Source organism: Salvelinus fontinalis, unplaced genomic scaffold, assembly GCF_029448725.1.
Source record: "Salvelinus fontinalis isolate EN_2023a unplaced genomic scaffold, ASM2944872v1 scaffold_0168, whole genome shotgun sequence".
NCBI classification, from domain to species: Eukaryota; Metazoa; Chordata; class Actinopteri; order Salmoniformes; family Salmonidae; genus Salvelinus; species Salvelinus fontinalis.
Genome location: NW_026600377.1, coordinates 3,396 through 75,484, shown reverse-complemented (window position 1 = coordinate 75,484; position 72,089 = coordinate 3,396). Strand labels below are relative to the sequence as shown.

At 43.7% G+C, this 72,089-nt stretch overlaps 10 non-coding genes across 10 annotated transcripts; all 10 read left to right on the top strand.

The window, feature by feature from the left end:
* The first annotated feature begins 24,302 nt into the window (after window positions 1-24,302).
* Window positions 24,303-24,466, top strand: LOC129844063 (U1 spliceosomal RNA). The gene has a single exon (XR_008757908.1). It is a non-coding gene; the product is annotated as a U1 spliceosomal RNA (small nuclear RNA).
* Window positions 24,467-28,378: 3,912 nt separating this feature from the next.
* On the top strand, window positions 28,379-28,542 carry LOC129844058 (U1 spliceosomal RNA). The gene has a single exon (XR_008757904.1). It is a non-coding gene; the product is annotated as a U1 spliceosomal RNA (small nuclear RNA).
* A 4,401-nt stretch (window positions 28,543-32,943) lies between these two features.
* LOC129844057 (U1 spliceosomal RNA) lies at window positions 32,944-33,107 on the top strand. Its single transcript, XR_008757903.1, has one exon. It is a non-coding gene; the product is annotated as a U1 spliceosomal RNA (small nuclear RNA).
* A 5,005-nt stretch (window positions 33,108-38,112) lies between these two features.
* Window positions 38,113-38,276, top strand: LOC129844065 (U1 spliceosomal RNA). The gene has a single exon (XR_008757910.1). It is a non-coding gene; the product is annotated as a U1 spliceosomal RNA (small nuclear RNA).
* A 4,564-nt stretch (window positions 38,277-42,840) lies between these two features.
* On the top strand, window positions 42,841-43,004 carry LOC129844056 (U1 spliceosomal RNA). Its single transcript, XR_008757902.1, has one exon. It is a non-coding gene; the product is annotated as a U1 spliceosomal RNA (small nuclear RNA).
* A 5,159-nt stretch (window positions 43,005-48,163) lies between these two features.
* LOC129844061 (U1 spliceosomal RNA) lies at window positions 48,164-48,327 on the top strand. Its single transcript, XR_008757906.1, has one exon. It is a non-coding gene; the product is annotated as a U1 spliceosomal RNA (small nuclear RNA).
* A 5,041-nt stretch (window positions 48,328-53,368) lies between these two features.
* LOC129844049 (U1 spliceosomal RNA) lies at window positions 53,369-53,532 on the top strand. The gene has a single exon (XR_008757895.1). It is a non-coding gene; the product is annotated as a U1 spliceosomal RNA (small nuclear RNA).
* Window positions 53,533-57,531: 3,999 nt separating this feature from the next.
* On the top strand, window positions 57,532-57,695 carry LOC129844062 (U1 spliceosomal RNA). The gene has a single exon (XR_008757907.1). It is a non-coding gene; the product is annotated as a U1 spliceosomal RNA (small nuclear RNA).
* Window positions 57,696-61,726: 4,031 nt separating this feature from the next.
* LOC129844059 (U1 spliceosomal RNA) lies at window positions 61,727-61,890 on the top strand. Its single transcript, XR_008757905.1, has one exon. It is a non-coding gene; the product is annotated as a U1 spliceosomal RNA (small nuclear RNA).
* A 4,031-nt stretch (window positions 61,891-65,921) lies between these two features.
* LOC129844064 (U1 spliceosomal RNA) lies at window positions 65,922-66,087 on the top strand. Its single transcript, XR_008757909.1, has one exon. It is a non-coding gene; the product is annotated as a U1 spliceosomal RNA (small nuclear RNA).
* The last annotated feature ends 6,002 nt before the right edge of the window (window positions 66,088-72,089 follow it).

Below are 72,089 nucleotides of genomic sequence, written 5' to 3'. Positions count from 1 at the left end.
AGACTTTTACTGTCCGTGGTCACAGAGTTCACATAACGACGTCACCTACTAAATGAAATGACCTTGATAACTGCATTTGTCAGTTAAATGTAACAACCAGGTGTTGGAACAAATTATTTTCCAATGGTTTTGTTATGAACAGAACCATTCTTTTTTAAAACCGGTTCAACCCCCCCAAAAAGTAACGGTTTATATCGTTAATGTCTGTTCCTTTTTTTAAACCTCTGAAATCTATTTTTGATTTAGCTCGACATTACATGAATTCACCAATTATACGGATAGAGCAGCCTGCTATGGAGCGGGCGAGCTCTTTAAATGCATTGGACAGTGTAGGGCGCAAGATGCGACTGACATTTTGCGTGTGGGAAAGAGTGAGAGAGGTTGGATGAGGAGGCTGGAGGAAGAGGTTGGATGAGGAGGTTGGAGGAGGCTTGGCATCTTGTTGTTATGACATGTATCATCTGAATTACGTCTACAGAATTATACCTACAGTGGACCGGCGTCTATGAAGGAACTTTGAATGTCTGAACTTCAGAGAGTTGGCTTAATGTTGGACCAGCGCTACCTAGCTAGTTAACTAACAGGCTTGTGTGTGCAGAGCGACACCAGAATTAAAATAAAACACGTCTTACCTTTTTGTAGTTCATAAATCCAATGTGAAACTTAATAACCATAGTATCCTTAACTAGCATTGAAAAAGTTAATTCATTCTCCTCCAATGAATTCTCTCTCCGTAATTTCTGAATCACGCTACAGTAGACTATGCACACTGGCACTGTGCAGACACTGGAATACGTTTCTGAATGACAGAGTGAGGGTTTTTGTGTGACTGGAAAAAAGATGCCCGGAACATTTAGTTCTGATTCTGTGCCTCAAAATGTTTTATTTATTATTCCCTGAACCGGTTCCAACCCATGATAACAACAAAATGTCATTTGTTTACAAGCACAACTGGTAATAACTACCTTCCCACTTGGTTATGAACACAGCATAATGTCCAATGTCCACCAGATGCATATGTGGTTTTGTTTTGCCGGTTGTCTAGCCAGCATTTTCCATAATTGACACACATGTGCTTTGCTTTTCGACTCCCTAAAAGCTAGTTGGAGACTGTGTACTTCCATTTGTACCACCGCACGGTAAAAAAAACGCACAAGTTGAAAATATTGAATGCATGCAGTACACAGAACACACCACAGCCTAGTGCGGCGTCCCCAACGTAGCGTTGTGGAACGCAAAGAGTTTGATGCATCTGGTGGACATAAGGCGTAAGGCAAGTATGTTTGATTGAGCCTGAGCTAGGGTGTTTTCATTAGTGCACAGTGCACACTGTCGTAAACCGTAGCAAAACGTTTTGCAACAAAAGCAAGAGTTTCAATTAGGCAAATTCAGGTAGGTCGCTCTCAGTTTTTGTCCGTTTACTGAAAAGGCCTACACCCACTACTTGAGTTCACTTGAGGTGCGATCAGATTATCTCGACCTGCACACTGGCTGGTGGGGTTTGCATTAAGACGAATGGTGTGTGCTGACAATCATTGAACCCACTGGCTCACGTTAAATCAAGTGCACCTGAAGTGAGCAAAACGGATCACAGTCGTTCCGATCTGTGTAACCAGAAAGCTTTCTCAATCTAAACTTTTGACATTATTTAGCCATACATTTAACTACCAGTAGATCATTTTCCTTTTGTTGCATGTCACTTTTACTTGGACGAGACTTTATTTGACTGTCCATGGTCACAAACAATCTGTTATTTAAATTTAAAAGGATCCCCCTTAGCTGACTCCAAAACAACAGCTAGTCCACCTGGTTGGATCCCCTGACTCCATAACAACAGCTAGTCCACCTGGTTGGATCCCCTGACTCCTTAACAACAGCTAGTCTACCTGGTTGGATCTCCTGACTCCATAACAACAGCTAGTCTACCTGGTTGAATCTCCTGACTCCATAACAACAGCTAGTCCACCTGGTTGGATCCCCTGACTCCATAACAACAGCTAGTCTACCTGGTTGGATCCCCTGACTCCATAACAACAGCTAGTCTACCTGGTTGGATCCCCTGACTCCATAACAACAGCTAGTCTACCTGGTTGGATCCCCTGACTACATAACAACAGCTAGTCTACCTGGTTGGATCCCCTGACTCCATAACAACAGCTAGTCTACCTGGTTGGATCCCCTGACTCCATAACAACAGCTAGTCTACCTGACTGGATCCCCTGACTCCATATCAACAGCTAGTCTACCTGGTTGGATCCCCTGACTCCATAACAACAGCTAGTCTACCTGGTTGGATCCCCTGACTCCATAACAACAACTAGTCTACCTGGTTGGATCCCCTGACTCCATAACAACAGCTAGTCTAACTGGTTGGATCCCCTGACTCCATAACAACAGCTAGTCTACTTGGTTGGATCCCCTGACTCCATAACAACAGCTAGTCTACTTGGTTGGATCCCCTGACTCCATAACAACAGCTAGTCTAACTGGTTGGATCCCCTGACTCCATAACAACAGCTAGTCTACCTGGTTGGATCCCCTGACTACATAACAACAGCTAGTCTACCTGGTAGGATCCCCTGACTCCATAACAACAGCTAGTCTACCTGGTTGGATCCCCTGACTCCATAACAACAGCTAGTCTAGCTGGTTGGATCCCCTGACTCCATAACAACAGCTAGTCTACCTGGTTGGATCCCCTGACTCCATAACAACAGCTAGTCTACCTGGTTGGATCCCCTGACTCCATTACAACAGCTAGTCTACCTGGTTGGATCCCCTGACTCCATAACAACAGCTAGCTGCTGAGTGACAAATCCCCACTGAAAAACCCTCTTTGGCAATTTGTCAGAATTGCAGACGTGTTGCTGTGCGTTTTGTTGCTGTGTGTTTTGTTGCCAACCTTACTTTGCTAGCTGACAACTTTACGTTTTTTTCTTTTTACTTTTTAATTACCGTTTATATTTTTAGTTTTTCCCATCACAACTTTTTTCCCTCATTGAACTTTTTCACTCCGGACGCTTTATCTGGACATGGTTCGTCAGCACCTTCAACAGCCGAAGCTAAGTAGTAACATTAACATGATGTCTTTTAATTGCAGTCGCTGTACTCATAATATACAGGAGAACGATCGCCTTATTGCGAGGATAGCTGTGCTACAAGCCCAGCTTCAGACGCAATCGTTAGGCAAGGGTAATTTCAGTGTAGGAAAGGAAGAAACAGCGTCTGTGCCACCAGTAAGTACAGATACTAACGTTAGTATAAATCCCCCCGCACAGTCCCCGCAGCCGGACAACTTTCTCATGGCTTCTGGAGGGAAATGCTGTAGGAATGCTCAACTGGTGTCGCTCATTCAGCCGACAGAAACTTTCAACCGGTTTTCCCCATTAAGTAGCGAGTCGGAGTCTGAGGCCGAGTCTTCTCTTGTCTCTACTCCTCCCGTTACGGGGTCTGAGACGCCGAAGGCTCCCACCATTAGCTCTGACAAATTGAAAACCCTAGTCATTGGCGACTCCATTACCCGCAGTATTAGACTTAAAACGAATCACCCAGCGATCATACACTGTTTACCAGGGGGCAGGGCTACCGACGTTAAGGCTAATCTGAAGATGGTGCTGGCTAAAGCTAAAACTGGCGAGTGTAGAGAGTATAGAGATATTGTTATCCACGTCGGCACCAACGATGGTAGGATGAAACAGTCAGAGGTCACCAAGCGCAACATAGCTTCAGTGTGTAAATCAGCTAGAAAGATGTGTCGGCATCGAGTAATTGTCTCTGGCCCCCTCCCAGTTAGGGGGAGTGACGAGCTCTACAGCAGAGTCTCACAACTCAATCGCTGGTTGAAAACTGTTTTCTGCCCCTCCCAAAAGATAGAATTTGTAGATAATTGGCCCTCTTTCTGGGACTCACCCACAAACAGGACCAAGCCTGACCTGCTGAGGAGTGACGGACTCCATCCTAGCTGGAGGGGTGCTCTCATCTTATCTACCAACATAGACAGGGCTCTAACTCCACAATGAAATAGGGTGCAGGCCAGGCAGCAGGCTGTTAGCCAACCTGCCAGCTTAGTGGAGTCTGCCACTAGCATAGTCTGTGTAGTCAGCTCAGCCATCCCCATTGAGACTGTGTCTGTGCCTCGACCTAGGTTGGGCAAAACTAAACATGGCGGTGTTCGCCTTAGCAATCTCATTAGGATAAAGACCTCCTCCATTCCTGCCATTATTGAAAGAGATCGTGATACCTCACATCTCAAAATAGGGTTACTTAATGTTAGATCCCTCACTTCAAAGGCAGTTATAGTCAATGAACTAATCACTGATCACAATCTTGATGTGATTGGCCTGACTGAAACATGGCTTAAGCCTGATGAATTTACTGTGTTAAATGAGGCCTCACCTCCTCGTTACACTAGTGACCATATCCCCTGTGCATCCCGCAAAGGCGGAGGTGTTGCTAACATTTACGATAGCAAATTTCAATTTACAAAAAAGAAAATGACGTTTTCGTCTTTTGAGCTTCTAGTCATGAAATCTATGCAGCCTACTCAATCACTTTTTATAGCTACAGTTTACAGGCCTCCTGGGCCATATACAGCGTTCCTCTCTAAGTTCCCTGAATTCCTATCGGACCTTGTAGTCATAGCAGATAATATTCAAATTTTTGGTGATTTTAATATTCATATCGAAAAGTCCACAGACCCACTCCAAAAGGCTTTCGGAGCCATCATCGACTCAGTGGGTTTTGTCCAACATGTCTCTGGACCTACTCACTGCCACAGTCATACTCTGGACCTAGTTTTGTCCCATGGAATAAGTGTTGTAGATCTTAATGTTTTTCCTCATAATCCTGGACTATCGGACCACCATTTTATTACGTTTGAAATCGCAACAAATAATCTGCTCAGACTCCAACCAAGGAGCATCAAAAGTCGTGCTATAAATTCTCAGACAACACAAAAATTCCTTGATGCCCTTCCAGACTCCTTCTGCCTACCCAAGGACGTCAGAGGACAAAAATCAGTTAACCACCTAACTGAGGAACTCAATTTAACCTTGCGCAATACCCTAGATGCAGTTGCACCCCTAAAAACGAAAAACATTTGTCATAAGAAACTAGCTCCCTGGTATACAGAAAATACCCGAGCTCTGAAGCAAGCTTCCAGAAAATTGGAACGGAAATGGCGCCACACCAAACTGGAAGTCTTCCGACTAGCTTGGAAAGACAGTACCGTGCAGTATCGAAGAGCCCTCACTGCTGCTCGATCATCCTACTTTTCCAACTTAATTGAGGAAAATAAGAACAATCCAAAATTTCTTTTTGATACTGTTGCAAAGCTAACTAAAAAGCAGCATTCCCCAAGAGAGGATGGCTTTCACTTCAGCAGTAATAAATTCATGAACTTCTTTGAGGAAAAGATCATGATCATTAGAAAGCAAATTACGGACTCCTCTTTAAATCTGCGTATTCCTCCAGGTCTTAGCTGTCCTGGATCTGCACAGCTCTGCCAGGGCCTGGGATCGGGAGAGACACTTAAGTGTTTTAGTACTATATCTCTTGACACAATGATGAAAATAATCATGGCCTCTAAACCTTCAAGCTGCATACTGGATCCTATTCCAACTAAACTACTGAAAGAGCTGCTTCCTGTGCTTGGCCCTCCTATGTTGAACATAATAAACGGCTCTCTATCCTCCGGATGTGTACCAAACTCACTAAAAGTGGCAGTAATAAAGCCTCTCTTGAAAAAGCCAAACCTTGACCCGGAAAATATAAAAAACTATCGGCCTATATCGAATCTTCCATTCCTCTCAAAAATTTTAGAAAAAGCTGTTGCACAGCAACTCACTGCCTTCCTGAAGACAAACAATGTGTACGAAATGCTTCAGTCTGGTTTTAGACCCCATCATAGCACTGAGACTGCACTTGTGAAGGTGGTAAATTACCTTTTAATGGCGTCAGACCGAGGCTCTGCATCTGTCCTCGTGCTACTAGACCTTAGTGCTGCCTTTGACACCATCGATCATCACATTCTTTTGGAGAGACTGGAAACCCAAATTGGTCTACACGGACAAGTTCTGGCCTGGTTTAGATCTTATCTGTCGGAAAGATATCAGTTTGTCTCTGTGAATGGTTTGTCCTCTGACAAATCAACTGTACATTTCGGTGTTCCTCAAGGTTCCGTTTTAGGACCACTATTGTTTTCACTATATATTTTACCTCTTGGGGATGTTATTCGAAAACATAATGTTAACTTTCACTGCTATGCGGATGACACACAGCTGTACATTTCAATGAAACATGGTGAAGCCCCAAAATTGCCCTCGCTAGAAGCCTGTGTTTCAGACATAAGGAAGTGGATGGCTGAAAACTTTCTACTTTTAAACTCGGACAAAACAGAGATGCTTGTTCTAGGTCCCAAGAAACAAAGAGATCTTCTGTTAAATCTGACAATTAATCTTGATGGTTGTAAAGTCGTCTCAAATAAAACTGTGAAGGACCTCGGCGTTACTCTTGACCCTGATCTCTCTTTTGACGAACATATCAAGACTGTTTCAAGGACAGCTTTTTTCCATCTACGTAACATTGCAAAAATCAGAAATTTTCTGTCCAAAAATGATGCAGAAAAATTAATCCATGCATTTGTTACTTCTAGGCTAGACTACTGCAATGCTCTACTTTCCGGCTACCCGGATAAAGCACTAAATAAACTTCAGTTAGTGCTAAATACGGCTGCTAGAATCCTGACTAGAACCAAGAAATTTGATCATATTACTCCAGTGCTAGCTTCCCTACACTGGCTTCCTGTTAAGGCAAGGGCTGATTTCAAGGTTTTACTGTTAACCTATAAAGCGTTACATGGGCTTGCTCCTACCTATCTTTCCGAGTTGGTCCTGCCGTACATACCTACACGTACGCTACGGTCACAAGACGCAGGCCTCCTAATTGTCCCTAGAATTTCTAAGCAAACAGCTGGAGGCAGGGCTTTCTCCTATAGATCTCCATTTTTATGGAATGGTCTGCCTACCCATGTGAGAGACGCAGACTCGGTCTCAACCTTTAAGTCTTTACTGAAGACTTATCTCTTCAGTAGGTCATATGATTGAGTGTAGTCTGGCCCAGGAGTGTGAAGGTGAACGGAAAGGCTCTGGAGCAACGAACCGCCCTTGCTGTCTCTGCCTGGCCGGTTCCCCTCCACTGGGATTCTCTACCTCTAACCCTATTACAGGGGCTGAGTCACTGGCTTACTGGTGCTCTTTCATGCCGTCCCTAGGAGGGGTGCGTCACTTGAGTGGGTTGAGTTACTGACGTGATCTTCCTGTCTGGGTTGGCGCCCCCCCTTGGTTTGTGCTGTGGTGGAGATCTTTGTGGGCTATACTCGGCCTTGTCTCAGGATTGTAAGTTGGTGGCTGAAGATATCCCTCTAGTGGTGCGGGGGCTGTGCTTTGGCAAAGTGGGTGGGGTTATATCCTTCCTGTTTGGCCCTGTCCGGGGGTATCATCGGATGGGGCCACAGTGTCTCCTGACCCCTCCTGTCTCAGCCTCCAGTATTTATGCTGCAGTAGTTTGTGTCGGGGGGCTAGGGCCAGTTGGTTATATCTGGAGTACTTCTCCTATCTTATCCAGTGTCCTGTGGGAATTTAAGTATGCTCTCTCTAATTCTCTCCTTCTCTCTTTCTTTCTCTCTCTCGGAGGACCTGAGCCCTAGGACCATACGTCAGGACTACTGGGCATGATGACTCCTTGCTGTCCCCAGTCCACCTGGCCTTGCTGCTGTCCCAGTTTCAACTGTTCTGCCTGCAGTTATGGAACCCCTACCTGTCCCAGACCTGCTGTTTTCAACTCTTAATGATCGGCTATGAAAAGCCAACTGACATTTATTCCTGATTATTATTTGACCATGCTTGTCATTTATGAACATTTTGAACATCTTGGCTCTCTATAATTCTCTCCTTCTCTCTTTCTTTCTCTCTCTCGGAGGAACTGAGCCCTAGGACCATACGTCAGGACTACCGGGCATGATGACTCCTTGCTGTCCCCAGTCCACCTGGCCTTGCTGCTGTCCCAGTTTCAACTGTTCTGCCTGCGGTTATGGAACCCCTACCTGTCCCAGACCTGCTGTTTTCAACTCTTAATTATCGGCTATGAAAAGCCAACTGACATTTATTCCTGATTATTATTTGACCATGCTTGTCATTTATGAACATTTTGAACATCTTGGCCATGTTCTGTTATAATCTCCACCCGGCACAGCCAGAAGAGGACTGGCCACCCCTCATAGCCTGGTTCCTCTCTAGGTTTCTTCCTAGGTTTTGGCCTTTCTAGGGAGTTTTTCCTAGCCACCGTGCTTCTACACCTGCATTGCTTGCTGTTTGGGGTTTTAGGCTGGGTTTCTGTACAGCATTTCGAGATATTAGCTGATGTACGAAGGGCTATATAAAATAAACTTGATTGATTGATTGATAGTCCACCTGGTTGGATCCCCTGACTCCATTACAACAGCTAGTCTACCTGGTTGGATCCCCTGACTCCATAACAACAGCTAGTCTACCTGGTTGGATCCCCTGACTCCATAACAACAGCTAGTCTACCTGGTTGGATCCCCATTAGCTGACTCCATAACAACAGCTAGTCTACCTGGTTGGATCCCCTGACTCCATAACAACAGCTAGTCTACCTGGTTGGATCCCCTGACTCCATAACAACAGCTAGTCCACCTGGTTGGATCCCCTGACTCCATAACAACAGTAGTCTACCTGGTTGGATCCCCTGACTCCATAACAACAGCTAGTCCACTTGGTTGGATCCCCTGACTCCATAACAACAGCTAGTCACCCTGGTTGGATCCCCTGACTCCATAACAACAGCTAGTCCACCTGGTTGGATCCCCTGACTCCATAACAACAGCTAGTCTACCTGGGGTTCACACACACACAACTAAAAAGACATTTCAGACAAACAGCTTTACAGTTTACATTAAAAGACAGCAGTAGGCATTAAACATGTAACAATTAGACATTACAGACAGTTAAAATAGCCGACATGTATCAAATTGTGAGGAAAGCACTTTTAAAGAATAACCAGGCATCTTATACTGATGGAATGACATCAATATCCTTCCAGGATACCCGGGCCAGGTCGATTAGAAAGGCCTGCTCGCTGAGGTGTTTTAGGGAGTGTTTGACAGTGATGAGGGGTGGTCGTTTGACCGCAGGCCCATTACGGACGCAAGCAATGAGCCAGTGATTGCTGAAATCCTGGTTGAAGACAGCAGAGGTGTATTTGGAGAGCAGGTTGGTTAGGATAATATCTATGAGGGTGCCTGTGTTTACGGATTTGGGGTTGTACCTGGTAGGTTCATTGATCATTTGTGTGAGATTGAGGGCATCAAGTTTAGATTGTAGGATAGCCGGGGTGTTAAGCATGTCCCAGTTTATGTCAAATAATCCAACCCTTTAAGAGAATTCAGCATACACACCATGTTTCTTATTCTGGCTTAGAAATAGCCTACAAGGGCTGCGTTTAGACAGACCAATCAGATCAGCTCTGAAAAAGATTGGCTGTTAAAATATCAAAGATCTGATGTGATTGGTCAAAAGACCAATTAGTGGAAAAATATCAGAATTGGTCTGCCTGTGTGAATGCAGCCAAGGTGAAACGCATTTCTTTGTTATGCAGGAAAATGGCCAATGATGATCAGCCCATTTGGTGTGTTTGGTTTAAAGCAAGTAGATTTAACTGGTTACAATATTGAACCAGCGCTTGGGTGTATTCATTAGTACACACTGTAGCCAACCGTAGCAAAACGTAGCAAAAACGTTTTGCAAAGAAAACGAGAGTTTCTATTTGACAAATTCAGGTAGATCCCTCACCGTTTCGTTCCATTTAGCTAGCACTGAATGTGCTTGAGTTCACTTGAGGTGGAATCAGTTTATGTTGCCCGGGGCACCGGGGTTTGCATTAAGAGGAAATGTGTTCTGACAATCATTGAACCCGGATAAGTTAAATCAAGTGCACCTGAAGCGTCATCACTAGTTACCATAGCCACAAAGTTAATGAAGGAGCGTGATGATGCGTATGCCGGATTGCAGGAAACCTCCAATCAGATGAGTGTGATGACGCATATGCCGACCGATTTGCAGGGACAGACGAGATGTACATTTCGTGTATCCAGTGATCCAGCATTGATTTGATTAACTATAATAGAACCAACCGTTCTAAGTGGTAATCGGATGTCTTGTTCAAACTCAGCTAGCAAGTTTATCATGGTGTTTGCCCTTAATCATAGTTGCTCGTCTTCACCCAAAATAGGTTTACTCCACAATAGCTGCATTGTTTTTAAAAAGGCACGTTGACAAACAAATTTACACACCTGGATTACACAGTTTCACCGAAATGTTAAGTTTTGAAATAGGCTTATTGAAGATTAAAACTTCAACACTGTTACTTTATTTGGCACTAACTATAGTAATTTATTCATTTTACATATTTAAGATCTTGAGTTGAGAAAACATGTTTTTATTAAGTTGAACTCTGACAGAATGTTAAAATTAGGTGAAGTAGAAGTTACAAAAAAGGTACTCAATAGGTGGAATAACCCTCACGCGCTATCCTCCTCCATCCTCGGGTCCCTGACAACGAGGTACACAAATATCTATATATACACAAAAATATGTGGACACCCCTTCAAATTAGTCGATTCGGCAATTTCAGCCACTGTATAAAATCGAGCACACAGCCATGCAATCTCCATAGACAAACATTAGCAGTAGAATGGCCTACTGAAGAGCTCAACGACCTTCAACGTGGCACCGTCATAGGATGCCACCTTTCCAACAAGTCAGTTCATAAAATTTCTGCCCTGATAGAGCTGTGCCAGTCAACTGTAAGTGCTGCTATTGTGAAGTGGAAACGTCTAGGAGCAACAATGGCTCAGCCACGTAGTGGTAGGCCACACAAGCTCACAGAACAGGACCGCCTACGTGCTGAAGCAAATAAAAATCTTCTGTCCTCGGTTGCAACACTCACTATCGAGTTCCAAACTGCCTCTGGAAGCAACAAGAACTGTTTGTCGGGAGCTTTATGAAATGAGTTTCAATGGCCGAGCAGCCGCACACAAGCCTAAGATCACCATGCGCAATACCAAGCATCGGCTGGAGTGGTGTAAAGCTCGCCGCCATTGGACTCTGGAACATGTAAAGTTGTAAAGTTTGGTGGAGGAGGAACAATGGTCTGGGGCTGTTTTTCGTGGTTCGGGCTAGGCCCCTTCGTTCCAGTGAAGGGAAATCTTAACGTTACAGCATACAATGACATTCTAGACAATTCTGTGCTTCCAACTTTTTGGCAACAGTTCAGGGAAGGCTCTTTCCTGTCTCAGCATGACAGTGCCCCAGTTTCGTCGATCGTGTGGAAGAACTTGACTGGCCTGCACAGAGCCCTGAGAAGAACCGCTATCAGCGGAGCCTTGTCTGGCAGCGAAACAGTATTACGTTCCCCAGTTTCTGTGTTGTTGTGGGTTTGTATGTGTGTGTTTCAGGATGGCTTCCTGGATTCCAAGCCGCTGATTGGTCGGCCCCATTGCAGATTGGAGCTCTGACCCCGCCCTCTCGTCAGGGGAAACAGCTGGCTCATCAATTACCGACTCTTTCTGCAGCTTCAAAAGCCAGTGTTCCTTTGTTAGGACGGAGCTTCTTTGTATGTGCTGTTTTGGTTGTTCGTCAGAATGTGTTGTAAAGTATTTTGTAGCCGGTCCTGCAGAGGTATGTGTATGCCGTAGGACTTAGTGTTTTTTGCTTCATTTAAATTGTTCACTAAGTTTGGTGAATTATTCTGTTTCATTTGTTCCCGGGAGGAGAAGGGGAAGGTACGTTGGGAGTGTTTAGGCAAGATAACCTGTAGTATTTACTCTGTCTATACACACTAGGTAAGACCTGGACGGACCATTCCCTGTATTTTGGTTAGCGCACCAGGTGGTGCTAAGATTAGGTATAGCAGTGGGTAAGATAGGGGGCTCTTTAACTTTTACTGTCTTTGCTTTGGTTCCGTCCAGCCCCTTTTCCCCACTTTACCGTGTGAAGGAAATAAATTCCCTGTAAACGGTAACTTTGCTCAGCTTCTGTCCTTCTTCCCCGCACCTACGAACAAATACCTCTTTAACTCCACGGGGAGGTGAGTAGTAGCAAGGTGTTGCGTTCCCTCCTCCAAGAGGCGTACGTAACAAACTGCTTGCTTGCGGAGGACTACAGGAGCGAAGTAGCTACTCTTAGCAAGCAAGTAGCAAACCTACATAAGCTACTGGGGAACCCACCTACTTTTTATTTTTCTTCCACCCCAGTAGCCGGACAACGGTCTGGTGGAAGTGTCGCCGCCGTGTCGGTTCTCCACAGCCGACTGGCTGGTGCTAGGCAGGGTCCCATCCCCGAAGGGGTCTCCCCCTTCCCTGGAGAACGGAGCTGAACTCGACCCAACCAACCAGCCATGGAGGTCACTCTCCGTGGAAGTCAAAGAAGGCGTCCTCTGACAACGGGGGTCTCCATGGAGATGTTGAGCCCGGAACTGACACAGACCAGAAACAGCTTTGCCGCCCTGGATCCAGAGGTTCCGGCGCCTTCGTCCGTGGTGGCTTCCCAATCAAGATCAGATCCGGAGGTACCTGCGTCTTCGTCCTCGGCTCTCTCTCCCTCTCCGGTGGCTTCTACCTAGGGTTCAGATCCTCGGAGCTCCCAGCCTCACCAGACCATGAGGCTGACTGAGAGACCGGCCCATTCAACATCACCAGCTGGCATCATAGGCAGCTCTATGGTGAGAAACATCTTGGTCCCCAAGGCGAAAACCCTGTTCTACCCAGAAGCACGAGTACAGGACGTAACAAGGCTGCTTCCGACTGTTCTACCCAGGAGCATCAAGTACAGGACATAACAAGGCTGCTTCCGACTGTTCTACCACAGATGCCGGGAGCTGACACTGTCGTAGTCCATGTGGGGTCAACGACACCCCCAAAGCCAATTCCTCCTTCGGAACATTTGAAAATGGATTTTAAAGAACTGATTTTAGCATTAAAAGACTCCAGAAAACAGCCACTAATTTCAGGTCCAGTACCATCAGCAGACTGCTGGCATTACACATCTGGCTAAAAGACTACTGTAGCTCTGCTGGATTCACTTTTATTGATAACTTTGACACCTTCTGGAAACAGAAGATACACTACAGGCTCCTGGACTCTGTCCACGCATTTCAAGGCTGCGTTGAAACAATGACTGGTAAATGATCCAAGACCAGCTCAGTTAATCCCTACCATTGTGACAATGAGTCATCATAATGCTGCATCAAATGTACATGATCTTAGAGGCATTGGCAAACACAATGTAAGTAATTTAATGTATGTACCCCTAATTGCACCGAATACATCTAACCACCTGCCTCCTCTAACCACTAGGCTACCTGCCTCCTCTAACCACTAGGCTACCTGCCTCCTCTAACCACTAGACTACCTGCCTCCTCTAACCACTAGGCTACCTGCCTCCTCTAACCACTAGGCTACCTGCCTCCTCTAACCACTAGGCTACCTGCCTCCTCTAACCACTAGGCTAGCTGTCTCCTCTAACTACTAGGCTACCTGCCTCCTCTAACCACTAGGCTAGCTGCCTCCTCTAACCACTAGGCTAGCTGCTTCCTCTAACCACTAGGCTACCTGTCTCCTCTAACTACTAGGCTACCTGCCTCCTCTAACCACTAGGCTACCTGCCTCTCGGTGGCCATTTTCCATTCCACCATAACTGACCATTTATTTTCCATATCTGCTGAACCAAACATGATAACACAGAGAAAAGGTCATGTCTACACCAAAGCGTTGTGTCCCAAACTGTACAAGTGTACCAAGTTTCATTCTTTTATACAAAAGTGAACATAATTTTCACATATCGCCTGGTCTATTTATAATCAGTGAAATTTTGTGAACAAGTGCACACTTTAGGAGGAAGGAGAGATGATTGGGACACAGGTCACTGGATTATCTTATTGTTAGAAGAAGCAGACCAGCCTCATACCCTGCGAGGACGTTTTATTTTACACATTTCTGAATCCGTTGTTAAATCTCAAGTTCCTTAATAAATATACCAGTTCACACCGGTGAACTGTTAGCCTGTCAATTATCTGTTATTACTGCCCTCCCCTTAGCCACATGAAGAATTATGTTACAACACACACACACACACACACACACACACACACACACACACACACACACACACACACACACACACACACACACACACAAACCCACCCACCACACACACACACACACACACACACACCACAGCAACTTACAGTAGTGATCTATTTCTCCCCTCTGTGTTGAGCTCTGCTCTCCATCCTGCTGTCTGGTGAACTGAAGGGAGCGTCGCAGTACAAAGTATTTCCCTGAAACACTTCCTCTCTGTAGGAACCAGTTGGTTTACTTTATATCACCCTATGAAGCATGTGACTGACACTCCTCCCTTTTGCTGTCATTTGACAGTTTTTTGTTTTGAGAGTGTGTGTGTGTGTGTGTGTGTGTGTGTGTGTGTGTGTGTGTGTGTGTGTGTGTGTGTGTGTGTGTGTGTGTGTTAACATAAGTGCCTAGTGATACATGTATTACATAAAGATGGCAAGATGCAGTAGATGATATAGAGTACAGTATATACATATACATATGAGATGAGTAATGTAGGGTATGTAAACATTATATTAAGTGGCATTGTTTAAAGTGGCTAGTGGTACATTTTTACATAATTTCCATAAATTCCCATTATTAAAGTGGCTGGAGTTGAGTCAGTATGTTGGCAGCGGCCACTAAATGTTAGTGGTGGCTGTTTAACAGTCTGATGGCCTTGAGATAGAAGCTGTTTTTCAGTCTCTCGGTCCCTGCTTTGATGCACCTGTACTGACCTTGCCTTCTGGATGATAGCGGGGTGAAAAGGCAGTGGCTTGGGTGGTTGTTGTCCTTGATGATCTTTATGGCCTTCCTGTGACATCGGGTGGTGTAGGTGTCCTGGAGGGCAGGTAGTTTGCCCCCGGTGATGCGTTGTGCAGACCTCACTACCCTCTGGAGAGCCTTACGGTTGTGGGCGGAGCAGTTGCCGTACCAGGCGGTGATACAGCCCGACAGGATGCTCTCGATTGTGCATCTGTAGAAGTTTGTGAGTGCTTTTGGTGACAAGCCGAATTTATTCAGCCTCCTGAGGTTGAAGAGGCGCTGCTGCGCCTTCTTCACAACGCTGTCTGTGTGGGTGGACCAATTCAGTTTGTCCGTGATATGTACACCGAGGAACTTAAAACTTTCCACCTTCTCCACTACTGTCCCGTCGATGTGGATAGGGGGGTGCTCCCTCTGCTGTTTCCTGAAGTCCACAATCATCTCCTTTGTTTTGTTGACGTTGAGTGTGAGGTTATTTTCTTGACACCACACTCCGAGGGCCCTCACCTCCTCCCTGTAGGCCGTCTCGTCGTTGTTGGTAATCAAGCCTACCACTGTAGTGTCGTCCGCAAACTTGATGATTGAGTTGGAGGCGTGCATGGCCACGCAGTCGTGGGTGAACAGGGAGTACAGGAGAGGGCTCAGAACGCACCCTTGTGGGACCCCGGTGTTGAGGATCAGCGGGGTGGAGATGTTGTTACCTACCCTCACCACCTGGGGGCGGCCCGTCAGGAAGTCCAGGACGGGGTTGCACAGGGCGGGGTCGAGACCCAGGGTCTCGAGCTTGATGACGAATTTGGAGGGTACTATGGTGTTAAATGCTGAGCTGTAGTCGATGAACAGCATTCTCACATAGGTATTCCTCTTGTCCAGATGGGTTAGGGCAGTGTGCAGTGTAGTTGCGATTGCGTCGTCTGTGGACCTATTGGGTCGGTAAGCAAATTGGAGTGGGTCTAGGGTGTCAGGTAGGGTGGAGGTGATATGGTCCTTGACTAGCCTCTCAAAGCACTTCATGATGACGGAAGTGAGTGCTACGGGGCGGTAGTCGTTTAGCTCAGTTACCTTAGCTGTCTTGGGAACAGGAACAATGGTGGCCCTCTTGAAGCATGTGGGAACAGCAGACTGGGATAAGGATTGATTGAATATGTCCTTAAACACACCAGCCAGCTGGTCTGCGCATGCTCTGAGGACGCGGCTGGGAATGCCGTCTGGGCCTGCAGCCTTGCGAGGGTTAACACGTTTAAATGTTTTACTCACCTCGGCTGCAGTGAAGAAGAGCCCGCAGGTTTTGGTAGCGGGCCGTGTCAGTGGCACTGTATTGTCCTCAAAGCGAGCAAAAAAGTTATTTAGCCTGTCTGGGAGCAAGACATCCTGGTCCGCGACGGGGCTGGTTTTATTTTTGTAATCCGTGATTGACTGTAGACCCTGCCACATACAGTGGGGCAAAAAAGTATTTAGTCAGCCACCAATTGTGCAAGTTCTCCCACTTAAAAAGATGAGAGAGGCCTGTAATTTTCATCATAGGTACACTTCAACTATGACAGACAAAATGAGAAAAATATTTCCAGAAAATCACATTGTAGGATTTTTAATGAATTTATTTGCAAGTTATGGTGGAAAATAAGTATTTGGTCACCTACAAACAAGCAAGATTTCTGGCTCTCACAGACCTGTAACTTCTTCTTTAAGAGGCTCCTCTATCCTCCACTCGTTACCTGTATTAATGGCACCTGTTTGAACTTGTTATCAGTATAAAAGACACCTGTCCACAACCTCAAACAGTCACACTCCAAACTCCACAATGGCCAAGACCAAAGAGCTGTCAACACCGGACACCAGAAACAAAATTGTAGACCTGCACCAGGCTGGGAAGACTGAATCTGCAATAGGTAAGCAGCTTGGTTTGAAGAAATCAACTGTGGGGGCAATTATTAGGAAATGGAAGACATACAAGACCACTGATAATCTCCCTCGATCTGGGGCTCCACGCAAGATCTCACCCCGTGGGGTCAAAATGATCACAAGAACGGTGAGCAGAAATCCCAGAACCACACGGGGGGACCTAGTGAATGACCTGCAGAGAGCTGGGACCAAAGTAACAAAGCCTACCATCAGTAACACACTACGCCGCCAGGGACTCAAATCCTGCAGTGCCAGACGTGTCCCCCTGCTTAAGCCAGTACATGTCCAGGCCTGTCTGAAGTTTGCTAGAGAGCATTTGGATGATCCAGAAGAAGATTGGGAGAATGTTAAATGGTCAGATGAAACCAAAATAGAACTCTTTGGTAAAAACTCAACTCGTCGTGTTTGGAGGACAAAAAATGCCGCGTTGCATCCAAAGAACACCATACCTACTGTGAAGCATGGGGGTGGAAACATCATGCTTTGGGGCTGTTTTTCTGCAAAGGGACCAGGACGACTGATCCGTGTAAAGGACAGAATGAATGGGGCCATGTATCGTGAGATTTTGAGTGAAAACCTCCTTCCATCAGCAAGGGCATTGAAGATGAAACGTGGCTGGGTCTTTCAGCATGACAATGATCCCAAACACACCTTCCGGGCAACGAAGGAGTGGCTTCGTAAGAAGCATTTCAAGGTCCTGGAGTGGCCTAGCCAGTCTCCAGATCTCAACCCCATAGAAAATCTTTGGAGGGAGTTGAAAGTCTGTGTTGCCCAGCAACAGCCCCAAAACATCCCTGCTCTAGAGGAGATCTGCATGGAGGAATGGGCTAAAATACCAGCAACAGTGTGTGAAAACCTTGTGAAGACTTACAGAAAACGTTTGACCTCTGTCAACGTTTGACCTCTGTCATTGCCAACCAAGGGTATATAACAAAGTATTGAGAAACTTTTGTTATTGACCAAATGCTTATTTTCCACCATAATTTGCAAATAAATTCATTAAAAATCCTACAATGTGATTTTCTGGAAGTTTTTCTTCTAATTTTGTCTGTCATGGTTGAAGTGATGAAAATTACTATGATGAAAATTACAGGCCTCTCTCATCTTTTTAAGTGGGGTAACTTGCACAATTGGTGGCTGACTAAATACTTTTTTGCCCCACTGTACATCTTGTGTTTGAGCTGTTGAATTGCGACTCTACTTTGTCTCTATACTGGGACTTAGCTTGTTTGATTTCCTTGCGGAGATAATAGCTACACTGTTTGTATTCGGTCATGTTTCCGGTCACCTTGTCCTGGTTAAAAGCAGTGGTTCGCGCTTTCAGTTTCACGCGAATGCTGCCATCAATCCCCGGTTTCTGGTTTGGGAATGTTTTAATCGTTGCTGTGGGTACGACATCGTCAATGCACTTTCTAATGAACTCGCTCACCGAATCAGCGTATTCGTCAATATTGTTGTTGGACGCAATGCGGAACATATCCCAATCCGCGTGATCGAAGCAGTCTTGAAGCGTGGAATCAGATTGGTCGGACCAGCGTTGAACAGACCTGAGCGAGGGAGCTTGTTGTTTTAGTTTCTGTTTGTAGGCTGGAAGCAACAAAATGGAGTCGTGGTCAGCTTTTCCGAAAGGAGGGCGGGGGAGGGCCTTATATGCGCCGCGGAAGTTAGTATAACAATGATCCAAGGTTTTACCAGCCCTGGTAGCACAATCGATATGCTGATAGAATTTAGGGAGTTTTGTTCTCAGATTAGCCTTGTTAAAATCCCCAGCTACGATGAATGCCGCCTCAGGGTGTGTGGTTTCCAGTTTACAAAGAGTCAGAAAGTTTGTTCAGGGCCATCGATGTGTCTGCTTGGGGGGGAATATATACGGCTGTGATTATAATCGAAGAGAATTCCCTTGGTAGATAATGCGGTCGACATTTGATTGTGAGGAATTCTAGATCAGGTGAACAGAATGACTTGAGTTCCTGTATGTTGTTATGATCACACCACGTCTCGTTAATCATAAGGCATACACCCCCCGCCCCTCTTCTTACCAGAAAGATGTTTGTTTCTGTCGGCGCGATGCGTGAAGAAACCAGCTGGCTGCACCGACTTCGTTAGCGTCTCTTGAGTGAGCCATGTTTCCGTGAAGCAGAGAACGTTACAATCTCTGATGTCTCTCTGGAATGTTACCCTTGCTCGGATTTCATCAACCTTATTGTCAAGAGACTGGACATTGGCGAGTAGTATGCTAGGGAGTGGAGCGCGATGTGCCCGTCTCCGAAGCCTGACCAGGAGACCGCTTCGTTTGCCCCTTTTACGGCGTCGCTTAGGGTCGCCGGCTGGGATCAGATCCATTGTATTGGGTGGAAGGCAAAACACTGGATCCGCTTCGGGAAAGTCATATTCCTGGTTGTAACGATGGTGAGTTGACGTTGCTCTTATATTCAGTAGTTCCTCCCGACTGTATGTAATGAAACCTAAGATTACCTGGGGTACCAATGTAAGGAATAACACACAAAAAAAACAAAATACTGCATATTTTCCTAGGAACGCAAGGCGAGGCGGCCATCTCGGTCGGCGCCGGAAGACTAAACTGTGTAGACCATGTGTCTGATGCTGTCTGGTCAATGAAACAGCACCTCTCTGTCTCAGTATGTGTAGACCATGTGTCTGATGCTGTCTGGTCAATGAAACAGCATCTCTCTGTCTCAGTATGTGTAGACCATGTATCTGATGCTGTCTGGTCCAAACGAGTATTACATTGTTGTCCGTAGCATTGAAGGCAAAGGGAAGCCAGAGAGAATCTGTCCCTTGATTTTAAAAAAGTATAAGAAATTAGCCAATCAGCATTGAGCTAAACTGAGCGAGCTCAACTGTGATTGGTCCTGGCGCACCAAAATAATGGGTCAAGGTAAACCAGTTTGGATTTGGCTTCACTCCTATCAGATCCCATTCATACGTCACTGACAGAAACAACTTGAATTGTTGCATCTCGTTGTGTTGTTGTCTTATGGTGGCTAGCTAGTTAAAATGGTCCCTTTCCTAAATTAGCCACGGATGGAGATGGGGATGTGGACTTGTGGTTTTACTCAATTCTCCATACTGACTAATGATTATAATGGCGATTCTGATCCAACCGGTGTACTGTATGACAGTGATAGACCGTGTACTGTATGACAGTTATAGACCGTGTACTGTATGACAGTTACAGACCGTGTACTGTATGACAGAGTGATAGACCGTGTACTGTATGACAGTTATAGACCGTGTACTGTATGACAGTTATAGACCGTGTACTGTATGACAGTTATAGACCGTGTACTGTATGACAGAGTGATAGACCGTGTACTGTATGACAGTTATAGACCGTGTACTGTATGACAGAGTGATAGACCGTGTACTGTATGACAGTTATAGACCGTGTACTGTATGACAGTTATAGACCGTGTACTGTATGACAGTTATAGACCGTGTACTGTATGACAGGTATAGACCGTGTACTGTATGACAGTTATAGACCGTGTACTGTATGACAGTTATAGACCGTGTACTGTATGACAGTTATAGACCGTGTACTGTATGACAGGTATAGACCGTGTACTGTATGACAGTTATAGACCGTGTACTGTATGACAGTTATAGACCGTGTACTGTATGACAGTTATAGACCGTGTACTGTATGACAGTTATAGACCGTGTACTGTATGACAGAGTGATAGACCGTGTACTGTATGACAGAGTGATAGACCGTGTACTGTATGACAGTTATAGACCGTGTACTGTATGACAGTTATAGACCGTGTACTGTATGACAGAGTGATAGACCGTGTACTGTATGACAGTTATAGACCGTGTACTGTATGACAGTTATAGACCGTGTACTGTATGACAGAGTGATAGACCGTGTACTGTATGACAGTTATAGACCGTGTACTGTATGACAGTTATAGACCGTGTACTGTATGACAGTTATAGACCGTGTACTGTATGACAGTTATAGACCGTGTACTGTATGACAGAGTGATAGACCGTGTACTGTATGACAGAGTGATAGACCGTGTACTGTATGACAGTTATAGACCGTGTACTGTATGACAGTTATAGACCGTGTACTGTATGACAGTTATAGACCGTGTACTGTATGACAGAGTGATAGACCGTGTACTGTATGACAGTTATAGACCGTGTACTGTATGACAGAGTGATAGACCGTGTACTGTATGACAGAGTGATAGACCGTGTACTGTATGACAGTTATAGACCGTGTACTGTATGACAGTTATAGACCGTGTACTGTATGACAGTTACAGACCGTGTACTGTATGACAGAGTGATAGACCGTGTACTGTATGACAGTTATAGACCGTGTACTGTATGACAGTTATAGACCGTGTACTGTATGACAGTTATAGACCGTGTACTGTATGACAGTTATAGACCGTTTTGTCAACATGACAGAGAGGAGGATGTCATTGGTTTCTCAACAATTAGGGTGAGTCAACATGTTTTTTCTACTTGTACGAACACGCACACACAGACATCAGTACCATGAACCGTTCTTTACAACGTGCAGTAACTCTCTGTGGTTCTAAATCAATAGTCGTTTAGTGGTCCGAAAATGTCGGATACATGAACAAATGTGCATGTGTCTGCTCAAACGGTCAGAAACAGACTCCATGAGGGTGGTATGAGGGCCCGACCTCCACAGGTGGGGGTTGTGCTTACAGCCCAACACCATGCAGGACGTTTGACATTTGCCAGAGAACACCAAGATTGGCAAATTCGCCACTGGCGCCCTGTGCTCTTCACAGATGAAAGCAGGTTCACACGCACATGTGACAGACGTGACAGAGTCTGGAGACGCCGTGGAGAACGTTCTGCTGCCTGCAACATCCTCCAGCATGACCGGTTTGGCGGTGGGTCAGTCATGGTGTGGGGTGGCATTTCTTTGTGGGGCCGCACAGCCCTCCATGTACTCGCCAGAGGTAGCCTGACTGCCATTAGGTACCGAGATGAGATCCTCAGAGCCCTTGTGAGACCATATCCTGACACATGCACATTTGTGGCCTGCTGGAGGTCATTTTGCAGGGCTCTGGCAGTGCTCCACCTTGCACAAAGGCGGAGGTAGCGGTCCTGCTGCTGGGTTGTTGCCCTCCTACGCCCTCCTCCACGTCTCCTGATGTACTGGCCTGTCTCCTGGTAGCGCCTCCATGCTCTGGACACTACGCTGACAGACACAGCAAACCTTCTTGCCACAGCTCGCATTGATGTGCCATCCTGGATGAGCTGCACTACCTGAGCCACTTGTGTGGGTTGTAGACTCCGTCTCATGCTACCACTAGAGTGAAAGCACCGCCAGCATTCAAAAGTGACCAAAACATCAGCCAGGAAGCATAGGAACTGAGAAGTGGTCTGTGGTCACCACCTGCAATTCACTCCTTTATTGGGGGTGTCTTGCTAATTGCCTATAATTTTCACCTTTTGTCTATTCCATTTGCACAACAGCATGTGAAATGTATTGTCAATCAGTGTTGCTTCCTAAGTGGACAGTTTGATTTCACAGAAGTGTGATTGACTTGGAGTTACATTGTGTTGTTTAAGTGTTCCCTTTATTTTTTTGAGCAGTGTATATATACTAGCCTACAGCGCTTGTTTGTCACATCGACGCAGCGCTGTCTCCTTCCTCTTCCTATGAGCTCAAGTCACGTCTTCCATACGTCTGACGTCATCTGCCTTTGTCTCCTGAGCGACCAGTCGGATAAACATTCCCCCATTTTTTCAAGTTGAATTGTTTTACTTGCGATCTCTGAATACTGACAAATATATTAGGCTACAGTTGTTCAGAGTTTACCAATGAATGTGATTATAATAGTCTATTGGGGAGGAGTGAAAGAGACACCTGGCGCCATTCAAACAGGCCCTCGTCTTTTCTACACTGCGTTCAAGTTTGAGCCCGGCCCTAATCAATTGTCAGCCCCTGAGAAGGACAGCTTTAACCAAACTTATCTTGTAAATAGTTTTTTTTGTCTTTGATAGACCCGGAAAAGCAAACACATTTATCCACTTGTAAATTATTCTGAATAAATGTAATACATTATCATAATTACTGCACAACACAAAATAGCCACCATTGGTTAGTGATAAACCGGTGGTTTGAGCGCTGAATGTTGATTTAGTTGCCGTGGGGAACCTGTAAGATCCTCCATATCCTTTAGTCTTTTCTATAAATTACTGTGTTAATTTTGGTGTTAACAGCTGCAGTCTAGAAATGGAACAGCAAGGCCACTGACCATGATGTTAGGAGAGCTGCGGCAGACCACCTCAAACATGCCCCTTGTAGAGCTGGAGGTGGTGGTTTCCAAGTCTCCACCACACAGGGCCGTTGCTAACGCAGCGAAATAAATCTATCATTTTGATGGATAATTATTCAATTCATTATATTTATTTGAACTTAACTGTATTTTGTCTGTTATCACTGTTTTACATCGTGTTCTTTGACTGAACGTTTTGTGCAAATACTGGAGTAATGTAATGAGTAGTGCGATTGTTAATTAAAAAAAAATTACAGACCATTTTTTGGTTACTGCCTCCACGTGTATAGGTTACAAGTACACTGAAATGGTGTTCTTTGCAAGTCGTTTAAACAACGACCTGAAAAATATGTCATTTCATCTTTCACTTTCAACCCAAACGAAATGGATGTCTTTTCAACCAAAACCGAATGTATATTAGCCGTCGGGCATAGTCGTCTTTTTAACGACAGTTTGCTGGGTGGGACTATTCTACTGTATCTTCGTCCGTTCAGCTCTGACACCGCTCGTCCATCTGTATATGGTCTAAATTCATTCCTACTGAGATTTGTTTGTATTGGGTAAATGTTGTGTAATTTGTTAGATATTACTGCACTGTCGGAGCTAGAAGCACAAGCATTTCGCTACACCCGCAATAACATCTGATAATCACGTGAATGTGACATATAAAATTTGATTTGAAGTAGTAGGCGACTGATTCTCCTCCATATCTGGGTTCGCCACCCTGTGGTCGATGGTGGAATCACATGTTACGGAGATCAGAAAACAAGCGTGATGAAACTATTCCTACAATGTCTGGAACGCTACAAAACACCAGAAATAGTTGGTGTCATTCGGTTGGCTGTGTGTGCACGAACGTGATTTCAGTATTTTGGTACATCGTCTACTTGTGTGTAATCAGACGGACATTTATACAAACAATGCAATGTATAGAATTTCTACCGTGTTGCATGATGGGAAAACAGTCGGACCATGATATAATATAGTAAAACAAAGTGCATCGCTTTTCCACCGCTTTGTGTGCAACTGTATACCTAAATGTCATTAAACCTTGGTCGATATGATGTGATATTATCAGTAGTAGAAGTGGTAACCGTGAGTTAAACATCTTTGCCCTGGAATGAGTCGCCCTCTACCAACGCGTAAAACTCATACTTACCTGGCAAGGGAGACACCGTGATCAAGAATGCGGTTCACCCAGGGCGAGGCTCAGCCATTGCACTCCGGCTGTTCTGACCCCTGCGAATTTCTCAAATGTGGAAATCTCGATTGCATAATTTATGGTAGTGGGGGACTGCGTTCGCGCTCTCCCCTGATCTTCATGTTAAAAATAATGTATGAATACAGTTAAGCTGTAATGTGCTGACATTTTAACCGTGAGTACTAATGAGTTTCGTGGTGAGGTTTATCAACATTTCCAATTGCTTACTTATCAGATGAATGGTTTTAGAATATAGGATCTATTTAAAAGCCAATTTAGTCCTCAGATATACTTTTTGTCTTCTGAAAACCGCAATGTGTGTGTGATCTGTTAGTGTAGCACTGCTGATTATGCCTGTCATGTCCTGATTATGTCAAGGAAAAGGTCATCTGGATTGAGGTCTTTTATTTGCTAGAGAATTAAATAATTTATAGGACAATTTGTAATTTAAACCCACAATAAACGGGCTGCATCACATCCGGCCGTGATTGGTAATCCCATAGGGCGGCGCACAATTGGCCCAGCGTCGTCAGGGTTAGGCCGGGATAGGCCGTCATTGTAAATAAGAATTTGTTCTTAACTGATTTGCAATATTTATTGACAACAATAGATTACTGCTCATTGTAACATATTGATCAAAATTAGGAGGGAGGAAATTGATTGAATGACTTGGATAATCACATTAGCTTTGACAGACATTTCCCTGGTCAACCATTACCATGCCACAGACATTTCCCTGGTCAACCATTATTTGGCTCCCACAGACAGTTCCCTGGTCAACCATTACCATGCAACAGACATTTCCCTGGTCAACCATTACCATGCCACAGACGTTTCCCTGGTCATCCATTACCATGACAACAGACATTTCCCTGGTCAACCATTACCATGCCACAGACATTTCCCTGGTCAACCATTACCATGACAACAGATATTTCCCTGGTCAACCATTACAATTCCACAGACATTTCCCTGGTCAACCATTACCATGCCACATACATTTCCCTGGTCAACCATTACAATGCCAATGACATTTCCCTGGTCAACCATGACCATGCCGCAGACATTTCCCTGCATCCATCAATACTTGCACACTTACTGTTAAGAAAAACGTTTCTCCCCCGTCCTATTACCACAAATAGAACAATCGGTTCATTTTTTACGCCTCTGTTACTGTAGCTACTAGAGGTGTGTCGAGTAGTCAGACAAAACGAGGATCGTAACTGATATGGGCAATTTTCTGGATACGATTATGATCTAAGTCTTTTTTGTAATTATTCGTGATCGGAATAAAACTTTTTTTCGGGTGCCAGCAAGAATCTTTCTCATACCAGTCAGTCAGAGAGTTTCTAAACCATACTGAGTCAGTCATAAATAATAAATAAATAATAAATCACCTGGCTAGTTCGCCTGTCTGTAAAGAGAAGGGTTGGCTGTAGGTTGATCCTGCTGCTCTGATTGGATAAAGTGAAGCTGTATTTCTTCCTCCGCTGGCTTCATCATTTCATCCTCTCTCTTATCCTGGCATGTTTCTGGTCTGATCATAGGATTATAATTTAGATTACTGCTGCCTGCTACTATGATAAATTGCATGGCGAAGACGTTTGCTATCAAGCGTCACAGGCGACCGGTGGCACCGTAATTGGGGAGGACAGGTCATAGTAATGGTTGGAATTGATTAAATGGAGTTGCACAGAGGTCTGGAGGTGTCACTAAAGACCCTGGTTCGATCCCGGGTTGTATCATAACCGGACGTGATCGGGAGTCCCAGGGGGGCGCACAATTGAACGGCATAGGCAAGATGCAATAGATGGTATAAAATACAGTATATACATATGAGATGAGAAATGCAAGATAAACATTATTAAAGTGGCATTATTACAGCCCGACAGGTGGTGATACAGCCCGACAGGATGCTCTGTAAAAGTTTGTGAGGGTTTTGGGTGACAAGTCAAATATCTTCAGCCTCCTGAGGTTCTTCATCACGCTGTCTGTGTGGGTGGACGATTTCAGTTTGTCGGTGATGTGTACGCTGAGGAACTTTCCACCTTCTCCACTGCTGTCCTGTCGATGTGGATAGGGGGGGTGGTCACTCTGCTCTTTCCTGAAGTCCATGATCATCTCCTTTTGTTTTGTTGACGTTGAGTGAGATGTTGTTTTCCTGACACCACACTCCAAGTGCCCTCACCTCACTCCGTGGTCCATAATATCTCACAAGTGGGGCAAGGGTAGGGAACAAAGATGAAACGCTAATTCTGAATGAGTGACAGCAACTCAGCATGCTGCTCATAATCAACAGGGTTCTTCCACTGCAAATCTACCATTCCAGTGTTTTACTTGCTATATTGTATTTACTTCGCCACCATGGCCTTTTTTTTTTGCCTTTACCTCCATTATCTCACCTCACTCTTTTTTTCTACCATGTTATTGACTTGTTTATTGTTTACTCCATGTGTAACTCTGTGTTGTTGTCTGTTCACACTGCTATGCTTTATCTTGGCCAGGTCGCAGTTGCAAATGAGAACTTGTACTCAACTAGCCTACCTGGTTAAATAAAGGTGAAATAAAAAAATAAAAATAAAAACTTGCTCACATTGTATATAGACTTATTTTTCTACTGTATGTTTGTTTTACTCTATGTGTTGTTGTATGTGTCGAACTGCTTTGCTTTATCTTGGCCAGGTCGCAATTGTAATTGCAATTGCCTACCTGGTTAAAGGAAGGTGAAATATTTTTTTTTTAAATAAATTACCATGCCACAAACACCTCAACACGCTGCTCATAATCAACAGGTTTTTTTTTGCAGTGAGAATTTGCAGGAAGTTATTTTGACAACATTAATTTAAGCATTTTAAAACGACTTTCAACTGTCGATTTACAGATACAAATACAAATACGAGTATGCCCATGTCAGCACACCCCCAGTAGCTACTAGTGTGTCTTGTTGTTGATAAAGTAGTAGGCGACTGTCTCCTCCATATCTGGGGTTCGTTGCCTCCCTGTGGTCGATGGTGGAATCGCTGATTATTATTATTTGACCATGCTGGTCATTTATGAACATTTGAACATCTTGGCTATGTTCTGTTATAATCTCCACGCTGCACAGCCAGAAGAGGACTGGCCACCCCTCATAGCCTGGTTCCTCTCTAGGTTTCTTCCTAGGTTTTGGCCTTTCTAGGGAGTTTTTCCTAGCCACCGTGCTTCTACACCTGCGTTGCTTGCTGTTTGGGGTTTTAGGCTGGGTTTCTGTACAGCACTTCGAGATATTAGCTGATGTACGAAGGGCTATATAAAATTAACTTGATTTGATTTGTAAAGAGAAGGGCGGGCTGTAGGTTGATCCTGCTGCTCTGATTGGATAGAGTGAAGCTATAGTTCTTCCTCCGCTGGCTTCATCATTTCATCCTCTCTCTTTTCCTGGCATGTTTCTGGTCTGATCATAGGATCATCATTTAGAGTCCTGCAGCCTGCTACTATGATAAATTACAAATACGAGTATATCTATGTCAGCACACCCCTAGTAGCTACTAGTGTGTCTTGTTGTTGATGAAGTAGTAGGCGACTGTTTCTCCTCCATGTCTGAGGGTCGTTGCTTCCCTGTGGTCGATGGTGGAATCATATTTTACTGAGAGCAGAAAACAAGCGTGATGAAACTATTCCTACAACGTCTGGAACGCTACAAAACACCAGAAATAGTTGGTGTCATTTGGTTGGCTGTGTGTGCACGAACGTGATTTCAGCATTTTGGAACGTCGCCTACTTGTGTGTAATCAGACAGACATTTAGACAAAAAAAATCAATGTGTATAGAATTTCTACCTTGTTGCATGATGGAAAATAGTCAGACAGTGATATAATATAGTAAAACAAAATGCATCGCTTTTCCACCGCTTTGTCCTCAACTGTATTCATAAATGTCATTAAACCCTGGTCGATATGATGTGATATTATCAGTAGTAGAAGTGGTAACCGTGAGTCAAACATCGTTGTCCTGGAATCAGTGGCTCTCTACCAACGTGTACAACTCATACTTACCTGGCAAGGGAGACACCGTGATCAAGAAGGCGGTTCACCCAGGGCGAGGCTCAGCCATTGCACTCCGGCTGTGCTGACCACTGCGAATTTCTCAAATGTGGAAATCTCGATTGCATAATTTATGGTAGTGGGGGACTGCGTTCGCGCTCTCCCCTGATCTTCATGTTAAAAATAATGTTTGAGATGTTTTAAATTGTTATGTCAGGTGAGTTCTGATGATTTTCCTATTGAGAAGGAGATTTGTCAACATTTCCATTTTCGTATCAGATGAATGGCTATATAGAATGTAGGCTCTGTTTAAAAGGCAACCAAGGCCTCAGAGATACATTTTGTCTTCTGAAAACAACAATGTGTGTGATCTGTTATTGTACCACTGCTGATTATGCCTGTCATGTCCTGATTATGTCAAGGAAAAGGTCATCTGGATTGAGGTTATATTTGCTAGATAATTAAGTCATTTATTGGACAGTTTGTAATATAAGGCCACAATAAACCGGCTGCATCACATCCGGCCGTGATTGGGAGTCCCATAGGGCGGCGCACAATTGGACCAGCGTCGTCAGGTTTGTCCGGGGTATGCAGTCAATGTAAATAAGAATTTGATCTTAACTGACTTGCAATATTTATTGACAACAATAGATTACTGCTCATTGTAACATATTGATCAAAATTAAGAGGGAGGAAATTGATTGAATGACTTGGATAATCACATTAGCTTTGACAGACATTTCCCTGGTCAACCATTACCATGACAACATACATTTCCCTGGTCAACCATTACCATGCCACAGACATTTCCCTGGTCAACCATTACCATGCCACAGACAGTTCCCTGGTTAACCATGCCACAGATATTTCCCTGGTCAACCATTACCATGCCACAGACATTTCCCTTGTCAACCATTACCATGCCACAGACATTTCCCTTGTCAACCATTACCATGCCACAGACAGTTCCCTGGTCAACCATTACCATGCCACAGACATTTCCCTTGTCAACCATTACCATAACGCAGACATTTCCCTGGTCAACCATGCCACAGACATTTCCCTTGTAAACCATTACCATGCCACAGACAGTTCCCTGGTCAACCATTACCATGCCACCAGACATTTCCCTTGTCAACCATTACCATGCCACAGACAGTTCCCTGGTCAATCATTCCACAGACATTTTCCTGGTCAACCATTACCATGCCACAGACATTTCCCTGGTCAACCATGACAACAGACATTTCCCTGGTCAACCATTACCATGCTGCAGACATTTCCCTGGTCAACCATTACCATACCACAGACATTTCCCTTGTCAACCATTACCATGCCGCAGACATTTCCCTGGTCAACCATGCCACAGACATTTCCCTGGTCAACCATTACCATGCTGCAGACATTTCCCTGGTCAACCATTACTATGCCACAGACATTTCCCTTGTCAACCATGCCACAGACATTTCCCTGGTCAACCATTACCATGCCACAGACATTTCCCTTGTCAACCATTACCATGCCACAGACATTTCCCTGGTCAATCATTCCACAGACATTCCCTGGTCAACCATTACCCTACCACAGCCATTTCCCTGGTCATCCATTACCATGCCACAGACATTTCCCTGGTCATCCATTACCATGCCACAGACATTTCCCTGGTCAACCATGACAACATACATTTCCCTGGTCAACCATAACCATGCTGCAGACATTTCCCTGGTCAACCATTCCACAGACATTTCCCTTGTCAACCATTACCATGCTGTAGACATTTCTCTGGTCAACCATTACCATGCCACAGACATTTCCCTGGTCAATCATTCCCATACCACAGACATTTCCCTGGTCATCCATTACCATGCCACATACATTTCCCTGGTCAAACATTACCATTCCACAGACATTTCCCTGGTTCATACATTACCATTCCACAGACATTTCCCTGGTCATCCATTACCATGCCACAGACATTTCCCTGGCCAACCATTACAATTCCACAGACATTTCCCTGGTCAAACATTACCATTCCACAGACATTTCCCTGGTAAAAACATTACCATACCACAGACATTTCCCTGGTCATCCATTACCATGCCACAGACATTTCCCTGACCAACCATTTCACAGACATTTCCCTGGTCAACCATTACCATGCCACAGACATTTCCCTGGTCAATCATTCCACAGACATTTCCCTGGTCAAACATTACCATTCCACAGACATTTCCCTGGTCAAACATTACCATACCACAGACATTTCCCTGGTCATCCATTACCATGCCACAGACATTTCCCTGACCAACCATTTCACAGACATTTCCCTGGTCAACCATTACCATGCCAACAGACTTTTCCCTGGTCATCCATTACATGCCACAGACATTTCCCTGGTCAACCATTACCATGCCACAGACATTTCCCTGGTCATCCATTACCATGCCACAGACATTTCCCTGGTCAACCATTACCATACCACAGACATTTCCCTGGTCCATTTATTTCCTGATGAAGTCAGTCAAAACAAAGATGTCAGTGGAGTGGGTCTTTCTAAAACCAGACTGTAGTTCTGATAAGAGTATTCTTGCCAGTATATTCATCCATCTATTCATAAATGACTTCTTCCAGCACCTTAGACTGCATACTCAACATAGATACAGGTCTGTTTTCCTGCCCTTCTTGTGGATAGGGGTCAATCTAACATTGGCCATATACCACAACCCCAGAGGTACATTATTGCTATTAGAAACTGGTTACCAACTAAATTAGAACAGTAAAATTATATGTTTTTGTCAATCTGCATTCAGGGCTCAAACCACCCAGTTTATAATTTGTAATAGATCACCTGTCTGAAAAGTACGACAAACTATGAGTTGTAGTAGCCTATTCAATTGGCCCAGCGTTGTCCAGGTTTGGCCGGTGTAGGCCGTCAATGTAAATAAATAATTTGTTGCCTAGTTAAATAAAGGTTAAATAAAGATAATTAAATAAAAGCTCAGCTATTGAGGCCAAAACAACCACTCAGTCAAGCTATTTGTGACTGTGATTTCAGTATGTGCATGTCGTATGCATCAATACGTGTAACACTTACTGTTAAGAAAAACGTTTCTCCCACGTCCTATTACCACAGATAGAACAATGTGTTCATTATTAACGTCTCTGTTACTGTAGCTACTAGAGGTGTGTGGAGTAGTCAGACAAAACGAGGATCGTACCTGATATGGGCAATTTTCTTGATACGATTATGATCTAAGTCTTTTTTGTAATAATCTGTGATCGGAATAAACATATTTTTTTTCGGGTGCCAGCAAGAATCTCTCAGTCATGTGCGTGATCTAAATAAATCACCTGGCTAGTTTCCGTGTCTGTGCTGTCCCCAGTCCACCTGGCCTTGCTGCTGTTCCAGTTTCAACTGTTCTGCCTGCGGCTATGGAACCCTGACCTGTCCACCGGACGTGCTACCTGTCCCAGACCTGCTGTTTTCAACTCTCTAGAGACCGCAGGAGCGGTAGAGATACTCTTAATGATCGGCTATGAAAAGCCAACTGACATTTACTCCTGATTATTATTATTTGACCATGCTGGTCATTTATGAACATTTGAACATCTTGGCCATGTTCTGTTATAAAATCTCCACCCTGCACAGCCAGAAGAGGACTGGCCACCCCTCATAGCCTGGTTCCTCTCTAGGTTTCTTCCTAGGTTTTGGCCTTTCTAGGGAGTTTTTCCTAGCCACCGTGCTTCTACACCTGCATTGCTTGCTGTTTGGGGTTTTAGGCTGGGTTTCTGTACAGCACTTCGAGATATTAGCTGATGTACGAAGGGCTATATAAAATTAACTTGATTTGATTTGTAAAGAGAAGGGCGGGCTGTAGGTTGATCCTGCTGCTCTGATTGGATAGAGTGAAGCTATAGTTCTTCCTCCGCTGGCTTCATCATTTCATCCTCTCTCTTTTCCTGGCATGTTTCTGGTCTGATCATAGGATCATCATTTAGAGTCCTGCAGCCTGCTACTATGATAAATTACAAATACGAGTATATCTATGTCAGCACACCCCTAGTAGCTACTAGTGTGTCTTGTTGTTGATGAAGTAGTAGGCGACTGTTTCTCCTCCATGTCTGAGGGTCGTTGCTTCCCTGTGGTCGATGGTGGAATCATATTTTACTGAGAGCAGAAAACAAGCGTGATGAAACTATTCCTACAACGTCTGGAACGCTACAAAACACCAGAAATAGTTGGTGTCATTTGGTTGGCTGTGTGTGCACGAACGTGATTTCAGCATTTTGGAACGTCGCCTACTTGTGTGTAATCAGACAGACATTTAGACAAAAAAAATCAATGTGTATAGAATTTCTACCTTGTTGCATGATGGAAAATAGTCAGACAGTGATATAATATAGTAAAACAAAATGCATCGCTTTTCCACCGCTTTGTCCTCAACTGTATTCATAAATGTCATTAAACCCTGGTCGATATGATGTGATATTATCAGTAGTAGAAGTGGTAACCGTGAGTCAAACATCGTTGTCCTGGAATCAGTGGCTCTCTACCAACGTGTACAACTCATACTTACCTGGCAAGGGAGACACCGTGATCAAGAAGGCGGTTCACCCAGGGCGAGGCTCAGCCATTGCACTCCGGCTGTGCTGACCACTGCGAATTTCTCAAATGTGGAAATCTCGATTGCATAATTTATGGTAGTGGGGGACTGCGTTCGCGCTCTCCCCTGATCTTCATGTTAAAAATAATGTTTGAGATGTTTTAAATTGTTATGTCAGGTGAGTTCTGATGATTTTCCTATTGAGAAGGAGATTTGTCAACATTTCCATTTTCGTATCAGATGAATGGCTATATAGAATGTAGGCTCTGTTTAAAAGGCAACCAAGGCCTCAGAGATACATTTTGTCTTCTGAAAACAACAATGTGTGTGATCTGTTATTGTACCACTGCTGATTATGCCTGTCATGTCCTGATTATGTCAAGGAAAAGGTCATCTGGATTGAGGTTATATTTGCTAGATAATTAAGTCATTTATTGGACAGTTTGTAATATAAGGCCACAATAAACCGGCTGCATCACATCCGGCCGTGATTGGGAGTCCCATAGGGCGGCGCACAATTGGACCAGCGTCGTCAGGTTTGTCCGGGGTATGCAGTCAATGTAAATAAGAATTTGATCTTAACTGACTTGCAATATTTATTGACAACAATAGATTACTGCTCATTGTAACATATTGATCAAAATTAAGAGGGAGGAAATTGATTGAATGACTTGGATAATCACATTAGCTTTGACAGACATTTCCCTGGTCAACCATTACCATGACAACATACATTTCCCTGGTCAACCATTACCATGCCACAGACATTTCCCTGGTCAACCATTACCATGCCACAGACAGTTCCCTGGTTAACCATGCCACAGATATTTCCCTGGTCAACCATTACCATGCCACAGACATTTCCCTTGTCAACCATTACCATGCCACAGACATTTCCCTTGTCAACCATTACCATGCCACAGACAGTTCCCTGGTCAACCATTACCATGCCACAGACATTTCCCTTGTCAACCATTACCATAACGCAGACATTTCCCTGGTCAACCATGCCACAGACATTTCCCTTGTAAACCATTACCATGCCACAGACAGTTCCCTGGTCAACCATTACCATGCCACCAGACATTTCCCTTGTCAACCATTACCATGCCACAGACAGTTCCCTGGTCAATCATTCCACAGACATTTTCCTGGTCAACCATTACCATGCCACAGACATTTCCCTGGTCAACCATGACAACAGACATTTCCCTGGTCAACCATTACCATGCTGCAGACATTTCCCTGGTCAACCATTACCATACCACAGACATTTCCCTTGTCAACCATTACCATGCCGCAGACATTTCCCTGGTCAACCATGCCACAGACATTTCCCTGGTCAACCATTACCATGCTGCAGACATTTCCCTGGTCAACCATTACTATGCCACAGACATTTCCCTTGTCAACCATGCCACAGACATTTCCCTGGTCAACCATTACCATGCCACAGACATTTCCCTTGTCAACCATTACCATGCCACAGACATTTCCCTGGTCAATCATTCCACAGACATTCCCTGGTCAACCATTACCCTACCACAGCCATTTCCCTGGTCATCCATTACCATGCCACAGACATTTCCCTGGTCATCCATTACCATGCCACAGACATTTCCCTGGTCAACCATGACAACATACATTTCCCTGGTCAACCATAACCATGCTGCAGACATTTCCCTGGTCAACCATTCCACAGACATTTCCCTTGTCAACCATTACCATGCTGTAGACATTTCTCTGGTCAACCATTACCATGCCACAGACATTTCCCTGGTCAATCATTCCCATACCACAGACATTTCCCTGGTCATCCATTACCATGCCACATACATTTCCCTGGTCAAACATTACCATTCCACAGACATTTCCCTGGTTCATACATTACCATTCCACAGACATTTCCCTGGTCATCCATTACCATGCCACAGACATTTCCCTGGCCAACCATTACAATTCCACAGACATTTCCCTGGTCAAACATTACCATTCCACAGACATTTCCCTGGTAAAAACATTACCATACCACAGACATTTCCCTGGTCATCCATTACCATGCCACAGACATTTCCCTGACCAACCATTTCACAGACATTTCCCTGGTCAACCATTACCATGCCACAGACATTTCCCTTGTCAACCATTACCATGCCACAGACAGTTCCCTGGTCAACCATTACCATGCCACAGACATTTCCCTTGTCAACCATTACCATGCCACAGACAGTTCCCTGGTCAATCATTCCACAGACATTTTCCTGGTCAACCATTACCATACCACAGACATTTCCCTGGTCAACCATTACCATGCCACAGACATTTCCCTGGTCAACCATGACAACAGACATTTCCCTGGTCAACCATTACCATGCTGCAGACATTTCCCTGGTCAACCATTACCATGCCACAGACATTTCCCTTGTCAACCATTACCATGCCACAGACAGTTCCCTGGTCAATCATTCCACAGACATTCCCTGGTCAACCATTACTATACCACAGACATTTCCCTGGTCATCCATTACCATGTCACATACATTTCCCTGGTCAACCATTACCATGCCACAGACATTTCCCTTGTCAACCATTACCATGACAACATACATTTCCCTGGTCAACCATAACCATGCTGCAGACATTTCCCTGGTCAACCATTCCACAGACATTTCCCTTGTCAACCATTACCATGCTGTAGACATTTCCCTGGTCAACCATTACCATGCCACAGACATTTCCCTGGTCAATCATTCCACAGACATTTCCCTGGTCAAACATTACCATTCCACAGACATTTCCCTGGTCAAACATTACCATACCACAGACATTTCCCTGGTCATCCATTACCATGCCACAGACATTTCCCTGACCAACCATTTCACAGACATTTCCCTGGTCAACCATTACCATGCCAACAGACTTTTCCCTGGTCATCCATTACATGCCACAGACATTTCCCTGGTCAACCATTACCATGCCACAGACATTTCCCTGGTCATCCATTACCATGCCACAGACATTTCCCTGGTCAACCATTACCATACCACAGACATTTCCCTGGTCCATTTATTTCCTGATGAAGTCAGTCAAAACAAAGATGTCAGTGGAGTGGGTCTTTCTAAAACCAGACTGTAGTTCTGATAAGAGTATTCTTGCCAGTATATTCATCCATCTATTCATAAATGACTTCTTCCAGCACCTTAGACTGCATACTCAACATAGATACAGGTCTGTTTTCCTGCCCTTCTTGTGGATAGGGGTCAATCTAACATTGGCCATATACCACAACCCCAGAGGTACATTATTGCTATTAGAAACTGGTTACCAACTAAATTAGAACAGTAAAATTATATGTTTTTGTCAATCTGCATTCAGGGCTCAAACCACCCAGTTTATAATTTGTAATAGATCACCTGTCTGAAAAGTACGACAAACTATGAGTTGTAGTAGCCTATTCAATTGGCCCAGCGTTGTCCAGGTTTGGCCGGTGTAGGCCGTCAATGTAAATAAATAATTTGTTGCCTAGTTAAATAAAGGTTAAATAAAGATAATTAAATAAAAGCTCAGCTATTGAGGCCAAAACAACCACTCAGTCAAGCTATTTGTGACTGTGATTTCAGTATGTGCATGTCGTATGCATCAATACGTGTAACACTTACTGTTAAGAAAAACGTTTCTCCCACGTCCTATTACCACAGATAGAACAATGTGTTCATTATTAACGTCTCTGTTACTGTAGCTACTAGAGGTGTGTGGAGTAGTCAGACAAAACGAGGATCGTACCTGATATGGGCAATTTTCTTGATACGATTATGATCTAAGTCTTTTTTGTAATAATCTGTGATCGGAATAAACATATTTTTTTTCGGGTGCCAGCAAGAATCTCTCAGTCATGTGCGTGATCTAAATAAATCACCTGGCTAGTTTCCGTGTCTGTGCTGTCCCCAGTCCACCTGGCCTTGCTGCTGTTCCAGTTTCAACTGTTCTGCCTGCGGCTATGGAACCCTGACCTGTCCACCGGACGTGCTACCTGTCCCAGACCTGCTGTTTTCAACTCTCTAGAGACCGCAGGAGCGGTAGAGATACTCTTAATGATCGGCTATGAAAAGCCAACTGACATTTACTCCTGATTATTATTATTTGACCATGCTGGTCATTTATGAACATTTGAACATCTTGGCCATGTTCTGTTATAAATCTCCACCCTGCACAGCCAGAAGAGGACTGGCCACCCCTCATAGCCTGGTTCCTCTCTAGGTTTCTTCCTAGGTTTTGGCCTTTCTAGGGAGTTTTTCCTAGCCACCGTGCTTCTACACCTGCATTGCTTGCTGTTTGGGGTTTTAGGCTGGGTTTCTGTACAGCACTTCGAGATATTAGCTGATGTACGAAGGGCTATATAAAATTAACTTGATTTGATTTGTAAAGAGAAGGGCGGGCTGTAGGTTGATCCTGCTGCTCTGATTGGATAGAGTGAAGCTATAGTTCTTCCTCCGCTGGCTTCATCATTTCATCCTCTCTCTTTTCCTGGCATGTTTCTGGTCTGATCATAGGATCATCATTTAGAGTCCTGCAGCCTGCTACTATGATAAATTACAAATACGAGTATGTCCATGTCAGCACACCCCTAGTAGCTACTAGTGTGTCTTGTTGTTGATGAAGTAGTAGGCGACTGTTTCTCCTCCATGTCTGAGGGTCGTTGCTTCCCTGTGGTCGATGGTGGAATCATATTTTACTGAGAGCAGAAAACAAGCGTGATGAAACTATTCCTACAACGTCTGGAACGCTACAAAACACCAGAAATAGTTGGTGTCATTTGGTTGGCTGTGTGTGCACGAACGTGATTTCAGCATTTTGGAACGTCGCCTACTTGTGTGTAATCAGACAGACATTTAGACAAAAAAAATCAATGTGTATAGAATTTCTACCTTGTTGCATGATGGGAAAATAGTCAGACAGTGATATAATATAGTAAAACAAAGTGCATCGCTTTTCCACCGCTTTGTCCTCAACTGTATTCATAAATGTCATTAAACCCTGGTCGATATGATGTGATATTATCAGAAGTAGAAGTGGTAACCGTGAGTCAAACACCGTTGTCCTGGAATCAGTGGCTCTCTACCAACGTGTACAACTCATACTTACCTGGCAAGGGAGACACCGTGATCAAGAAGGCGGTTCACCCAGGGCGAGGCTCAGCCATTGCACTCCGGCTGTGCTGACCCCTGCGAATTTCTCAAATGTGGAAATCTCGATTGCATAATTTATGGTAGTGGGGGACTGCGTTCGCGCTCTCCCCTGATCTTCATGTTAAAAATAATGTTTGAGATGTTTTAAATTGTAATGTCAGGTGAGTTCTGATGGTTTTCCTATTGAGGAGATTTGTCAACATTTCCATTTTCGTATCAGATGAATGGCTATATAGAATGTAGGCTCTGTTTAAAAGGCAACCAAGGCCTCAGAGATACATTTTGTCTTCTGAAAACAACAATGTGTGTGATCTGTTATTGTACCACTGGTGATTATGCCTGTCATGTCCGGATTATGTCAAGGAAAAGGTCATCTGGATTGAGGTTATATTTGCTAGATAATTAAGTCATTTATTGGACAGTTTGTAATATAAGGCCACAATAAACCGGCTGCATCACATCCGGCCGTGATTGGGAGTCCCATAGGGCGGCGCACAATTGGACCAGCGTCGTCAGGTTTGTCCGGGGTATGCAGTCAATGTAAATAAGAATTTGATCTTAACTGACTTGCAATATTTATTGACAACAATAGATTACTGCTCATTGTAACATATTGATCAAAATTAAGAGGGAGGAAATTGATTGAATGACTTGGATAATCACATTAGCTTTGACAGACATTACCCTGGTCAACCATTACCATGACAACATACATTTCCCTGGTCAACCATTACCATGCCACAGACATTTCCCTGGTCAACCATTACCATGCAACAGACAGTTCCCTGGTCAACTATGCCACAGACATTTCCCTGGTCAACCATTACCATGCCACAGACATTTCCCTTGTCAACCTTTACCATGCCACAGACATCTCCCTTGTCAACCATTACCATGCCACAGACAGTTCCCTGGTCAACCATTACCATGCCACAGACATTTCCCTTGTCAACCATTACCATAACGCAGACATTTCCCTGGTCAACCATGCCACAGACATTTCCCTTGTAAACCATTACCATGCCACAGACAGTTCCCTGGTCAACCATTACCATGCCACCAGACATTTCCCTTGTCAACCATTACCATGCCACAGACAGTTCCCTGGTCAATCATTCCACAGACATTTTCCTGGTCAACCATTACCATGCCACAGACATTTCCCTGGTCAACCATGACAACATACATTTCCCTGGTCAACCATAACCATGCTGCAGACATTTCCCTGGTCAACCATTCCACAGACATTTCCCTTGTCAACCATTACCATGCTGTAGACATTTCTCTGGTCAACCATTACCATGCCACAGACATTTCCCTGGTCAATCATTCCCATACCACAGACATTTCCCTGGTCATCCATTACCATGCCACATACATTTCCCTGGTCAAACATTACCATTCCACAGACATTTCCCTGGTTCATACATTACCATTCCACAGACATTTCCCTGGTCATCCATTACCATGCCACAGACATTTCCCTGGCCAACCATTACAATTCCACAGACATTTCCCTGGTCAAACATTACCATTCCACAGACATTTCCCTGGTAAAAACATTACCATACCACAGACATTTCCCTGGTCATCCATTACCATGCCACAGACATTTCCCTGACCAACCATTTCACAGACATTTCCCTGGTCAACCATTACCATGCCACAGACATTTCCCTTGTCAACCATTACCATGCCACAGACAGTTCCCTGGTCAACCATTACCATGCCACAGACATTTCCCTTGTCAACCATTACCATGCCACAGACAGTTCCCTGGTCAATCATTCCACAGACATTTTCCTGGTCAACCATTACCATACCACAGACATTTCCCTGGTCAACCATTACCATGCCACAGACATTTCCCTGGTCAACCATGACAACAGACATTTCCCTGGTCAACCATTACCATGCTGCAGACATTTCCCTGGTCAACCATTACCATGCCACAGACATTTCCCTTGTCAACCATTACCATGCCACAGACAGTTCCCTGGTCAATCATTCCACAGACATTCCCTGGTCAACCATTACTATACCACAGACATTTCCCTGGTCATCCATTACCATGTCACATACATTTCCCTGGTCAACCATTACCATGCCACAGACATTTCCCTTGTCAACCATTACCATGACAACATACATTTCCCTGGTCAACCATAACCATGCTGCAGACATTTCCCTGGTCAACCATTCCACAGACATTTCCCTTGTCAACCATTACCATGCTGTAGACATTTCCCTGGTCAACCATTACCATGCCACAGACATTTCCCTGGTCAATCATTCCACAGACATTTCCCTGGTCAAACATTACCATTCCACAGACATTTCCCTGGTCAAACATTACCATACCACAGACATTTCCCTGGTCATCCATTACCATGCCACAGACATTTCCCTGACCAACCATTTCACAGACATTTCCCTGGTCAACCATTACCATGCCAACAGACTTTTCCCTGGTCATCCATTACATGCCACAGACATTTCCCTGGTCAACCATTACCATGCCACAGACATTTCCCTGGTCATCCATTACCATGCCACAGACATTTCCCTGGTCAACCATTACCATACCACAGACATTTCCCTGGTCCATTTATTTCCTGATGAAGTCAGTCAAAACAAAGATGTCAGTGGAGTGGGTCTTTCTAAAACCAGACTGTAGTTCTGATAAGAGTATTCTTGCCAGTATATTCATCCATCTATTCATAAATGACTTCTTCCAGCACCTTAGACTGCATACTCAACATAGATACAGGTCTGTTTTCCTGCCCTTCTTGTGGATAGGGGTCAATCTAACATTGGCCATATACCACAACCCCAGAGGTACATTATTGCTATTAGAAACTGGTTACCAACTAAATTAGAACAGTAAAATTATATGTTTTTGTCAATCTGCATTCAGGGCTCAAACCACCCAGTTTATAATTTGTAATAGATCACCTGTCTGAAAAGTACGACAAACTATGAGTTGTAGTAGCCTATTCAATTGGCCCAGCGTTGTCCAGGTTTGGCCGGTGTAGGCCGTCAATGTAAATAAATAATTTGTTGCCTAGTTAAATAAAGGTTAAATAAAGATAATTAAATAAAAGCTCAGCTATTGAGGCCAAAACAACCACTCAGTCAAGCTATTTGTGACTGTGATTTCAGTATGTGCATGTCGTATGCATCAATACGTGTAACACTTACTGTTAAGAAAAACGTTTCTCCCACGTCCTATTACCACAGATAGAACAATGTGTTCATTATTAACGTCTCTGTTACTGTAGCTACTAGAGGTGTGTGGAGTAGTCAGACAAAACGAGGATCGTACCTGATATGGGCAATTTTCTTGATACGATTATGATCTAAGTCTTTTTTGTAATAATCTGTGATCGGAATAAACATATTTTTTTTCGGGTGCCAGCAAGAATCTCTCAGTCATGTGCGTGATCTAAATAAATCACCTGGCTAGTTTCCGTGTCTGTGCTGTCCCCAGTCCACCTGGCCTTGCTGCTGTTCCAGTTTCAACTGTTCTGCCTGCGGCTATGGAACCCTGACCTGTCCACCGGACGTGCTACCTGTCCCAGACCTGCTGTTTTCAACTCTCTAGAGACCGCAGGAGCGGTAGAGATACTCTTAATGATCGGCTATGAAAAGCCAACTGACATTTACTCCTGATTATTATTATTTGACCATGCTGGTCATTTATGAACATTTGAACATCTTGGCCATGTTCTGTTATAAAATCTCCACCCTGCACAGCCAGAAGAGGACTGGCCACCCCTCATAGCCTGGTTCCTCTCTAGGTTTCTTCCTAGGTTTTGGCCTTTCTAGGGAGTTTTTCCTAGCCACCGTGCTTCTACACCTGCATTGCTTGCTGTTTGGGGTTTTAGGCTGGGTTTCTGTACAGCACTTCGAGATATTAGCTGATGTACGAAGGGCTATATAAAATTAACTTGATTTGATTTGTAAAGAGAAGGGCGGGCTGTAGGTTGATCCTGCTGCTCTGATTGGATAGAGTGAAGCTATAGTTCTTCCTCCGCTGGCTTCATCATTTCATCCTCTCTCTTTTCCTGGCATGTTTCTGGTCTGATCATAGGATCATCATTTAGAGTCCTGCAGCCTGCTACTATGATAAATTACAAATACGAGTATATCTATGTCAGCACACCCCTAGTAGCTACTAGTGTGTCTTGTTGTTGATGAAGTAGTAGGCGACTGTTTCTCCTCCATGTCTGAGGGTCGTTGCTTCCCTGTGGTCGATGGTGGAATCATATTTTACTGAGAGCAGAAAACAAGCGTGATGAAACTATTCCTACAACGTCTGGAACGCTACAAAACACCAGAAATAGTTGGTGTCATTTGGTTGGCTGTGTGTGCACGAACGTGATTTCAGCATTTTGGAACGTCGCCTACTTGTGTGTAATCAGACAGACATTTAGACAAAAAAAATCAATGTGTATAGAATTTCTACCTTGTTGCATGATGGAAAATAGTCAGACAGTGATATAATATAGTAAAACAAAATGCATCGCTTTTCCACCGCTTTGTCCTCAACTGTATTCATAAATGTCATTAAACCCTGGTCGATATGATGTGATATTATCAGTAGTAGAAGTGGTAACCGTGAGTCAAACATCGTTGTCCTGGAATCAGTGGCTCTCTACCAACGTGTACAACTCATACTTACCTGGCAAGGGAGACACCGTGATCAAGAAGGCGGTTCACCCAGGGCGAGGCTCAGCCATTGCACTCCGGCTGTGCTGACCACTGCGAATTTCTCAAATGTGGAAATCTCGATTGCATAATTTATGGTAGTGGGGGACTGCGTTCGCGCTCTCCCCTGATCTTCATGTTAAAAATAATGTTTGAGATGTTTTAAATTGTTATGTCAGGTGAGTTCTGATGATTTTCCTATTGAGAAGGAGATTTGTCAACATTTCCATTTTCGTATCAGATGAATGGCTATATAGAATGTAGGCTCTGTTTAAAAGGCAACCAAGGCCTCAGAGATACATTTTGTCTTCTGAAAACAACAATGTGTGTGATCTGTTATTGTACCACTGCTGATTATGCCTGTCATGTCCTGATTATGTCAAGGAAAAGGTCATCTGGATTGAGGTTATATTTGCTAGATAATTAAGTCATTTATTGGACAGTTTGTAATATAAGGCCACAATAAACCGGCTGCATCACATCCGGCCGTGATTGGGAGTCCCATAGGGCGGCGCACAATTGGACCAGCGTCGTCAGGTTTGTCCGGGGTATGCAGTCAATGTAAATAAGAATTTGATCTTAACTGACTTGCAATATTTATTGACAACAATAGATTACTGCTCATTGTAACATATTGATCAAAATTAAGAGGGAGGAAATTGATTGAATGACTTGGATAATCACATTAGCTTTGACAGACATTTCCCTGGTCAACCATTACCATGACAACATACATTTCCCTGGTCAACCATTACCATGCCACAGACATTTCCCTGGTCAACCATTACCATGCCACAGACAGTTCCCTGGTTAACCATGCCACAGATATTTCCCTGGTCAACCATTACCATGCCACAGACATTTCCCTTGTCAACCATTACCATGCCACAGACATTTCCCTTGTCAACCATTACCATGCCACAGACAGTTCCCTGGTCAACCATTACCATGCCACAGACATTTCCCTTGTCAACCATTACCATAACGCAGACATTTCCCTGGTCAACCATGCCACAGACATTTCCCTTGTAAACCATTACCATGCCACAGACAGTTCCCTGGTCAACCATTACCATGCCACCAGACATTTCCCTTGTCAACCATTACCATGCCACAGACAGTTCCCTGGTCAATCATTCCACAGACATTTTCCTGGTCAACCATTACCATGCCACAGACATTTCCCTGGTCAACCATGACAACAGACATTTCCCTGGTCAACCATTACCATGCTGCAGACATTTCCCTGGTCAACCATTACCATACCACAGACATTTCCCTTGTCAACCATTACCATGCCGCAGACATTTCCCTGGTCAACCATGCCACAGACATTTCCCTGGTCAACCATTACCATGCCACAGACATTTCCCTTGTCAACCATTACCATGCCACAGACAGTTCCCTGGCCAATCATTCCACAGACATTTCCCTGGTCAACCATTAACATGCCACAGACATTTCCCTGGTCAACCATGACAACAGACATTTCCCTGGTCAACCATTACCATGCTGCAGACATTTCCCTGGTCAACCATTACTATGCCACAGACATTTCCCTTGTCAACCATGCCACAGACATTTCCCTGGTCAACCATTACCATGCCACAGACATTTCCCTTGTCAACCATTACCATGCCACAGACATTTCCCTGGTCAATCATTCCACAGACATTCCCTGGTCAACCATTACCCTACCACAGCCATTTCCCTGGTCATCCATTACCATGCCACAGACATTTCCCTGGTCAACCATTACCATGCCACAGACATTTCCCTGGTCAACCATGACAACATACATTTCCCTGGTCAACCATAACCATGCTGCAGACATTTCCCTGGTCAACCATTCCACAGACATTTCCCTTGTCAACCATTACCATGCTGTAGACATTTCTCTGGTCAACCATTACCATGCCACAGACATTTCCCTGGTCAATCATTCCCATACCACAGACATTTCCCTGGTCATCCATTACCATGCCACATACATTTCCCTGGTCAAACATTACCATTCCACAGACATTTCCCTGGTTCATACATTACCATTCCACAGACATTTCCCTGGTCATCCATTACCATGCCACAGACATTTCCCTGGCCAACCATTACAATTCCACAGACATTTCCCTGGTCAAACATTACCATTCCACAGACATTTCCCTGGTAAAAACATTACCATACCACAGACATTTCCCTGGTCATCCATTACCATGCCACAGACATTTCCCTGACCAACCATTTCACAGACATTTCCCTGGTCAACCATTACCATGCCACAGACATTTCCCTTGTCAACCATTACCATGCCACAGACAGTTCCCTGGTCAACCATTACCATGCCACAGACATTTCCCTTGTCAACCATTACCATGCCACAGACAGTTCCCTGGTCAATCATTCCACAGACATTTTCCTGGTCAACCATTACCATACCACAGACATTTCCCTGGTCAACCATTACCATGCCACAGACATTTCCCTGGTCAACCATGACAACAGACATTTCCCTGGTCAACCATTACCATGCTGCAGACATTTCCCTGGTCAACCATTACCATGCCACAGACATTTCCCTTGTCAACCATTACCATGCCACAGACAGTTCCCTGGTCAATCATTCCACAGACATTCCCTGGTCAACCATTACTATACCACAGACATTTCCCTGGTCATCCATTACCATGTCACATACATTTCCCTGGTCAACCATTACCATGCCACAGACATTTCCCTTGTCAACCATTACCATGACAACATACATTTCCCTGGTCAACCATAACCATGCTGCAGACATTTCCCTGGTCAACCATTCCACAGACATTTCCCTTGTCAACCATTACCATGCTGTAGACATTTCCCTGGTCAACCATTACCATGCCACAGACATTTCCCTGGTCAATCATTCCACAGACATTTCCCTGGTCAAACATTACCATTCCACAGACATTTCCCTGGTCAAACATTACCATACCACAGACATTTCCCTGGTCATCCATTACCATGCCACAGACATTTCCCTGACCAACCATTTCACAGACATTTCCCTGGTCAACCATTACCATGCCAACAGACTTTTCCCTGGTCATCCATTACATGCCACAGACATTTCCCTGGTCAACCATTACCATGCCACAGACATTTCCCTGGTCATCCATTACCATGCCACAGACATTTCCCTGGTCAACCATTACCATACCACAGACATTTCCCTGGTCCATTTATTTCCTGATGAAGTCAGTCAAAACAAAGATGTCAGTGGAGTGGGTCTTTCTAAAACCAGACTGTAGTTCTGATAAGAGTATTCTTGCCAGTATATTCATCCATCTATTCATAAATGACTTCTTCCAGCACCTTAGACTGCATACTCAACATAGATACAGGTCTGTTTTCCTGCCCTTCTTGTGGATAGGGGTCAATCTAACATTGGCCATATACCACAACCCCAGAGGTACATTATTGCTATTAGAAACTGGTTACCAACTAAATTAGAACAGTAAAATTATATGTTTTTGTCAATCTGCATTCAGGGCTCAAACCACCCAGTTTATAATTTGTAATAGATCACCTGTCTGAAAAGTACGACAAACTATGAGTTGTAGTAGCCTATTCAATTGGCCCAGCGTTGTCCAGGTTTGGCCGGTGTAGGCCGTCAATGTAAATAAATAATTTGTTGCCTAGTTAAATAAAGGTTAAATAAAGATAATTAAATAAAAGCTCAGCTATTGAGGCCAAAACAACCACTCAGTCAAGCTATTTGTGACTGTGATTTCAGTATGTGCATGTCGTATGCATCAATACGTGTAACACTTACTGTTAAGAAAAACGTTTCTCCCACGTCCTATTACCACAGATAGAACAATGTGTTCATTATTAACGTCTCTGTTACTGTAGCTACTAGAGGTGTGTGGAGTAGTCAGACAAAACGAGGATCGTACCTGATATGGGCAATTTTCTTGATACGATTATGATCTAAGTCTTTTTTGTAATAATCTGTGATCGGAATAAACATATTTTTTTTCGGGTGCCTGCAAGAATCTCTCAGTCATGTGCGTGATCTAAATAAATCACCTGGCTAGTTTCCGTGTCTGTGCTGTCCCCAGTCCACCTGGCCTTGCTGCTGTTCCAGTTTCAACTGTTCTGCCTGCGGCTATGGAACCCTGACCTGTCCACCGGACGTGCTACCTGTCCCAGACCTGCTGTTTTCAACTCTCTAGAGACCGCAGGAGCGGTAGAGATACTCTTAATGATCGGCTATGAAAAGCCAACTGACATTTACTCCTGATTATTATTATTTGACCATGCTGGTCATTTATGAACATTTGAACATCTTGGCCATGTTCTGTTATAAAATCTCCACCCTGCACAGCCAGAAGAGGACTGGCCACCCCTCATAGCCTGGTTCCTCTCTAGGTTTCTTCCTAGGTTTTGGCCTTTCTAGGGAGTTTTTCCTAGCCACCGTGCTTCTACACCTGCATTGCTTGCTGTTTGGGGTTTTAGGCTGGGTTTCTGTACAGCACTTCGAGATATTAGCTGATGTACGAAGGGCTATATAAAATTAACTTGATTTGATTTGTAAAGAGAAGGGCGGGCTGTAGGTTGATCCTGCTGCTCTGATTGGATAGAGTGAAGCTATAGTTCTTCCTCCGCTGGCTTCATCATTTCATCCTCTCTCTTTTCCTGGCATGTTTCTGGTCTGATCATAGGATCATCATTTAGAGTCCTGCAGCCTGCTACTATGATAAATTACAAATACGAGTATGTCCATGTCAGCACACCCCTAGTAGCTACTAGTGTGTCTTGTTGTTGATGAAGTAGTAGGCGACTGTTTCTCCTCCATGTCTGAGGGTCGTTGCTTCCCTGTGGTCGATGGTGGAATCATATTTTACTGAGAGCAGAAAACAAGCGTGATGAAACTATTCCTACAACGTCTGGAACGCTACAAAACACCAGAAATAGTTGGTGTCATTTGGTTGGCTGTGTGTGCACGAACGTGATTTCAGCATTTTGGAACGTCGCCTACTTGTGTGTAATCAGACAGACATTTAGACAAAAAAAATCAATGTGTATAGAATTTCTACCTTGTTGCATGATGGAAAATAGTCAGACAGTGATATAATATAGTAAAACAAAATGCATCGCTTTTCCACCGCTTTGTCCTCAACTGTATTCATAAATGTCATTAAACCCTGGTCGATATGATGTGATATTATCAGTAGTAGAAGTGGTAACCGTGAGTCAAACATCGTTGTCCTGGAATCAGTGGCTCTCTACCAACGTGTACAACTCATACTTACCTGGCAAGGGAGACACCGTGATCAAGAAGGCGGTTCACCCAGGGCGAGGCTCAGCCATTGCACTCCGGCTGTGCTGACCCCTGCGAATTTCTCAAATGTGGAAATCTCGATTGCATAATTTATGGTAGTGGGGGACTGCGTTCGCGCTCTCCCCTGATCTTCATGTTAAAAATAATGTTTGAGATGTTTTAAATTGTTATGTCAGGTGAGTTCTGATGATTTTCCTATTGAGAAGGAGATTTGTCAACATTTCCATTTTCGTATCAGATGAATGGCTATATAGAATGTAGGCTCTGTTTAAAAGGCAACCAAGGCCTCAGAGATACATTTTGTCTTCTGAAAACAACAATGTGTGTGATCTGTTATTGTACCACTGCTGATTATGCCTGTCATGTCCTGATTATGTCAAGGAAAAGGTCATCTGGATTGAGGTTATATTTGCTAGATAATTAAGTCATTTATTGGACAGTTTGTAATATAAGGCCACAATAAACCGGCTGCATCACATCCGGCCGTGATTGGGAGTCCCATAGGGCGGCGCACAATTGGACCAGCGTTGTCAGGTTTGTCCGGGGTATGCAGTCAATGTAAATAAGAATTTGATCTTAACTGACTTGCAATATTTATTGACAACAATAGATTACTGCTCATTGTAACATATTGATCAAAATTAAGAGGGAGGAAATTGATTGAATGACTTGGATAATCACATTAGCTTTGACAGACATTTCCCTGGTCAACCATTACCATGACAACATACATTTCCCTGGTCAACCATTACCATGCCACAGACATTTCCCTGGTCAACCATTACCATGCCACAGACAGTTCCCTGGTTAACCATGCCACAGATATTTCCCTGGTCAACCATTACCATGCCACAGACATTTCCCTTGTCAACCATTACCATGCCACAGACATTTCCCTTGTCAACCATTACCATGCCACAGACAGTTCCCTGGTCAACCATTACCATGCCACAGACATTTCCCTTGTCAACCATTACCATAACGCAGACATTTCCCTGGTCAACCATGCCACAGACATTTCCCTTGTAAACCATTACCATGCCACAGACAGTTCCCTGGTCAACCATTACCATGCCACCAGACATTTCCCTTGTCAACCATTACCATGCCACAGACAGTTCCCTGGTCAATCATTCCACAGACATTTCCCTGGTCAACCATTACCATGCTGCAGACATTTCCCTGGTCAACCATTACCATACCACAGACATTTCCCTTGTCAACCATTACCATGCCGCAGACATTTCCCTGGTCAACCATGCCACAGACATTTCCCTGGTCAACCATTACCATGCCACAGACATTTCCCTTGTCAACCATTACCATGCCACAGACAGTTAGTTCCCTGGCCAATCATTCCACAGACATTTCCCTGGTCAACCATTAACATGCCACAGACATTTCCCTGGTCAACCATGACAACAGACATTTCCCTGGTCAACCATTACCATGCTGCAGACATTTCCCTGGTCAACCATTACTATGCCACAGACATTTCCCTTGTCAACCATGCCACAGACATTTCCCTGGTCAACCATTACCATGCCACAGACATTTCCCTTGTCAACCATTACCATGCCACAGACATTTCCCTGGTCAATCATTCCACAGACATTCCCTGGTCAACCATTACCCTACCACAGCCATTTCCCTGGTCATCCATTACCATGCCACAGACATTTCCCTGGTCAACCATTACCATGCCACAGACATTTCCCTGGTCAACCATGACAACATACATTTCCCTGGTCAACCATAACCATGCTGCAGACATTTCCCTGGTCAACCATTCCACAGACATTTCCCTTGTCAACCATTACCATGCTGTAGACATTTCTCTGGTCAACCATTACCATGCCACAGACATTTCCCTGGTCAATCATTCCCATACCACAGACATTTCCCTGGTCATCCATTACCATGCCACATACATTTCCCTGGTCAAACATTACCATTCCACAGACATTTCCCTGGTTCATACATTACCATTCCACAGACATTTCCCTGGTCATCCATTACCATGCCACAGACATTTCCCTGGCCAACCATTACAATTCCACAGACATTTCCCTGGTAAAAACATTACCATACCACAGACATTTCCCTGGTCATCCATTACCATGCCACAGACATTTCCCTGGTCAACCATTACCATGCCACAGACATTTCCCTTGTCAACCATTACCATGCCACAGACAGTTCCCTGGTCAACCATTACCATGCCACAGACATTTCCCTTGTCAACCATTACCATGCCACAGACAGTTCCCTGGTCAATCATTCCACAGACATTTTCCTGGTCAACCATTACCATACCACAGACATTTCCCTGGTCAACCATTACCATGCCACAGACATTTCCCTGGTCAACCATGACAACAGACATTTCCCTGGTCAACCATTACCATGCTGCAGACATTTCCCTGGTCAACCATTACCATGCCACAGACATTTCCCTTGTCAACCATTACCATGCCACAGACAGTTCCCTGGTCAATCATTCCACAGACATTCCCTGGTCAACCATTACTATACCACAGACATTTCCCTGGTCATCCATTACCATGTCACATACATTTCCCTGGTCAACCATTACCATGCCACAGACATTTCCCTTGTCAACCATTACCATGACAACATACATTTCCCTGGTCAACCATAACCATGCTGCAGACATTTCCCTGGTCAACCATTCCACAGACATTTCCCTTGTCAACCATTACCATGCTGTAGACATTTCCCTGGTCAACCATTACCATGCCACAGACATTTCCCTGGTCAATCATTCCACAGACATTTCCCTGGTCAAACATTACCATTCCACAGACATTTCCCTGGTCAAACATTACCATACCACAGACATTTCCCTGGTCATCCATTACCATGCCACAGACATTTCCCTGACCAACCATTTCACAGACATTTCCCTGGTCAACCATTACCATGCCAACAGACTTTTCCCTGGTCATCCATTACATGCCACAGACATTTCCCTGGTCAACCATTACCATGCCACAGACATTTCCCTGGTCATCCATTACCATGCCACAGACATTTCCCTGGTCAACCATTACCATACCACAGACATTTCCCTGGTCCATTTATTTCCTGATGAAGTCAGTCAAAACAAAGATGTCAGTGGAGTGGGTCTTTCTAAAACCAGACTGTAGTTCTGATAAGAGTATTCTTGCCAGTATATTCATCCATCTATTCATAAATGACTTCTTCCAGCACCTTAGACTGCATACTCAACATAGATACAGGTCTGTTTTCCTGCCCTTCTTGTGGATAGGGGTCAATCTAACATTGGCCATATACCACAACCCCAGAGGTACATTATTGCTATTAGAAACTGGTTACCAACTAAATTAGAACAGTAAAATTATATGTTTTTGTCAATCTGCATTCAGGGCTCAAACCACCCAGTTTATAATTTGTAATAGATCACCTGTCTGAAAAGTACGACAAACTATGAGTTGTAGTAGCCTATTCAATTGGCCCAGCGTTGTCCAGGTTTGGCCGGTGTAGGCCGTCAATGTAAATAAATAATTTGTTGCCTAGTTAAATAAAGGTTAAATAAAGATAATTAAATAAAACTCAGCTATTGAGGCCAAAACAACCACTCAGTCAAGCTATTTGTGACTGTGATTTCAGTATGTGCATGTCGTATGCATCAATACGTGTAACACTTACTGTTAAGAAAAACGTTTCTCCCACGTCCTATTACCACAGATAGAACAATGTGTTCATTATTAACGTCTCTGTTACTGTAGCTACTAGAGGTGTGTGGAGTAGTCAGACAAAACGAGGATCGTACCTGATATGGGCAATTTTCTTGATACGATTATGATCTAAGTCTTTTTTGTAATAATCTGTGATCGGAATAAACATATTTTTTTTCGGGTGCCAGCAAGAATCTCTCAGTCATGTGCGTGATCTAAATAAATCACCTGGCTAGTTTCCGTGTCTGTGCTGTCCCCAGTCCACCTGGCCTTGCTGCTGTTCCAGTTTCAACTGTTCTGCCTGCGGCTATGGAACCCTGACCTGTCCACCGGACGTGCTACCTGTCCCAGACCTGCTGTTTTCAACTCTCTAGAGACCGCAGGAGCGGTAGAGATACTCTTAATGATCGGCTATGAAAAGCCAACTGACATTTACTCCTGATTATTATTATTTGACAATGCTGGTCATTTATGAACATTTGAACATCTTGGCCATGTTCTGTTATAAAATCTCCACCCTGCACAGCCAGAAGAGGACTGGCCACCCCTCATAGCCTGGTTCCTCTCTAGGTTTCTTCCTAGGTTTTGGCCTTTCTAGGGAGTTTTTCCTAGCCACCGTGCTTCTACACCTGCATTGCTTGCTGTTTGGGGTTTTAGGCTGGGTTTCTGTACAGCACTTCGAGATATTAGCTGATGTACGAAGGGCTATATAAAATTAACTTGATTTGATTTGTAAAGAGAAGGGCGGGCTGTAGGTTGATCCTGCTGCTCTGATTGGATAGAGTGAAGCTATAGTTCTTCCTCCGCTGGCTTCATCATTTCATCCTCTCTCTTTTCCTGGCATGTTTCTGGTCTGATCATAGGATCATCATTTAGAGTCCTGCAGCCTGCTACTATGATAAATTACAAATACGAGTATATCTATGTCAGCACACCCCTAGTAGCTACTAGTGTGTCTTGTTGTTGATGAAGTAGTAGGCGACTGTTTCTCCTCCATGTCTGAGGGTCGTTGCTTCCCTGTGGTCGATGGTGGAATCATATTTTACTGAGAGCAGAAAACAAGCGTGATGAAACTATTCCTACAACGTCTGGAACGCTACAAAACACCAGAAATAGTTGGTGTCATTTGGTTGGCTGTGTGTGCACGAACGTGATTTCAGCATTTTGGAACGTCGCCTACTTGTGTGTAATCAGACAGACATTTAGACAAAAAAAATCAATGTGTATAGAATTTCTACCTTGTTGCATGATGGAAAATAGTCAGACAGTGATATAATATAGTAAAACAAAATGCATCGCTTTTCCACCGCTTTGTCCTCAACTGTATTCATAAATGTCATTAAACCCTGGTCGATATGATGTGATATTATCAGTAGTAGAAGTGGTAACCGTGAGTCAAACATCGTTGTCCTGGAATCAGTGGCTCTCTACCAACGTGTACAACTCATACTTACCTGGCAAGGGAGACACCGTGATCAAGAAGGCGGTTCACCCAGGGCGAGGCTCAGCCATTGCACTCCGGCTGTGCTGACCCCTGCGAATTTCTCAAATGTGGAAATCTCGATTGCATAATTTATGGTAGTGGGGGACTGCGTTCGCGCTCTCCCCTGATCTTCATGTTAAAAATAATGTTTGAGATGTTTTAAATTGTTTTGTCAGGTGAGTTCTGATGATTTTCCTATTGAGAAGGAGATTTGTCAACATTTCCATTTTCGTATCAGATGAATGGCTATATAGAATGTAGGCTCTGTTTAAAAGGCAACCAAGGCCTCAGAGATACATTTTGTCTTCTGAAAACAACAATGTGTGTGATCTGTTATTGTACCACTGGTGATTATGCCTGTCATGTCCTGATTATGTCAAGGAAAAGGTCATCTGGATTGAGGTTATATTTGCTAGATAATTAAGTCATTTATTGGACAGTTTGTAATATAAGGCCACAATAAACCGGCTGCATCACATCCGGCCGTGATTGGGAGTCCCATAGGGCGGCGCACAATTGGACCAGCGTCGTCAGGTTTGTCCGGGGTATGCAGTCAATGTAAATAAGAATTTGATCTTAGCTGACTTGCAATATTAATTGACAACAATAGATTACTGCTCATTGTAACATATTGATCAAAATTAAGAGGGAGGAAATTGATTGAATGACTTGGATAATCACATTAGCTTTGACAGACATTTCCCTGGTCAACCATTACCATGACAACATACATTTCCCTGGTCAACCATTACCATGCCACAGACAGTTCCCTGGTCAACCATGCCACAGATATTTCCCTGGTCAACCATTACCATGCCACAGACATTTCCCTTGTCAAACATTACCATGCCACAGACATTTCCCTTGTCAACCATTACCATGCCACAGACAGTTCCCTGGTCAACCATTACCATGCCACAGACATTTCCCTTGTCAACCATTACCATGCCACAGACAGTTCCCTGGTCAATCATTCCACAGACATTTTCCTGGTCAACCATTACCATACCACAGACATTTCCCTGGTCAACCATTACCATGCCACAGACATTTCCCTGGTCAACCATGACAACAGACATTTCCCTGGTCAACCATTACCATGCTGCAGACATTTCCCTGGTCAACCATTACCATGCCACAGACATTTCCCTTGTCAACCATTACCATGCCACAGACAGTTCCCTGGTCAATCATTCCACAGACATTCCCTGGTCAACCATTACTATACCACAGACATTTCCCTGGTCATCCATTACCATGTCACATACATTTCCCTGGTCAACCATTACCATGCCACAGACATTTCCCTTGTCAACCATTACCATGACAACATACATTTCCCTGGTCAACCATAACCATGCTGCAGACATTTCCCTGGTCAACCATTCCACAGACATTTCCCTTGTCAACCATTACCATGCTGTAGACATTTCCCTGGTCAACCATTACCATGCCACAGACATTTCCCTGGTCAATCATTCCACAGACATTTCCCTGGTCAACCATTACCATACCACAGACATTTCCCTGGTCATCCATTACCATGCCACAGACATTTCCCTGGTCAAACATTACCATTCCACAGACATTTCCCTGGTCAAACATTACCATTCCACAGACATTTCCCTGGTCAAACATTACCATACCACAGACATTTCCCTGGTCATCCATTACCATTCCACAGAAATTTCCCTGGTCATCCAGTACCATGCCACAGACATTTCCCTGGCCAACCATTACAATTCCACAGACATTTCCCTGGTCAAACATTACCATTCCACAGACATTTCCCTGGTCAAACATTACCATACCACAGACATTTCCCTGGTCATCCATTACCATGCCACAGACATTTCCCTGGCCAACCATTTCACAGACATTTCCCTGGTCAACCATTACCATGCCAACATACTTTTCCCTGGTCATCCATTACATGCCACAGACATTTCCCTGGTCAACCATTACCATGCCACAGACATTTCCCTGGTCATCCATTACCATGCCACAGACATTTCCCTGGTCAACCATTACCATACCACAGACATTTCCCTGGTCCATTTATTTCCTGATGAAGTCAGTCAAAACAAAGATGTCAGTGGAGTGGGTCTTTCTAAAACCAGACTGTAGTTCTGATAAGAGTATTCTTGCCAGTATATTCATCCATCTATTCATAAATGACTTCTTCCAGCACCTTAGACTGCATACTCAACATAGATACAGGTCTGTTTTCCTGCCCTTCTTGTGGATAGGGGTCAATCTAACATTGGCCATATACCACAACCCCAGAAGTACATTATTGCTATTAGAAACTGGTTACCAACTAAATTAGAACAGTAAAATTATATGTTTTTGTCAATCTGCATTCAGGGCTCAAACCACCCAGTTTATAATTTGTAATAGATCACCTGTCTGAAAAGTACGACAAACTATGAGTTGTAGTAGCCTATTCAATTGGCCCAGCGTTGTCCAGGTTTGGCCGGTGTAGGCCGTCAATGTAAATAAATAATTTGTTGCCTAGTTAAATAAAGGTTAAATAAAGATAATTAAATAAAAGCTCAGCTATTGAGGCCAAAACAACCACTCAGTCAAGCTATTTGTGACTGTGATTTCAGTATGTGCATGTCGTATGCATCAATACGTGTAACACTTACTGTTAAGAAAAACGTTTCTCCCACGTCCTATTACCACAGATAGAACAATGTGTTCATTATTAACGTCTCTGTTACTGTAGCTACTAGAGGTGTGTGGAGTAGTCAGACAAAACGAGGATCGTACCTGATATGGGCAATTTTCTTGATACGATTATGATCTAAGTCTTTTTTGTAATAATCTGTGATCGGAATAAACATATTTTTTTTCGGGTGCCAGCAAGAATCTCTCAGTCATGTGCGTGATCTAAATAAATCACCTGGCTAGTTTCCGTGTCTGTGCTGTCCCCAGTCCACCTGGCCTTGCTGCTGTTCCAGTTTCAACTGTTCTGCCTGCGGCTATGGAACCCTGACCTGTCCACCGGACGTGCTACCTGTCCCAGACCTGCTGTTTTCAACTCTCTAGAGACCGCAGGAGCGGTAGAGATACTCTTAATGATCGGCTATGAAAAGCCAACTGACATTTACACCTGATTATTATTATTTGACCATGCTGGTCATTTATGAACATTTGAACATCTTGGCCATGTTCTGTTATAATCTCCACCCTGCACAGCCAGAAGAGGACTGGCCACCCCTCATAGCCTGGTTCCTCTCTAGGTTTCTTCCTAGGTTTTGGCCTTTCTAGGGAGTTTTTCCTAGCCACCGTGCTTCTACACCTACATTGCTTGCTGTTTGGGGTTTTAGGCTGGGTTTCTGTACAGCACTTCGAGATATTAGCTGATGTACGAAGGGCTATATAAAATTAACTTGATTTGATTTGTAAAGAGAAGGGCGGGCTGTAGGTTGATCCTGCTGCTCTGATTGGATAGAGTGAAGCTATAGTTCTTCCTCCGCTGGCTTCATCATTTCATCCTCTCTCTTTTCCTGGCATGTTTCTGGTCTGATCATAGGATCATCATTTAGAGTCCTGCAGCCTGCTACTAGGATAAATTACAAATTCGAGTATGTCCATGTCAGCACACCCCTTAGTAGCTACTAGTGTGTCTTGTTGTTGATGAAGTAGTAGGCGACTGTTTCTCCTCCATGTCTGAGGGTCGTTGCTTCCCTGTGGTCGATGGTGGAATCATATTTTACTGAGAGCAGAAAACAAGCGTGATGAAACTATTCCTACAACGTCTGGAACGCTACAAAACACCAGAAATAGTTGGTGTCATTCGGTTGGCTGTGTGTGCACGAACGTGATTTCAGCATTTTGGTACGTCGCCTACTTGTGTGTAATCAGACAGACATTTAGACAAAAAAAATCAATATGTATAGAATTTCTACCTTGTTGCATGATGGGAAAATAGTCAGACAGTGATATAATATAGTAAAACAAAGTGCATCGCTTTTCCACCGCTTTGTCCTCAACTGTATTCATAAATGTCATTAAACCCTGGTCGATATGATGTGATATTATCAGTAGTAGAAGTGGTAACCGTGAGTCAAACACCGTTGTCCTGGAATCAGTGGCTCTCTACCAACGTGTACAACTCATACTTACCTGGCAAGAGAGACACCGTGATCAAGAAGGCGGTTCACCCAGGGCGAGGCTCAGCCATTGCACTCCGGCTGTGCTGACCCCTGCGAATTTCTCAAATGTGGAAATCTCGATTGCATAATTTATGGTAGTGGGGGACTGCGTTCGCGCTCTCCCCTGATCTTCATGTTAAAAATAATGTTTGAGCTGTTTTAAATTGTTATGTCAGGTGAGTTCTGATGATTTTCCTATTGAGAAGGAGATTTGTCAACATTTCCATTTTCGTATCTGATGAATGGCTATATAGAATGTAGGCTCTGTTTAAAAGGCAACCAAGGCCTCAGAGATACATTTTGTCTTCTGAAAACAACAATGTGTGTGATCTGTTATTGTACCACTGCTGATTATGCCTGTCATGTCCTGATTATGTCAAGGAAAAGGTCATCTGGATTGAGGTTATATTTGCTAGATAATTAAGTCATTTATTGGACAGTTTGTAATATAAGGCCACAATAAACCGGCTGCATCACATCCGGCCGTGATTGGGAGTCCCATAGGGCGGCGCACAATTGGACCAGCGTCGTCAGGTTTGTCCGGGGTATGCAGTCAATGTAAATAAGAATTTGATCTTAGCTGACTTGCAATATTAATTGACAACAATAGATTACTGCTCATTGTAACATATTGATCAAAATTAAGAGGGAGGAAATTGATTGAATGACTTGGATAATCACATTAGCTTTGACAGACATTTCCCTGGTCAACCATTACCATGACAACATACATTTCCCTGGTCAACCATTACCATGCCACAGACATTTCCCTGGTCAACCATTACCATGCCACAGACAGTTCCCTGGTCAACCATGCCACAGATATTTCCCTGGTCAACCATTACCATGCCACAGACATTTCCCTTGTCAACCATTACCATGCCACAGACATTTCCCTTGTCAACCATTACCATGCCACAGACAGTTCCCTGGTCAACCATTACCATGCCACAGACATTTCCCTTGTCAACCATTACCATGCCACAGACAGTTCCCTGGTCAATCATTCCACAGACATTTTCCTGGTCAACCATTACCATACCACAGACATTTCCCTGGTCAACCATTACCATGCCACAGACATTTCCCTGGTCAACCATGACAACAGACATTTCCCTGGTCAACCATTACCATGCTGCAGACATTTCCCTGGTCAACCATTACCATGCCACAGACATTTCCCTTGTCAACCATTACCATGCCACAGACAGTTCCCTGGTCAATCCTTCCACAGACATTCCCTGGTCAACCATTACTATACCACAGACATTTCCCTGGTAATCCATTACCATGTCACATACATTTCCCTGGTCAACCATTACCATGCCACAGACATTTCCCTTGTCAACCATTACCATGACAACATACATTTCCCTGGTCAACCATAACCATGCTGCAGACATTTCCCTGGTCAACCATTCCACAGACATTTCCCTTGTCAACCATTACCATGCTGTAGACATTTCCCTGGTCAACCATTACCATGCCACAGACATTTCCCTGGTCAATCATTCCACAGACATTTCCCTGGTCAACCATTACCATACCACAGACATTTCCCTGGTCATCCATTACCATGCCACAGACATTTCCCTGGTCAAACATTACCATTCCACAGACATTTCCCTGGTCAAACATTACCATTCCACAGACATTTCCCTGGTCAAACATTACCATACCACAGACATTTCCCTGGTCATCCATTACCATTCCACAGACATTTCCCTGGTCATCCAGTACCATGCCACAGACATTTCCCTGGCCAACCATTACAATTCCACAGACATTTCCCTGGTCAAACATTACCATTCCACAGACATTTCCCTGGTCAAACATTACCATACCACAGACATTTCCCTGGTCATCCATTACCATGCCACAGACATTTCCCTGGCCAACCATTTCACAGACATTTCCCTGGTCAACCATTACCATGCCAACATACTTTTCCCTGGTCATCCATTACATGCCACAGACATTTCCCTGGTCAACCATTACCATGCCACAGACATTTCCCTGGTCATCCATTACCATGCCACAGACATTTCCCTGGTCAACCATTACCATACCACAGACATTTCCCTGGTCCATTTATTTCCTGATGAAGTCAGTCAAAACAAAGATGTCAGTGGAGTGGGTCTTTCTAAAACCAGACTGTAGTTCTGATAAGAGTATTCTTGCCAGTATATTCATCCATCTATTCATAAATGACTTCTTCCAGCACCTTAGACTGCATACTCAACATAGATACAGGTCTGTTTTCCTGCCCTTCTTGTGGATAGGGGTCAATCTAACATTGGCCATATACCACAACCCCAGAAGTACATTATTGCTATTAGAAACTGGTTACCAACTAAATTAGAACAGTAAAATTATATGTTTTTGTCAATCTGCATTCAGGGCTCAAACCACCCAGTTTATAATTTGTAATAGATCACCTGTCTGAAAAGTACGACAAACTATGAGTTGTAGTAGCCTATTCAATTGGCCCAGCGTTGTCCAGGTTTGGCCGGTGTAGGCCGTCAATGTAAATAAATAATTTGTTGCCTAGTTAAATAAAGGTTAAATAAAGATAATTAAATAAAAGCTCAGCTATTGAGGCCAAAACAACCACTCAGTCAAGCTATTTGTGACTGTGATTTCAGTATGTGCATGTCGTATGCATCAATACGTGTAACACTTACTGTTAAGAAAAACGTTTCTCCCACGTCCTATTACCACAGATAGAACAATGTGTTCATTATTAACGTCTCTGTTACTGTAGCTACTAGAGGTGTGTGGAGTAGTCAGACAAAACGAGGATCGTACCTGATATGGGCAATTTTCTTGATACGATTATGATCTAAGTCTTTTTTGTAATAATCTGTGATCGGAATAAACATATTTTTTTTCGGGTGCCAGCAAGAATCTCTCAGTCATGTGCGTGATCTAAATAAATCACCTGGCTAGTTTCCGTGTCTGTGCTGTCCCCAGACCACCTGGCCTTGCTGCTGTTCCAGTTTCAACTGTTCTGCCTGCGGCTATGGAACCCTGACCTGTCCACCGGACGTGCTACCTGTCCCAGACCTGCTGTTTTCAACTCTCTAGAGACCGCAGGAGCGGTAGAGATACTCTTAATGATCGGCTATGAAAAGCCAACTGACATTTACTCCTGATTATTATTATTTGACCATGCTGGTCATTTATGAACATTTGAACATCTTGGCCATGTTCTGTTATAATCTCCACCCTGCACAGCCAGAAGAGGACTGGCCACCCCTCATAGCCTGGTTCCTCTCTAGGTTTCTTCCTAGGTTTTGGCCTTTCTAGGGAGTTTTTCCTAGCCACCGTGCTTCTACACCTGCATTGCTTGCTGTTTGGGGTTTTAGGCTGGGTTTCTGTACAGCACTTCGAGATATTAGCTGATGTACGAAGGGCTATATAAAATTAACTTGATTTGATTTGTAAAGAGAAGGGCGGGCTGTAGGTTGATCCTGCTGCTCTGATTGGATAGAGTGAAGCTATAGTTCTTCCTCCGCTGGCTTCATCATTTCATCCTCTCTCTTTTCCTGGCATGTTTCTGGTCTGATCATAGGATCATCATTTAGAGTCCTGCAGCCTGCTACTATGATAAATTACAAATACGAGTATATCTATGTCAGCACACCCCTAGTAGCTACTAGTGTGTCTTGTTGTTGATGAAGTAGTAGGCGACTGTTTCTCCTCCATGTCTGAGGGTCGTTGCTTCCCTGTGGTCGATGGTGGAATCATATTTTACTGAGAGCAGAAAACAAGCGTGATGAAACTATTCCTACAACGTCTGGAACGCTACAAAACACCAGAAATAGTTGGTGTCATTCGGTTGGCTGTGTGTGCACGAACGTGATTTCAGCATTTTGGTACGTCGCCTACTTGTGTGTAATCAGACAGACATTTAGACAAAAAAAATCAATATGTATAGAATTTCTACCTTGTTGCATGATGGGAAAATAGTCAGACAGTGATATAATATAGTAAAACAAAGTGCATCGCTTTTCCACCGCTTTGTCCTCAACTGTATTCATAAATGTCATTAAACCCTGGTCGATATGATGTGATATTATCAGTAGTAGAAGTGGTAACCGTGAGTCAAACACCGTTGTCCTGGAATCAGTGGCTCTCTACCAACGTGTACAACTCATACTTACCTGGCAAGAGAGACACCGTGATCAAGAAGGCGGTTCACCCAGGGCGAGGCTCAGCCATTGCACTCCGGCTGTGCTGACCCCTGCGAATTTCTCAAATGTGGAAATCTCGATTGCATAATTTATGGTAGTGGGGGACTGCGTTCGCGCTCTCCCCTGATCTTCATGTTAAAAATAATGTTTGAGCTGTTTTAAATTGTTATGTCAGGTGAGTTCTGATGATTTTCCTATTGAGAAGGAGATTTGTCAACATTTCCATTTTCGTATCTGATGAATGGCTATATAGAATGTAGGCTCTGTTTAAAAGGCAACCAAGGCCTCAGAGATACATTTTGTCTTCTGAAAACAACAATGTGTGTGATCTGTTATTGTACCACTGCTGATTATGCCTGTCATGTCCTGATTATGTCAAGGAAAAGGTCATCTGGATTGAGGTTATATTTGCTAGATAATTAAGTCATTTATTGGACAGTTTGTAATATAAGGCCACAATAAACCGGCTGCATCACATCCGGCCGTGATTGGGAGTCCCATAGGGCGGCGCACAATTGGACCAGCGTCGTCAGGTTTGTCCGGGGTATGCAGTCAATGTAAATAAGAATTTGATCTTAGCTGACTTGCAATATTAATTGACAACAATAGATTACTGCTCATTGTAACATATTGATCAAAATTAAGAGGGAGGAAATTGATTGAATGACTTGGATAATCACATTAGCTTTGACAGACATTTCCCTGGTCAACCATTACCATGACAACATACATTTCCCTGGTCAACCATTACCATGCCACAGACATTTCCCTGGTCAACCATTACCATGCCACAGACAGTTCCCTGGTCAACCATGCCACAGATATTTCCCTGGTCAACCATTACCATGCCACAGACATTTCCCTTGTCAACCATTACCATGCCACAGACATTTCCCTTGTCAACCATTACCATGCCACAGACAGTTCCCTGGTCAACCATTACCATGCCACAGACATTTCCCTTGTCAACCATTACCATGCCACAGACAGTTCCCTGGTCAATCATTCCACAGACATTTTCCTGGTCAACCATTACCATACCACAGACATTTCCCTGGTCAACCATTACCATGCCACAGACATTTCCCTGGTCAACCATGACAACAGACATTTCCCTGGTCAACCATTACCATGCTGCAGACATTTCCCTGGTCAACCATTACCATGCCACAGACATTTCCCTTGTCAACCATTACCATGCCACAGACAGTTCCCTGGTCAATCCTTCCACAGACATTCCCTGGTCAACCATTACTATACCACAGACATTTCCCTGGTAATCCATTACCATGTCACATACATTTCCCTGGTCAACCATTACCATGCCACAGACATTTCCCTTGTCAACCATTACCATGACAACATACATTTCCCTGGTCAACCATAACCATGCTGCAGACATTTCCCTGGTCAACCATTCCACAGACATTTCCCTTGTCAACCATTACCATGCTGTAGACATTTCCCTGGTCAACCATTACCATGCCACAGACATTTCCCTGGTCAATCATTCCACAGACATTTCCCTGGTCAACCATTACCATACCACAGACATTTCCCTGGTCATCCATTACCATGCCACAGACATTTCCCTGGTCAAACATTACCATTCCACAGACATTTCCCTGGTCAAACATTACCATTCCACAGACATTTCCCTGGTCAAACATTACCATACCACAGACATTTCCCTGGTCATCCATTACCATTCCACAGACATTTCCCTGGTCATCCAGTACCATGCCACAGACATTTCCCTGGCCAACCATTACAATTCCACAGACATTTCCCTGGTCAAACATTACCATTCCACAGACATTTCCCTGGTCAAACATTACCATACCACAGACATTTCCCTGGTCATCCATTACCATGCCACAGACATTTCCCTGGCCAACCATTTCACAGACATTTCCCTGGTCAACCATTACCATGCCAACATACTTTTCCCTGGTCATCCATTACATGCCACAGACATTTCCCTGGTCAACCATTACCATGCCACAGACATTTCCCTGGTCATCCATTACCATGCCACAGACATTTCCCTGGTCAACCATTACCATACCACAGACATTTCCCTGGTCCATTTATTTCCTGATGAAGTCAGTCAAAACAAAGATGTCAGTGGAGTGGGTCTTTCTAAAACCAGACTGTAGTTCTGATAAGAGTATTCTTGCCAGTATATTCATCCATCTATTCATAAATGACTTCTTCCAGCACCTTAGACTGCATACTCAACATAGATACAGGTCTGTTTTCCTGCCCTTCTTGTGGATAGGGGTCAATCTAACATTGGCCATATACCACAACCCCAGAAGTACATTATTGCTATTAGAAACTGGTTACCAACTAAATTAGAACAGTAAAATTATATGTTTTTGTCAATCTGCATTCAGGGCTCAAACCACCCAGTTTATAATTTGTAATAGATCACCTGTCTGAAAAGTACGACAAACTATGAGTTGTAGTAGCCTATTCAATTGGCCCAGCGTTGTCCAGGTTTGGCCGGTGTAGGCCGTCAATGTAAATAAATAATTTGTTGCCTAGTTAAATAAAGGTTAAATAAAGATAATTAAATAAAAGCTCAGCTATTGAGGCCAAAACAACCACTCAGTCAAGCTATTTGTGACTGTGATTTCAGTATGTGCATGTCGTATGCATCAATACGTGTAACACTTACTGTTAAGAAAAACGTTTCTCCCACGTCCTATTACCACAGATAGAACAATGTGTTCATTATTAACGTCTCTGTTACTGTAGCTACTAGAGGTGTGTGGAGTAGTCAGACAAAACGAGGATCGTACCTGATATGGGCAATTTTCTTGATACGATTATGATCTAAGTCTTTTTTGTAATAATCTGTGATCGGAATAAACATATTTTTTTTCGGGTGCCAGCAAGAATCTCTCAGTCATGTGCGTGATCTAAATAAATCACCTGGCTAGTTTCCGTGTCTGTGCTGTCCCCAGACCACCTGGCCTTGCTGCTGTTCCAGTTTCAACTGTTCTGCCTGCGGCTATGGAACCCTGACCTGTCCACCGGACGTGCTACCTGTCCCAGACCTGCTGTTTTCAACTCTCTAGAGACCGCAGGAGCGGTAGAGATACTCTTAATGATCGGCTATGAAAAGCCAACTGACATTTACTCCTGATTATTATTATTTGACCATGCTGGTCATTTATGAACATTTGAACATCTTGGCCATGTTCTGTTATAATCTCCACCCTGCACAGCCAGAAGAGGACTGGCCACCCCTCATAGCCTGGTTCCTCTCTAGGTTTCTTCCTAGGTTTTGGCCTTTCTAGGGAGTTTTTCCTAGCCACCGTGCTTCTACACCTGCATTGCTTGCTGTTTGGGGTTTTAGGCTGGGTTTCTGTACAGCACTTCGAGATATTAGCTGATGTACGAAGGGCTATATAAAATTAACTTGATTTGATTTGTAAAGAGAAGGGCGGGCTGTAGGTTGATCCTGCTGCTCTGATTGGATAGAGTGAAGCTATAGTTCTTCCTCCGCTGGCTTCATCATTTCATCCTCTCTCTTTTCCTGGCATGTTTCTGGTCTGATCATAGGATCATCATTTAGAGTCCTGCAGCCTGCTACTATGATAAATTACAAATACGAGTATGTCCATGTCAGCACACCCCTAGTAGCTACTAGTGTGTCTTGTTGTTGATGAAGTAGTAGGCGACTGTTTCTCCTCCATGTCTGAGGGTCGTTGCTTCCCTGTGGTCGATGGTGGAATCATATTTTACTGAGAGCAGAAAACAAGCGTGATGAAACTATTCCTACAATGTCTGGAACGCTACAAAACACCAGAAATAGTTGGTGTCATTTGGTTGGCTGTGTGTGCACGAACGTGATTTCAGCATTTTGGAACGTTGCCTACTTGTGTGTAATCAGACAGACATTTAGACAAAAAAAATCAATGTGTATAGAATTTCTACCTTGTTGCATGATGGGAAAATAGTCAGACAGTGATATAATATAGTAAAACAAAGTGCATCGCTTGTCCACCGCTTTGTCCTCAACTGTATTCATAAATGTCATTAAACCCTGGTCGATATGATGTGATATTATCAGAAGTAGAAGTGGTAACCGTGAGTCAAACACCGTTGTCCTGGAATCAGTGGCTCTCTACCAACGTGTACAACTCATACTTACCTGGCAAGCGAGAAACCGTGATCAAGAAGGCGGTTCACCCAGGGCCGAGGCTCAGCCATTGCACTCCGGCTGTGCTGACCCCTTCGAATTTCTCAAATGTGGAAATCTCGATTGCATAATTTATGGTAGTGGGGGGACTGCATTCGCGCTCTCCCCTGATCTTCATGTTAAAAATAATGTTTGAGATGTTTTAAATTGTTATGTCAGGTGAGTTCTGATGATTTTCCTATTGAGGAGATTTGTCAACATTTCCATTTTCGTATCAGATGAATGGCTATATAGAATGTAGGCTCTGTTTAAAAGGCAACCAAGGCCTCAGAGATACATTTTGTCTTCTGAAAACAACAATGTGTGTGATCTGTTATTGTACCACTGGTGATTATGCCTGTCATGTCCTGATTATGTCAAGGAAAAGGTCATCTGGATTGAGGTTATATTTGCTAGATAATTAAGTCATTTATTGGACAGTTTGTAATATAAGGCCACAATAAACCGGCTGCATCACATCCGGCCGTGATTGGGAGTCCCATAGGGCGGCGCACAATTGGACCAGCGTCGTCAGGTTTGTCCGGGGTATGCAGTCAATGTAAATAAGAATTTGATCTTAACTGAGTTGCAATATTTATTGACAACAATAGATTACTGCTCATTGTAACATATTGATCAAAATTAAGAGGGAGGAAATTGATTGAATGACTTGGATAATCACATTAGCTTTGACAGACATTTCCCTGGTCAACCATTACCATGACAACATACATTTCCCTGGTCAACCAATTCCATGCCACAGACATTTCCCTGGTCAACCATTACCATGCCACAGACAGTTCCCTGGTCAACCATGCCACAGACATTTCCCTGGTCAACCATTACCATGCCACAGATATTTCCCTTGTCAACCATTACCATGCCACAGACATTTCCCTTGTCAACCAATACCATGCCACAGACAGTTCCCTGGTCAACCATTACCATACCACAGACATTTCCCTGGTCATCCATTACCATGTCACATACATTTCCCTGGTCAACCATTACCATGGCACAGACATTTCCCTGGTCAACCATTACCATGACAACATACATTTCCCTGGTCAACCATAACCATGCTGCAGACATTTCCCTGGTCAACCATTCCACAGACATTTCCCCTGTCAACCATTACCATGCTGTAGACATTTCCCTGTTCAACCATTACCATGCCACAGACATTTCCCTGGTCAATCATTCCACAGACATTTCCCTGGTCAACCATTACCATACCACAGACATTTCCCTGGTCATCCATTACCATGCCACAGACATTTCCCTGGCCAACCATTTCACAGACATTTCCCTGGTCAACCATTACCATGCCAACAGACTTTTCCCTGGTCATCCATTACATGCCACAGACATTTCCCTGGTCAACCATTACCATGCCACAGACATTTCCCTGGTCATCCATTACCATGCCACAGACATTTCCCTGGTCAACCATTACCATACCACAGACATTTCCCTGGTCCATTTATTTCCTGATGAAGTCAGTCAAAACAGAGATGTCAGTGGAGTGGGTCTTTCTAAAACCAGACTGTAGTTCTGATAAGAGTATTCTTGCCAGTATATTCATCCATCTATTCATAAATGACTTCTTCCAGCACCTTAGACTGCATACTCAACATAGATACAGGTCTGTTTTCCTGCCCTTCTTGTGGATAGGGGTCAATCTAACATTGGCCATATACCACAACCCCAGAAGTACATTATTGCTATTAGAAACTGGTTACCAACTAAATTAGAACAGTAAAATTATATATTTTTGTCAATCTGCATTCAGGGCTCAAACCACCCAGTTTATAATTTGTAATAGATCACCTGTCTGAAAAGTACGACAAACTATGAGTTGTAGTAGCCTATTCAATTGGCCCAGCGTTGTCCAGGTTTGGCCGGTGTAGGCCGTCAATGTAAATAAATAATTTGTTGCCTAGTTAAATAAAGGTTAAATAAAGATAATTAAATAAAAGCTCAGCTATTGAGGCCAAAACAACCACTCAGTCAAGCTATTTGTGACTGTGATTTCAGTATGTGCATGTCGTATGCATCAATACGTGTAACACTTACTGTTAAGAAAAACGTTTCTCCCACGTCCTATTACCACAGATAGAACAATGTGTTCATTATTAACGTCTCTGTTACTGTAGCTACTAGAGGTGTGTGGAGTAGTCAGACAAAAAAAGGATCGTACCTGATATGGGCAATTTTCTTGATACGATTATGATCTAAGTCTTTTTTGTAATAATCTGTGATCGGAATAAACATATTTTTTTTCGGATGCCAGCAAGAATCTCTCAGTCATGTGCGTGATCTAAATAAATCACCTGGCTAGTTTCCGTGTCTGTGCTGTCCCCAGTCCACCTGGCCTTGCTGCTGTTCCAGTTTCAACTGTTCTGCCTGCGGCTATGGAACCCTGACCTGTCCACCGGACGTGCTCTCTGTCCCAGACCTGCTGTTTTCAACTCTCTAGAGACCGCAGGAGCGGTAGAGATACTCTTAATGATCGGCTATGAAAAGCCAACTGACATTTACTCCTGATTATTATTATTATTATTATCATTCCACAGACATTTCCCTGGTCAACCATTACCATGCCACAGACATTTCCCTGGTCAATCATTCCACAGACATTTCCCTGGTCATCCATTACCATGCCACAGACATTTCCCTGGCCAACCATTTCACAGACATTTCCCTGGTCAACAATTACCATGTTAAAGATAATGTTTGAGATGTTTTAAATTGTTATGTCAGGTGAGTTCTGATGATTTTCCTATTGAGGAGATTTGTCAACATTTCCATTTTCGTATCAGATGAATGGCTATATAGAATGTAGGCTCTGTTTAAAAGGCAACCAAGGCCTCAGAGATACATTTTGTCTTCTGAAAACAACAATGTGTGTGATCTGTTATTGTACCACTGGTGATTATGCCTGTCATGTCCTGATTATGTCAAGGAAAAGGTCATCTGGATTGAGGTTATATTTGCTATATAATTAAGTCATTTATTGGACAGTTTGTAATATAAGGCCACAATAAACCGGCTGCATCACATCCGGCCGTGATTGGGAGTCCCATAGGGCGGCGCACAATTGGACCAGCGTCGTCAGGTTTGTCCGGGGTATGCAGTCAATGTAAATAAGAATTTGATCTTAACTGACTTGCAATATTTATTGACAACAATAGATTACTGCTCATTGTAACATATTGATCAAAATTAAGAGGGAGGAAATTGATTGAATGACTTGGATAATCACATTAGCTTTGACAGACATTTCCCTGGTCAACCATTACCATGACAACATACATTTCCCTGGTCAACCATTACCATGCCACAGACATTTCCCTGGTCAACCATTACCATGCCACAGACAGTTCCCTGGTCAGTCATGCCACAGACATTTCCCTGGTCAACCATTACCATGCCACAGACATTTCCCTTGTCAACCATTACCATGCCACAGACATTTCCCTTGTCAACCAATACCATGCCACAGACAGTTCCCTGGTCAACCATTACCATACCACAGACATTTCCCTGGTCATCCATTACCATGTCACATACATTTCCCTGGTCAACCATTACCATGGCACAGACATTTCCCTGGTCAACCATTACCATGACAACATACATTTCCCTGGTCAACCATAACCATGCTGCAGACATTTCCCTGGTCAACCATTCCACAGACATTTCCCTTGTCAACCATTACCATGCTGTAGACATTTCCCTGTTCAACCATTACCATGCCACAGACATTTCCCTGGTCAATCATTCCACAGACATTTCCCTGGTCAACCATTACCATACCACAGACATTTCCCTGGTCATCCATTACCATGCCACAGACATTTCCCTGGCCAACCATTTCACAGACATTTCCCTGGTCAACCATTACCATGCCAACAGACTTTTCCCTGGTCATCCATTACATGCCACAGACATTTCCCTGGTCAACCATTACCATGCCACAGACATTTCCCTGGTCATCCATTACCATGCCACAGACATTTCCCTGGTCAGCCATTACCATACCACAGACATTTCCCTGGTCCATTTATTTCCTGATGAAGTCAGTCAAAACAGAGATGTCAGTGGAGTGGGTCTTTCTAAAACCAGACTGTAGTTCTGATAAGAGTATTCTTGCCAGTATATTCATCCATCTATTCATAAATGACTTCTTCCAGCACCTTAGACTGCATACTCAACATAGATACAGGTCTGTTTTCCTGCCCTTCTTGTGGATAGGGGTCAATCTAACATTGGCCATATACCACAACCCCAGAAGTACATTATTGCTATTAGAAACTGGTTACCAACTAAATTAGAACAGTAAAATTATATATTTTTGTCAATCTGCATTCAGGGCTCAAACCACCCAGTTTATAATTTGTAATAGATCACCTGTCTGAAAAGTACGACAAACTATGAGTTGTAGTAGCCTATTCAATTGGCCCAGCGTTGTCCAGGTTTGGCCGGTGTAGGCCGTCAATGTAAATAAATAATTTGTTGCCTAGTTAAATAAAGGTTAAATAAAGATAATTAAATAAAAGCTCAGCTATTGAGGCCAAAACAACCACTTAGTCAAGCTATTTGTGACTGTGATTTCAGTATGTGCATGTCGTATGCATCAATACGTGTAACACTTACTGTTAAGAAAAACGTTTCTCCCACGTCCTATTACCACAGATAGAACAATGTGTTCATTATTAACGTCTCTGTTACTGTAGCTACTAGAGGTGTGTGGAGTAGTCAGACAAAAAAAGGATCGTACCTGATATGGGCAATTTTCTTGATACGATTATGATCTAAGTCTTTTTTGTAATAATCTGTGATCGGAATAAACATATTTTTTTTCGGGTGCCAGCAAGAATCTCTCAGTCATGTGCGTGATCTAAATAAATCACCTGGCTAGTTTCCGTGTCTGTGCTGTCCCCAGTCCACCTGGCCTTGCTGCTGTTCCAGTTTCAACTGTTCTGCCTGCGGCTATGGAACCCTGACCTGTCCACCGGACGTGCTACCTGTCCCAGACCTGCTGTTTTCAACTCTCTAGAGACCGCAGGAGCGGTAGAGATACTCTTAATGATCGGCTATGAAAAGCCAACTGACATTTACTCCTGATTATTATTATTATTATTATCATTCCACAGACATTTCCCTGGTCAACCATTACCATGCCACAGACATTTCCCTGGTCAATCATTCCACAGACATTTCCCTGGTCATCCATTACCATGCCACAGACATTTCCCTGGCCAACCATTTCACAGACATTTCCCTGGTCAACAATTACCATGTTAAAGATAATGTTTGAGATGTTTTAAATTGTTATGTCAGGTGAGTTCTGATGATTTTCCTATTGAGGAGATTTGTCAACATTTCCATTTTCGTATCAGATGAATGGCTATATAGAATGTAGGCTCTGTTTAAAAGGCAACCAAGGCCTCAGAGATACATTTTGTCTTCTGAAAACAACAATGTGTGTGATCTGTTATTGTACCACTGGTGATTATGCCTGTCATGTCCTGATTATGTCAAGGAAAAGGTCATCTGGATTGAGGTTATATTTGCTATATAATTAAGTCATTTATTGGACAGTTTGTAATATAAGGCCACAATAAACCGGCTGCATCACATCCGGCCGTGATTGGGAGTCCCATAGGGCGGCGCACAATTGGACCAGCGTCGTCAGGTTTGTCCGGGGTATGCAGTCAATGTAAATAAGAATTTGATCTTAACTGACTTGCAATATTTATTGACAACAATAGATTACTGCTCATTGTAACATATTGATCAAAATTAAGAGGGAGGAAATTGATTGAATGACTTGGATAATCACATTAGCTTTGACAGACATTTCCCTGGTCAACCATTACCATGACAACATACATTTCCCTGGTCAACCATTACCATGCCACAGACATTTCCCTGGTCAACCATTACCATGCCACAGACAGTTCCCTGGTCAACCATGCCACAGACATTTCCCTGGTCAACCATTACCATGCCACAGACATTTCCCTTGTCAACCATTACCATGCCACAGACATTTCCCTTGTCAACCAATACCATGCCACAGACAGTTCCCTGGTCAACCATTACCATACCACAGACATTTCCCTGG